Here is a 60,000-nt window from a genome sequence, read left to right as displayed (position 1 = left end):
TCATATAGAGAGGGTTACCTCAGTCCCTGGAGAGTGCCTTTGTCAACTACTAAACACTCACTGATTGCCTCTCACCAGACCTTGTTAACATCACAAGGTCTTTTGTTTTGATTTTCAATGAAATATTTGACGTTCAATGAAATATGTGATAAACACGCACCTTTAATGAAAATATAAAAACCCGTAGCAAGAGTGACGCATGGATCACTAACGAAATAAGAAGAAAGATAAATTATTGGTACAAGCTCTTTAAGTCCGCCGTGCGCACCAATGACGTAACAGCCTGGGCCAAGTACTAATTAAAAAGATCCGATGAAATATCAGCTCAACTGAGACGTGCGAAAGCCAGCTTTTTCCGCGCAAAGATCGATTCTGCGAATTCCACTGCTGCGTACTGAAAAGTACTCTCCGAAGCAACGAATCCAAAGAGGAGACCCCAGATTGGCCCAATAAGACGGGAAGATAATACTCTCGCTGTACGTGAAGACGAGGAGGCAAATCTGATAAATACCTTCTTTGCTACAGTAGGAACTAGCCTTTCAAGAAACACCGTCTGTCCACCAGTAGAAACAGGAAATGATCCTACATTGACACAAACAATTTCAACCATCTCAATTTCGGAGGAGCCTATATCCAGAAAATTCAAGGCCCTAAAACCTAATAAGGCCGGGGGACCAGACAAAATAACCCCCAAATCAATGCTGTCAGCTGAGCCCGCGGTCGTCCCATCACTCACCAAGCTATACTCGATAAGTGTCAACAATGGTACAGTTTTTAAACGAGGACTGAGAAATTCTTTTGGAGAGCCTGTTCTTCATTTTTTAATTATGTTAGTTCAACGAGTGTCGATATTGCTTTGAAAGTATAAGTCTAGTGAAAAAAGAAGCGTTGTTCTATTGATGGAAATTTTCCAAATTTCTCCTTGCGGCTTTGTTTCCGAGAGCGAGGATAGGTTTCGGGCTAGAAAATGAGGCAATTTTGAGACTCGACAGCCCACGAAAACTGATATTCTTACTTTTCTCGAAAATAAAAGGCTTTTTGAGAGAACAATTTACATCAGACTACTTATCTACCTAAAAGCTCAGTGCTGTGCAAAAGTAATGACAGCGAAATTAACAAATTGCGAACTTTTGTTTCTGACGGAAAAGCGGAGAAATATTGCTTTAACGAGGTCGAAATTTGGCAAGGAAGGTGATAAATCCGGCGAAACGAGATTTCGTGCCGGCAGGACAAAAATTTAAGTTTCGACGAAACAGAATTTCGTTTCGACACGAAATTTGGTAAAAGCAAGGTGAAATTTCGTCTTTCCGAAAGACGAAATGTCGAAAAATTCCGACTACAGAATACACCTGTAATCATTACCTCATTGCTATACGGTACATGTAAGCGTGTGATTATTAATTTAGGTGATTTTGTAAAAAAAAAAAAAAAAAAACGATTGATGCACTTGTTGTAGAGAGAATTTGAGGCTGAACGGTGCTTTTGACTGACAGTTTTATTTCTTTTCCAACATATTAATTTTGTTGTAAACGTTTCGCATGCTAATATTTCTGCACATAGCTTAAAGTTCTCTTAGACTATTGAATGCTGATACATTTTTTACTATTGCTAAATGCAGAATAAATAAAGAACGAAAAATTATCGTATAATGTTTCTGGCTTTTTTTGATTCGCGCCCCCCCCCCCCCCCCCCCCCCGCCGCTTCTTTCTTTCAAGTGATAAAAAATCGCCAAACTTTAGTCTATTTGGTGTGGCGTTGTTAATAGTTACATGCCTGCTCCTTTAACCAGATTAAACTCGTACTACAAGGATTTGTGGTACAGTCCGCCTGGCAGTATGACGTCACGTCTCGCGTCAGTGACTTTCAAAATGGCGAACAAAGTGTTCATCGAAGAGACGGATAAAAATTTCGATTTTATCTCGGAAATACCGTTCCAGTTTCTTGGAGTTGGAGATTTTAAGGTTTCTATTGTCATAGAAAACTAGATTTAAGTACTTCTTTGGAATGAAATCTCCAGTGGTGTAATTAATTTTTTAAGATTCCTCTCTATCCTCGAGCAAATTTTACGCCGGCAATCATACCGACCGGTCACACTTTTGAGGGCCAGTGCACAGTAAGATTGAGGAGTTTAGACACAGCAATTGTGCGTATTTTCAGCTCTTCAGAGCCAGTGACACTGCGTATCATTCCTCTCAAAGTTCGCTTAGCTGTAGCGTTGAAAGGGGAAGCTAAATGACAGGTATTTGTGAGAGACTGTGAGCATTGAATCTTGTTGCTTTACCGCATTTTAATACTGTATTGGGAATACACCTGTAATTCTGTAATTAAATCCCGAAAACTTGTAAACGGTTTCGTTTAATTATTTTTTGGGGGCAAACCCAGTGGAGATATTGATGATTAAGGCGATGTACAACAGGCAAGTTTAACTTTCGCCAGTGGGTCACTTGTGGGTGTTAGGTGTAAATTAGTACAGTTTGTGGTGTACTGCGTGTGTTTGTCATGATGTCAACTGCCATTGAAAAAAATTCAGCAGTTTCAGAGGAGGGACATGTCTTGACAGCTTATGTTTCTTATCTGGTCGTAGGCTTGGCCAGTATGCAGATCAAGATTTTTTGTATCCCTTTTCCAAAATAAACCCCCGGACTTAAGCTTAAAATATATATTGATCCAAGTGCATGACCAGCAGGGTCTGCAGTAAGAGTAAAGAAAAAATAGTGTTCAAAAAAATAGACCAAACAGGAAAAAAAAAAAGATACAAAGAAACTGAAAGCAGCGTCCGTGGGAGTCCAACCCGGTTTATCGGCACATGCAAGAAACTCCTTGACCACTGCACCACAGTGACACACATGATTTGAAAAATTAATTTTGTCATATCAAAACAATTTTTCTCTACCGTAGACGCTGTTTGAAGCTGGTGGAGCTGTATTTATCATGAATTCAAATATACATTTGAGGAAAACTAACTTAAGCGCGTATTTCAAAGCTATTTCGCATTATTTCCTGTTCAACAGGCCGACTCGATGTAGAGAATCGAACGAACTAGCTTTACTGAATTTGGTGGAGAATTAGGAGATCAACAGAGGCCCGCACTCGAAAGGAATGATATGAAGTTAGGCCCCTTTAATTAATAAAAGAATAGATGAAATATAAACATGCATGATCTGTGAATGGAACCTCCTATTCTCGAGACTAGACCTTGCCTATTTTAGAGAAAAAAAAGATTTAAGTCTTGATGACCTTGCCGGTCCCGTGAAATAGATGGCGATCCCGCAACACGGCGCGCAAAACAAATTAACTAAATTCTACAATCACGGACACAAAATATCAAAACGGTTTACACAAGCAGATTATAGCAACACCAAACATCACACACATTCGATGAACTAAGCGATACATAGCGATATTTGTTAGCTTCTTTGCTTTTCCTCGACCTCGCTCATCCAAATAACTGTCGTATTCCTTGCTAATTTACACAAGCGACCCGAGGCTTTTGCCCGTTACTATGTGACGTCATACTGGCAGGCGGAGTGGGTAAAGAAACTTAGGTGGAAAACAACAGAGTTACCTTTCCCCCCCCCCCCCCCTGTTTACAAGCCAAAATAGTTAATTGAAGTTCTAAAAATGTTCAAAAGCTTAACTGCCTGGATAGTACTCCAAAATAAAGTCTTCATAAACCAGGAACAGTCAGTTTTAGCAAAAGAAGATGTAAAAAGTCCATGCCACCACATTCTTCTTCACAGCAACACTAAAAAAAAGCAAACAAACAAACTCTGCCCAAACTTCATCATGTGCTTTTTTCCTAATGTCTATATATGGTCGTACAAAAGGTTACATAACAAACCGGTGGCGCGTGACTTTGAAAAGGACTGTTCGTAGGAGTGCGAGCCTCGTAACAGCTGTTATTGTTCACTGCGAACGAGCAAATTACTCTCCTAAACAAATACGTTCACTATTCAAAGGACAAAATATCATGCAATAAAATTGTTTCTTTTAGCATATGTGACGGCCTTCTGGGTCGCCATATTAATGTCACGGGGAGTAAACTTGAGAAATTTGAAAGAGCTATTAATATTTTCAGAACGGAAAAAGCTTTCACTTTGAAAACTTGCAGAGAAATTTATTTTTAAGAGACACTTTACTAGATGGAGATTAAAACTTAAAAGTCCTTGCGGTTTTGGAGATAGGATTTTTGTGACGTCACTTGAAAACCAAGAGTAAAGACTAATGGTAATGACCAAAGGGAATATGCTTTGTGGAAAAAAAAAATTATTAAAAGTAATTTTGTCGTCGGCGTCATATCACATTATTTTTAACAAGAAATACGTGTATGGTAGGACCTCCCGAGGCTCGGGGGAGGCCTTTGAAAAATCAAGGATGGAAAGGCGGCAGAGAAATGGAGTAAATAGTGTGACTGGGGAGGCCTAGGGCGGGTTTCAACACTGCCTCTAATATTGGAAGGCGGATTCCCAAATCGTCTACTACACATGCTTTGGTCAATATGACGCATAATTGGCTTGTTAACACCGACGGAAACGGTGCCACGGCAAGAGTCCTACTTGATTTCCGTAAGGCCTTTGACCTTTTCGATCACAGTGTTCTTGTTCAAAAACTAACAACATATGATATTCCGAGTCAAGTCAAAGGTTGGATAGTTGACTTCTTGATGGACCGGAAACAAAGAGTTAAACTTGCTCAGGATTGTCACTCTCAATGGTGCTCTGTGCCTTCCGATGTCCCCCAGGGAACAAAACTAGGCCCCTGGTTATTTCTTGTCATGATTAATGACTTGGACACACCAGTTGACTTGTGGAAATACGTGGATGATACATCTTGTTCCGAAATAGTTACAAAGGGTAGTGAGAGCAAACTCCAAGAAGCTCTGGATGACTTTTCGAGACAAGCGAGTCTCGATGGGTTCCAACTGAATAAGGCCAAGTGCAAAGAACGTCGAATTGGATTCTCCAACAGCAACCACGATTTTGAACCCCTAGTCCTAAATGGCAAACCCCTTGAATTAGCTCCAGTGCCAAATTGCTAGGCGTGACCATTAGCCACGATTTAAAGTGGAACATGCACTCCTCTGAACTAATTAGAAAATGTTCCTCTCGTCTCTATTTTTTACGTCAACTGAAGAGATCCGGAGTGACACCAAGTGAACTAGTGCAATTCTATGTGACATGTATTAGGCCCGTCCTGGAATACGCAAGCCCTGTATTCCATCGTTCTCTACCAAACTTCATCAGTGAAGATAGGCAAAGGATCCAAAGAAGGGCTTTCAGAATCATCTATCCTGACCTGTCATATAGTGTAGCACTAGAAACAGTTGGCCTACCGAAACTTCATGAGAGGAGAGAAAATATTTCAATTGATCTGTTTGACGAGATCGTCTGTAACCCCACCCACAGTCTCCATAACCTCCTCCCCCAAAGGAAGAGTTGTAAATATGCTCTGAGACGCAAAAGTGATTTCACTCTCCCCCTATGTAAAACCGAGCGTTTGAAGAAAAGTTTTATTTTTAGCCATGTCTATAAGATGTAGATAATTTTTCTTATTTTCTCTTTGTTATCATCAGTATTTGTAAATATCCCGTAATTCAGCCTATGGCTGGAATGGTGTTTATAATAAAGTATCTATCTATCAAAGTATCTATCTATCTATGTTCTTAATCTACTTTTGGTCGGAGTAAATTTGAACCCAGTGCTCTGGCTTTAAAAAGGATCTTCTGGGATTTCAAATGGGGTTGCTGTTGTTAAGGAAGGGTAGCCAATGTTACGTAGGTCCCTTGTTCACCACAATTGACCGTCTGCATGTCTCGTTATAGTCAAAAGGATTTAAGTGTGATAGTGGATAACTGCACGCTATATGCAGTTGCATTTGCTTAATAAAACCTAACCCATGCCATCTCTAATATTAGCGTGGGCGGTCGGTGTTCCCTCTCTTCATCGGTTTCGTTTGCAGTGCCATTGTAGTATTTCGTCGATGCCTCTGTACATGTTTGTGGTTTCTGTAGCCTCCCCTCTGTCTCTCGTTGACGGAATTACCTTCGCTGGGCTAAGCGATTCTCCCGGGGGGGGGGGGGGGCGGTTACTGCCATATATGGGTTATATAGGTATGTGCCGCTGTGAAGGATACGATTTTCAAGCAGTTTACTCTAGGATAGGGTATATAAATCAGAGCGTTTGGGGGTATCAATTTTCAGGAAACTGATCAGTCGGTTGAAGATTTTATCTAGACTAGGGACTGTGGTATAAGGTGTTGTTTTGGCTAGACTGTGCTAGTAACCTCAGTAGTTTCTAGAAAACAGCTACTCTAGAATAGGAGGGATTTGGGGAGTTTACTCTAGTATAGGGTAGCAAAATTCAGCTGAACTAGCTCTAGTATAGGTCAAGGGTTCCAAGGTCCCAGCGGCACGTCCCCACCCAGAAATTCCCAAAGTACCCCCCGGGGGGGGGCGATTTTCTCTCTGCTCCGCGGGTTTCTTGTTGTCGTCTTTTTGTCCGTTGCCAGCGTTGAATTTCAAGTCGGCGTTCTCAACCCAGAGACATTTGCTTAATCCAGCGTTGTCATCAGGCTTGCTTTTGTGTGTCATTTGTATGAGAAATTGCTCGTGATTCTCCTGTAGTAATTCAGTAAATATTCGGAGAATCAGCTCTTAATAAACAAAACATGATAGTGCGCCATGTTGCCTGGAAACACGAAATGCTCGGTGACATCATGTGCATGACGTCAGGGCGGACGCCACGAGATATATTCATAGTAAGAAATATGGGGCATGACCGATTTTGCAGCTGGCTAAAACCACGCTCGCTACACGCGCTTCGCGTGACGAGATTATAAACTCGCTCCAGGAGAAAAATTCTTCTAAAGAGCTATAAGGCAACAATTATTTACACTCTACAATTTTGGAAAAAAAAAACTCAGTCTGGGAAATTCTCCGGCTTTATTGAGAATGAAGGGACTGCCTTGCTAACTTCCACGACATAAAATTAGATACACTGTGCATACTAGTTTCTCATATTTTGCAAAAAAAAGTATCAGCACAATGTAACAAAGAGTATTTAAACAGATGGCTAAACTTTGACAGTTTTACCACGATCCTAATCAGTAAGAATGGAAGTGTCTTTAGTGTCTTATATCTTACAGTTTTAAATTATCAACTATAGATGCAACTGAAGAATTATGCGCACAGAGGAGGTCTGGATAACTTCCGAGATCTTCATTAAAGTGCTTCATCTCTTACAAAAGTCGAATTTAAATTAAAACTGTTTAATTTTTCTTTTAAAATATTTCAGTTAAATTCAAGATATAAAGAGGTGTTCAGTCTAGAACATGTTGCAGTATATAGTTTGGCTATTTCTTTTTCACAAAACGTGAAAGTTTACACTATTTTCTTTGGCTCGATCAGCTTTTTTTCTGAACAAAAGTGACTCGCCTTCCAGGATGTCAGCAGGCATTTTCCATCTTTGGTTAATGATAGCTGGCTGTGCAGAATTTAAGCAAATCGGAAATGGAGAAATATTTTGTATCAAAACATGATTTGTTTTAACCATGCAGTCTCCGGTTTCCATAGTTAAAGAAATTGATAACTGACGTTAATGTCGAGTTTTATAGGAAAACATGTCAAGTATTTATCTCCTCAATTTTAGATCCACACCAAAAACAGTTGGACTGCCATCAAGTTACAGCGAGAAATAACTTTAAGGTAAGATTAACACAGAAGTTTCTTTTTTTAGATGAGCAAATGAAACGCTTTTTTATCGCCAAAAGTGTCCTTTAAGTTCCTTTTACACTTTTTGTGGTGAAATGGGCTGCGAATCTTTTAATTAAGAAAACGAAGCAGCTCTTCCAGTGAACTGGACTGTTTTCAAAAGCCCAAATCGACGCTTAAGCCCTTTGGCAATATTCCTTTTTCACATCGCTCCCAAGACCACCTCATAGATCAATCCGCCTTGATTCTGGCGAAATATTATTTAAACGCAAGCGTTCTTCACTGTTAAACATAAAATAGGTAAACCAAGCCCTTAAAGTTTACACAAAATTGACTTGCTCCTAGCATAAACTTGTTTCCTTTCTAAAGGCCTCTTCATGTGGTCCCAGTTAACCGAACATAATATAACATAACATAAAGTTTATAGCGGAGCTCCACGCGTGGCGCTTCGCGCCTCGCGTGGGCGGAGCCCTATAGCAAAGGAACAGGGCAGATAAGAAATCTACCCAACCCAGAAAATTTGGTAATCACGTGACCGTACACCGAACGAACGAACGACCGTCCGTCCGCACCACAGGGCAACCAATGTTCAATTTTTTTTTTCCAATGATTCATATGAAATATGTTGTGTTTATGTCACTATGGCCCCGCACTATTAAGATTTTGATTTTAAACTGACCTTGGACGCGAAAATTCAGCCAGTTTTTTAAAAATACAGGCGGGGAAGACCTATTCTTACCATGGTCACGCGTTGGTCACGCTCTTAGTCCAATTTTTATGCTCTGATTGGTCAAAATTTGACAGGTGAGTTCATGCGGAAAATTTATGCAGCATCTTGAAAGTTGTTTATTTTGACAGCTTGCGCGGAAGTTTACAGAGTTTTGTGTCAACTTGTGATGTTTTTAACTGTCTTTTTCCACTGGATGTACAAAATGAAATACAGCTGCTATCAAGAGTCTTCTGTTATTCATGGCTGGTTTGTTTATTGGGTTTTTGGTTGAGAAATGCGTCGCTTGTCAAAATTCGGTAATCCGATTTCGGATGGCATCGTTTTCGTTTTTCACCTTGCTTAATGCGTAAGAGGGTTTAAAGGTCTCAAGCAACTGTGGCCTTCCTTGATAGCTTTCAGGAACTGAATCTCGATTGGTAAGCCTGAGTAATTATTGTATTTGGTGTTTGTTTTTGTTATATCTACTTTCAAGAAGTCAAGCACAGTTTATGCGACAAGTTTATGCACGTTTGTTAGATTGAGTCAATGATCTGACCTAGTATCAGGTTTGATATAAGCTTACAGGACTTTAAAAGGCCTTCAGATATATTTTCTCACCGCAAATCGAAAGAAAACGTTCCGAAGAATATTTAGTTAAAAGTTAAAAAAAATTAAAAATTAAATTAAAAATTAAAAAAAAATTAATAATTTGGCTGTAGCAAGAAAACTTTGAGCGATTTTCTTGCTTCGAGGAGTTCATCTTTGAAAAAAGCAAACACCAGGAGGCCGGCTTAAGTAAAACATAATTAACTTAAGCTTAAGCTTTAAGATTTAAGACTCAGGATTTTTAGAGACACTTAAATACCTGTCTTCGTGAATGAAAATTGTTGTCTCTGTAAATGTTTCACCGAATTATATTTCTTTTATTAATATTGTTAGTAGTCTCTCTTGCAATTTTAATCGCTTGTACGTGCCGTTTGTTTTCATCGTTCATGAATATCGCTTGCAGAAGTACTAATAAAATGTCGCGCGTATCAAACGCTTTATAAGATTACACATCGTTATAACTGAAACCATTAAATAACAAAAAATAAAAGTAGTAAATTCGTTATTATGTTGAAGCGTAACTCTATTAAAGTTTATTCAAACACTCGACCACACTGGCAGCTCGCACTAGGAATGAGAACCGGCTGGCCGTATGGGTGATTTTGGAAATTTTTTGAACGGTTTCGCTAAAAGCCCACGATTGATCGTCCTGAATGTGGACGGAGTGCAATTTGTCTTGAAAAATTGTGAAATACCGCATTCTGTCCTAGGTCTGTATGATAAATAGTACTGTTTCACCTCAGATGTGTTGTATAAAAAGTATAAGAGAAATTTTGTATCTCCAAGCGGCCATGTAATGTTCTATTTATTGTACAGACACCAATGAAATACCAAACCACTTCACTTTAATAGTTTTTTATGTGAAAGGCGCAGTTTACTATGTAGCCATAGCAAAAGGTAATATTTTCACATGTGAAGATATCATGTTTTCACGCGAAAGCTCACCATTTCTTTGGTGTTTAAAAATAAAGTTAATTTATTTACAGAATCTCGAAAAGTGCATGAAGTGGTATTAGATAGAGCAACAAATTTCGAACTTAGGTAGTCAGGAGTAAGGCCATTAAGGGATTTAAAAACCATTAAGACTTTGTGGATATCAAGCTCAGTATGTAGGTTTATGCCACAGCTTCCCCAAACAACATTGCAATCGGCGAAATGCGGCTGAATCAAGGCTTTGTAGGTAACATTCAGTGACGCTGGGGGAACAAATTGCCTGACCCGTTTGATAGCTGCGATACCAGAGGCAATATTTTTAGCCAACTTGTCAGTATGACTGCCCTAGGTAAGTTTTATATCAATGAGTACACCTAGAGATTTTTTGCGTTGATACCTGGTTTACGGGAATACCATTGATGCTCAGAACGGGAGAGGCAGTTAGGGCGTTTAGCTTTCGTCTCAAGCCGATTAATATAATCATATAAAGTCATATTAATTGTGAGTTTGCTAGCCATCAGCCATTTGCTGATATTCAGCAAGACTTCATTCAAACAGGACTGACTGACATTCACATCTTTATCAGCGTAGGTAAGATGCATATCATTGGCATATATTCTAGGATAAGAGTTACCTATTAGCTATTTGGTAAGTCGTTTGTATGTAGAGCAAAAACAATAAAGGACCCAATATAGTCCCTTGAGGGATACTACATTGGAAAAAGCAGGTTTTGGAAAGTGAACAACTAATAGAACACATTTGAGTTCGGTTTTTTTAAGTATGATTTAAACCAATTGTAAGCATTTTCTCGAATTCCGTAGGCGCTGAATTTAGACAGTAATATTGTGTGGTCTACTGTATCAAAGGCCTTTTATAAATCTATAGAAATACTACAGTATTAACGTTTCCACGATCAATATCAATAGCGCAACTATCGGGCGCCTCTAGTAGAGCAGTGACCGTAGAATGGATAGTGAAATCCAGACAGACTTTTTAAAGTAATTTTATGTTCCGATAGATACGCGTATACTTGATCGTACGTTATTCTTTCGAATACCTTGGCCACCACAGAGATAACAGAAATGGGTTGGTAATTGTTCATATCACTCGAACTTCAATTCCCTGCTTGAATAAAGAAGTACCTTTAGCACATTTCCAGTCACCTGGGAATACGCCTGTAGTCAAAGAACAAATAAAGATCTTGCAACTAGAAATGCAAATAAATCAGCACATTCACGTATTAGTCTCGCAGATATTTTATCAAGACCGATTGCTTTTGATTTGCTAAGTTAAATTCTATTCAATTGTGAAAATACTTGACTGCTATTTTCCGGAGTAAAGCAGAATCTTTGGTCAGTGATGTTAAGATATTTAAGACAACTTTTGTCGCTGCTAGCTGCCGAGGGCATCTCATTAGTAAGTTTCGTGCCAATTGTGGAAAAATGTTCATTAAAGGCATTTGCCAAATCTGTAGTTTTGTTTATAGAAACACCGTTTACAATTAGTTCTTTAGTAGAGGGGGTGTTACTCTTTCGAGATGTAAGTTTTCTTTTTTTTGTAGGCTAGATTGGGTAGGTAAATTATTGTGAATAATTTTGACTTGGAACATAATCAGTTTTGGTTCCTTCAAGATTTTGAACGGGAGCATATAGATGTAAGGAATTTCCTCTTTGGTGAACCCATGATCTAGAATTCTGCCTTCAGCAGTGGGTGCTGAGAAGCTTTTGTCAAGTATGGAAGAATAGGCTTCTTTTGTGGAAAAAAGCTTCAAGGATGTTTCGAACTTTTCAGATTCATCATGCACGCCTGCTTTGTCTCGTAGTGCACTTTTCCATTCAGTTGGTATGGCTCTTAAAAGGCCAAGATGTAGGTCGAGATGTAAGTTCGTTTATAGTTTGCCAGGTGTGTCGCGAGTCATTTTTGTTTTCAGTAAATTATTGTTTGTAATTAAGATTCCTTTGCGATCTTGATCTTACTGTTAACTTTGTTGCGAAGTCGTTTAAATTCACCCCAATCCTGTGGGTTCTTTGAACGTATTGCTTTCAACTTCATGATGTCTCGTTCATGCATACGTTTTTTCAACTCTGATGGGGATCTTTTTGAACGGACCCGCTTTGTTCGTAAAGGAGCATGAGTGTCAACAACATTTAAGAACTTAATTTTCCACTCACGCCATATGTCATTTGGGTATTGAAAATTGTCTAAGACGTCTCAGTTTTGAGAAGCAATGTCGCTGTGACACTTCTAAAGTTAATAGCATTGTGTCGTTTGGAAACAGCTACAATCGACAGCTTTCGATAAGCAAAATAAGCCTATGGTTGCCTCATGATACTGACATGATAAACCCAAGAGCAGACTACTTTATTGGGATAGTTAGTATATATTAGATCGATTAGAGTAGATGTTGTGTCAGTGCACGGTGGTCGGTTGCTAGGGCTTTTCCTCCCAATGCCTCTCAAAACTGAGAGTATTAGACCATAGACAGAAGTAGAATGCATCGAATGTGACCAAACCTGGCAGGGAAGTAGTTTGATAAATTACCTGTTTATTGGTTTTTCTTTCATCCCATGTGACTTCTGTTGTGACGTCATAAATGATGTCCAAATTTGGCATCCGAACAAAAATTCAGGAAAGAAATGGTAAAAATTTTACTTTAGTTTTCTGTATAGAATATTACGATTTCTAGTGAAAACCCCATCTCAATCGGATAAAAAGGAGTAAAGTTAAAGGCTAATTAAAGAAATTCAAATTTCCCCCAAATGACCATGTATGGTCAATATTCGGTGTATTTTAAACGCGAGAACATTGAATGTATTGGAACAGGAGCAAGGACAAAGTTACTTAAAATCAAAATTGCAGTTTTTTCTACTTAGGGTATGTGGTGCTATGACACGTTTTTCGTCTCGAAATACGTCATTTTGACGTCACAATGACGTATTTCATGACGTAAACGCGTCATAGCAGCACATAAGTAAAAAAAAAGTAAGTAGGAAAAACTACAATTTCCATTTTATGCAACTTTTTCCTTGCTCCTGTTACAATACATTCATTGTTCTCGCGTTTAAAATCCCCCTAATTTTGACCATATATGGTCATGTGGGGGAAATTTGATTTCTTTTACTAGCTGTAACTTTACGCCATTTTATCCGATTGAGGTGGGGTTTTCACTATACATATTCTTTTTGTGTAGCAAAAATGTCTGTAATGTTTTGAACACTGCTTTGCAAGTTTTTAATGTTGTTACTAAAAATAGGCGTCACTTATGACGTCATACTTTCAAAAAACGTCAAAATACCTTTACAATGGTAAAAATTTTAAGAAAATGTTTCTCTAATTAAGATGTTTTAATGTCTTGCTTCATTTGGAATATAAAATACTGCTCTGTGAGCCAAAAATTGAATTTACGAAGTTGCGGGATGAAAAGCCCTAGCAACCGACCATCGTGGTGACGAGCGTAGCCTCGTTTATAAGCTGGTGAAGGCCATATAGGTTAGTGATGTCCGACAACAAGCATGAATCAGTGTCCGACAATTGCAATTCATATCCCCCATTAAATAGAATTCGACATTTTCGGAATCAGGATGTCCAATAAGACTTTCTAGAGATGAGAATACTTCATTGGGAGAATTTGGTGGTCTGTACCACGTGACAATAACAAACGGTTTTGAATTCGGTTTTCTGATTTCAAGAAACAAATTTTTTAGATTGTTTATATTTAGATCTGTGCGTACAGAATAGTTAATGACAGTTTTGATATAGAAGCAGACACCCCTGCCATTTCAATTTCTGTCGCGTCTTACTTGATCTCGTATCCGGGTATTTAAATTTCAGAATTCAGTATACCTTCATCGAGTCTCGTTTCATTGGTTGACATAACAGCTAAAGGATAATTGGCAAACAGATTTCTAAGTTCATCGATATGCTTAGTCAAGCTAGTTATGTGAAGAGAAGCCATTTTAAAACCACGTTTAGTAGGCAAAAAATTGTTAGTAAGATCTAGTGGGGTATCTTTTATATTAGTAACATCATTTATCATGTGAAATGGTTCTCTCGGAAGACACGGCAATTAATTAGGAATTCAAATATTTTTAACATAACTTACAAAATCAGGAATCGGACAAATTTAAATGAAGACCACTAGAACTTAGGTGTTCACCAATAATATTAGGATGAGAGATAATTTTTCAGTCATTTCGATTGGCAAACGTTGTCAACTTCTTAGAATGTTATTAACCTGTTTAGCCTTTGAGTTCAAAGAGCGGTCATCAGTTCTTGGTAATAAGTTCGAGATTGTTACCTTCGTGTTGGAAGATTCAGCTTCAATGAAATTTCCTAGATCAACAATTCGTTTAATGCCCCACATCTCCATAAGATTGCAAGAAATTCTCGTGAGCTTCACAGTTTTACTAATTTCGGGATCATTAATCGATCTATGGCGTTGTTACTTTATACAGCGTGAGATGGCGTTCAGTATATGTTTTTTTTTATTTTATAGAAGAGAAGACAAAATACGTCCTGATTACCTACAGAGCATTCTGAAATTAATTCTGCGGTCACTTTTCTCTTTTAGTGCCAGGATATAATCTCAATTTCCGCTTCTTATGAATATCATCAAACTATTTCTTTGTTGTTGTTGTTTTTGTTTGCACGGGCGTCCGGATGGGTAAAATGTCATCCGAAAGTTTGATTATTTGTCAGCATATGATTAATCCAATACAGGAACGCCTTGTGGGCCAAGCAAAGTCATCGAATTGTTTTTACGTCTATGGTTTTGAATCAAACAACCAATTTATTATTTGGGCGTGGCCCAAATAGAGTAATGGAAACGGCTTGATTTGACGCAAATGTGCAATAGGCACGCAATACGTGCTAACGTAAACAAGGCAAGTAAACAAGCGAAGCGATTGTCTGCCATGCGAACGTCTTGTACAAGGTAAGAGGCATGTGGGAAAGAAAGCTCTGCTAGCACACGACACTTTATCGCACTTCTACGATCTCAAAAGTTAATCTAAATCTTAAGTATTTTTGCCTCATCGAAATTTGGAAGTCTGAAGTCCAGGGATGAAATCTATCAAAATATCTGGAATATTAACGTCGGGTTTTTGTTACAATAAGATCACAAACAACGAACCTTGAAACACAGAAACTCACAAAACAGATCAAAATCCACCAATCACAAATCACAAACAATGACCTTCTGAGCCCGTTGAAGTAAACTTTCGTTTCCTAAGAGGTCCGCTAAGATGATTGGCGTCTGACATTTTTTTTGGCGAGAGGACCGAAATGCACCAATCACATAAAGACAGTTTTAAATGCATGTTTCCTAAAAGGTTATCTGAATTTGATGTTTTTGTGTCCATTTTCTTTTCCTTATTTTGTGATTGGTCGATTTTGTTAGGTCGAGTGGATAATCCAATGAGGGTCGATTTGGATATCGTTTGATTCGAAATTTTTCGAAGCAGCGGTAGAAAGCAGTTTGGATAACATTTGGCCGCGGCGTTTCGAGGAAAGTGTTAATATATTTTTCAGTTATGTTCTCCCGGGTTAAACTTACAAATGCTCACACTGTTCACGGTAGGGCCACACTAAAAAATAACGCTGAGTGTTTTCGGAATGGGCTGGTCCGCGAACTCAAAGAAAAACAAAGGAAATTATCAAGACATTCAATGACATCAAAGACTCATAGACCCCATAGACGCAATAAAAATCGGAATATCAGGAGTGTACGTGTAAAATGGATAAGAGTTTGAACAGAGGAATGTTTAACAAGTTTGAGAGTCGCAAGATTTGTGTAGCTGGTTATCAGTGTGACAATAGTGATTCTGATTTTTGCATTGCGGAACACAACGAGTTGCCTGTGATAAAAATCCGTTCCCATGAAGGAAGAGACGATTGTCAACAATTGAAACCAAAAGGGACTGAGGCTTCTTTTGGAACTACTGTGATAACTGCGACACTTCTTTTTATTATTTCAATTTTGTTTTTTAGCAGGGTGACTGTTAATGTACTTGTTTTTGGATTGCGTGTTGTGTTTTTTCATCTAATTGTGTATATTGTGACGCGGTACATGTATGATGCAGTGCGTCGGGATTTTGCATTATCAGCAAGTTTTGTGTTAGAATGTTTTGATGGCAGCGAGGTGACGACACTGCAAGAGAAGGTAAAATTGTGTCGTGGAGGAAATAAAAGAAGTTGAATTGAGATTTCGTCGTGAGAAATTTATTCATAACAGAAATTACAATTCCATTAGTTTAAATCTGGTTAGTCTTTCTCTCAACGCAGTCATGCACGTAGTAGACTACCGATGAACAAATTAAAATCTTTGTTACAGAAAACACGGAAAGTGACACTTTTTGTATGGAAGAGTATTCGGAAAAATACACCATTGTCGTCTGAAATTCATTGTTACGTTAAAAATAGGTTTACTCTTAAACAGGTACGGAAGTAACTGTAACAGTGTGAGGTTTTTACTTAAAGGGCAACTCCAAAACTAGTTCGTTAACAAGGGAAGGTGTATCTGTCGTCTAAGCATCAAAGCACAGGTGATTTAGGTAGAATGAGATATCCAAATACTAAAAGGCTTTTAAGTAAGAATTTGCCTCTCTGTACATGCAATTATCCATTTATAGTGCTTACAACTGTTTGAATCAGCGGTTAATTTTGGCCAATTTAAACTTCGTGCTGATATCGAGAAGAATCCAGGACCTTCAGTTTATGTAGATGCTACAAAAACAATTCATGCTACATACTGTCAAGGAAACGTTACAGTATTGCTGGACAACAATTTGTCGCAATGAGTCTTTGCGCTTCAATTTACAGTAAGATAACAAAGATTACTTCAGTTGATGATATGACTCAAATAATGATTGTTGGTATTCAGTTATATTCTAGTCTGTCACTGCTTGCAAGAGAATCTATGTTAATGTTAACAGAATTGCCAGGAATGGTTACTGTGTTTGAGCAATTTTTCCACCTTGAATACAGTGACAGTTATACTTGTAACATCCATGGTAATAACAGAATTGAGGGGTATCACTATTGCATATGCCACTCAAGCAATTATGTTGAACATTGTAGTATATGAAATGTAAATAGTTACCAATGTTCCTGTAAACAGTGCTGCCCTATAGCAGTTTATGCAATGTGTTACTCTTTTATTAATCCTTGTGGATACTTGACTTAAGGAACTTTATTTACCTTTGTTAGTAACCGGAATACACTGTACAATGTGATGGGTGTGAAAACACATCTGTCAGTCAATCTTCCTCAAAGTGTCAGTATCACTTGAGTTGATATAAACCTTACTCTCCGGGCTGTAAGCACTTATGTCCTATGTTGCAATTTGGCTCCAAGCATGTCTGCATTGAGGAAGATGTGTATATTGTCATGAAATCACTCGCGATTTTTGCTGTGGATTGCGACATACTGTATAAGCTGTGTGGTTCAGCAAACGAGTGGAGTAAAGGACTTATCTTCCCTGGTAAGATATGATGACAGTCGGTTTAGCTGCAATAAGGCATGTTAAAAGAATCATACCCTTAGTACGACACGCCCAAATACCGTAAAATTCCGAAAATAAGCCCCGGGGCTTATATTTTTCAAAGGCCCTGTTTGAGCAGCTTATTTTTGGAGGGGCTTATCTAAGGAGGGAAATTTGCGTTTCAAAATCGACAGGGCTAGCCTTACAGTTGGAAGTAAATTTGTCGTTCTTGCTTTGTTTTACTTTGTATTTGAGGGCAATTTTCCAAGTACAAGCCCCCGGGGCGGGGGGGGGGGGGGGGGCTTATATTTGGAGGGGCGATTTAACGGAGGGTTTTTTGTGTTACCGGTTTGGGGGGCTTACATTTTGAGGGGCTTATACATGGAGGGGCTTATTTTCGGAATTTTACGGTATACGCTCCCACAGCGTCTTGTTGTCTAGTAGTCCCAAAATTGCGCCTGACGTAGTGAACCAGTAATTGGGCCAGTAAATTCGTTTTTTTTTTTTTTTTTTGCTCTAGAGTGTAATTGGATCAAGCTTTACTCTATTTTTGTTGAAACAAGCTTAGCTTTTTAAAAACGGTTTTCAATCTGCCTCCTTTATCAAAATGAAACACAGACTGATGTTAAATCGTAAAACTTTTATGGCGTTGGGGCAAGGTCATAAAGGTAATTTTATCAGCATAAAGGGATTTATTTAATAAAATGTTATAAAGCAACGACTAAGAATCGTTTTATATTTAGGACTTTGTTTAGGATGTCTATCACCTACATCTTTGGGTGTAAATTTATTTACACATAACCCTCACAGTTTTAAGGACTAATCTTGACTCCTTTTTAAAATTTTTGCTTGGTATAGTAGGCCTTTCATTTCAAAATCTGTCAATAGCCATCTAGCTCTAAACATATAGAACAGCTTTTCGGCTTAAAGTGTTACTAGACTATAATATATAGATTTAGCCAGGGCTAAAAGCGATGCTCCCATTAATAAATTTATCATTTAAATCAAACAATAAACTTGTAATCCACAAATCAGTTAACTTAAGTGCACATATGTGACTTTTTAGGGAAAGCTAAGGCTAAGTGTTTTTCGAGTGAAAAAAAGTCTTACGTCGAATTGACAGCCGTATATGTACACCCAAAATATAGAAATCATCTTCGACCACATTTAAGAGCCATAATGGCTCTTGATCACAGTAGATTAGGCCTGGAAAACGTATTCTTGGAAAACAAATCAGGCCGAATTTTTTGCGTTCGACAAGTTTACTTAACAAAATCTTGCCAACAACGCTGGGTGCGTGTAAACCAACATTTCATACTTTTTATTCATCACATTCGAGGTGAAACAGTAATATGAGGCGCTGTTTTTATCATACAGACCTCAGACAAAATGCAGTATTTTTCAGTTTTTCCAGATAAATTTCACTCATTTAATATTCAGAACCGTACCAAGCACGCGTGGGCTTTTAGCAAAACCGTTCAAAAAATTTCCAAAATCACCTATACGGCCAGCCGGTTCACACCTTTGACAAGCGCCAAATTTTCAGTGAACATTAAAAGAGTTACGTGTCAACATAATAAAGAATTTGTTGCGTTTATTTTTTTTTTTTTTATTAAATGGTTTTGTAACGATGTGTAATCTTAAAAAGCGTTTGATACGCGCGGCATTTTGAGTACTCCTGCAAGCGATGTTTATGAACGAAAACAAACGGCAAAGCGATCAAAATTGCAGGAGACTACTAACAATCAATAAAAGAAATGTAATTCGATGAAATATTAACAGAGACAACAATTTTCATTCACGAAGACAAGTATTAAAGCGATCCTGAGTCTTGAAGCTTAAGCTTAAAGCTTTTAGCCTGCTTCCTGGTGTTTACTGTTTTCAAAGATGAACTCGAGGCAAGAAAATCGCTCAAAGCTTTCTTTCTACAGCCAAAATTATAACTAAATACTCTTCCGAACGTTTTTTCTTTCTAATTGCGTAGAGAACATATCGACTAAAGGCTTTTTAAAGCTCTGTCAAACCTCATACTAGATCAGATCATTGTCTCAGATCTCAATACAAACGTGCATAAACTAGCCTCATAAACTGCGCTCGACTTCATGAAATTAGATATAAAAAAACAAACAAACCATACACTGTATACAATAATTACTCAGGCTTACCATTCGAGATGCAGCTCCTGAAAGCTATCAAGTAACTGACCAGAATCGCTTGAGGGACTTTTCAACCCGCATCCAGCAAGGTGAAAAACAAAAACGATGTCATCCGAAATCGGATTTCCAACGGGCAGCACTAAAACATGGAATCCGGAATCCGGAATCCGGAAACGGAAACGGAATCACGGAAACGGAAACGGAAACGGAAACGGAAACGGTAACGGAATACGGAATCAAATATCAATGATAGAAAATTAAAGAATTTCACATTACACAATTAGTACAATCCAAAGAGAATTTGTCTTAGTTTTCTTGGCAGTTCCCTTAAATACCGTAAAATTCCGAAAATAAGCCCCTCCATGTATAAGCCCCTCCAAAAATAAGCCCCCCAAAAAGGGCCTTTGAAAAATATAAGCCCCGGGGCTTATTTTCAGAAATTTACGGTATATTCTTGTTATTGTGTCTTGATAAGGTTTGCCGTAGTGTGGGTTACTGCACTGCAAGGCCGATCAAAGTAATTTTACGAGTAATTTTTATTCACAAGTTCATGGGTTGAATAATACAGTGAAATATTACTTTTGTGGCTAATTGTCAAGAATAGTAGTAGTTAGCCTCAGACCACACCACGTGATTGTCCCCAAACTGAATACGCCAAACATGACCGACCGGTGACGTGACCACAGTTCCGGTGTTTTAGCAATAAGTTCAACTTTTTCGCCAAGCTGAATACTGATGGAATACTGGTGTACCGGTAATTGAGTTTACGTGGACGTCCGTATTTTTGTTGAAGAGGCTTATTAAACATGGCGCATTATTTTGATGTAATCGGTTGCGGAATCAAGCTAATGCATGCACAATTCTCTCTTCTCTTTGGACTCCACAATGCCATGGTTCATTGCCGATAGTGGTATCAAGCGTCTTTTCACCGGAATCGACTCCTCTAGTGATACGGCAGTCTCCTCTCCTCTACTCAGCTAATTTATTCATTTGTGTCTTTTTTTTAATCTGTTTATTTATTTTATTGTCATTGCTAATATATTTTTTTTCAAATCGATCGCTTGGAACCTTCTTTCACAGATTTCGTATCCGTTTCCGTTTCCGTTTCCGTGATTCCGTTTCCGTTTCCGGATTCCGGATTCCGTGTTTTAGTGCTGCCGATTTCCAACTTTGACAAGCGGCGCATTTCTCAACCAAAAATTCAATAAAAAAACCAGCCATGAATAACAGAAGACTGTTGATAGCAGCTGTATTTCATTTCATACATTCAGTAGAAAAAGACAGTAAAATCATCACAAGTTGACAAAAAACTCTGTCAGCTTCAGCTATCAAAGTAAACAAGTTTCAAGATGTTGTGTAAATTTTCTGCATGAACTCACCTGTCAAATTTTCACCAATCAGAGCATAAAAATTGGACGGTCGTAGAGACTATGGTGAGAAAAGTGAAAATTCTCTGTCTTCCCTGCTTGTATTTTTAAATGACTAGCTGAATTTTCGCGTCCGAGATCAGTTTGAAATCAAAATGTTAATAGCGCGGGGCCATAGTGACATTAACACAACACTTTCTGTCATCATGTCATTATTTTGCTGCCGTTCTCTTTGCCTTTGTATTTCTCTTTCGCGTTGCCTTTGTCTATTCATTCTAGCTCTGTCTCGTTCTGCTTACCGGCGTTTTTCACTATAATTTTCTCTCTTTCTTCTCGCCCTGACTCTTTCTACGTGCCGACTTTCTTCGCTAAAATTTTGTCTTCTTCTTCTACTTCTAACGCGCTCTCTTTGGCGATCGTCTTCGCTTGCTCTACGCGTGTTGGTTGACTCTTGCTCTCTGCTGTTCAGCTTCTCTTTGCTCTCTGCTTAAAACCTGTCGTGTACACGCTAAAATCTCTCTGCTGTTGTTTGTTGACATAATAGCTTTCGTAAGTTGTAATAAAAAGTTATAAAGGCTCTCTCGAAAAATCTTTTTGCTAAGTTGCTTTGAAATTTCTTTTTCCAAAACCGGCTGCGAAATATAATTGCGCGACGTTGCGCCATGCGATTTCCCGCCAAAAAATCTCTACTTTCCCCTACCCCAAGAGTCCATGCGGACTGCTTTCCGCTTCGCGCGCGCTTGCATGAACAAAACGCTTTGAGGGTTTTACTGACTGCTTCTTCTTCTTCTTCTTCTTCTTCTTTTTTTTCATGTCGCGTGACATGAAGAATTGGGAGGAGGCACTCTAGTAGCTTGCCCGTATATTATGGAAAGCAGTTAAAGCTGAAATATACAGCCATTATGCCAGAAAAAATCTCGATTTGCTTGAACAGGGGACGCATGGAATCGTTGGGTTCTGATGACGTTTCTATTGTTCACGCCTGCAAGTAAGAGATGGTTAGGATGACGTAAGACAGAAAATCCCGAAGAGACCGCTTAGGTAGATTTTGTGACATTTATTGTAGAGTTATACTTCGTCATCGATACTCTTTTGCATTACGTGTTATCAGTGACATTCCGAGGAGCGGTTTTTTGGAAAGTTAAAGACCAAAAGTCATTTGTTAACCGCGGATGAAGTTATAAGGTGCGTATAACTGTGTATATGTAGACACTATTTTGCCAGACACATTTGATTAGAAACAATTTGCCAGACACTCTTTGTCCCTCTTTCTCTTTCTCTCTTTGGGGAATAAGACTGTCCACAAACAAACAAGACGAGTGAATCAACGGCTAGCTAATCACGAGAAGAACGATGAACGATTACAGAAATTCGCCGACAATTAAATTCCGGGGTGACTTATTCCCTGCTCACAGATATCCTTCTATAAAGGTTTAAAAAAAGACTAGAACGCGCCAGCGTGAATGCATCAAACATTTGAATTGCTAAGGCTTACTTTCCGGCAAATAAAATGAACTGTATGTAAAAAGTGAAAGAGAAATGGCGAAAAATTCCAACTTCTAATTAAATCTTTTCTTGCGGTTTAGAATAAACTCTTCTCGAAATTGAGAATGTTTTCATTTAAGCTGTGTAAATCGAACTGAATCAGTGCATGGAACCTTGCGTTTTTTCTGTTTTTATCTTACCTGTTGTACGGAATATAAATGTGTGAAAATCTTCATTTTCAAAGAGCTTAGTCACAACTACCAAGAATACTATTTACCGACAATATACAGAGCGGGCGCAGCTGTTAGTATATTATTTCAGTATATTCTTTCAGGAAGTTATAGGTTATTGCAAGAGCCATTGTGGCTCTGTGGTTATTGATAATTTATTTTTCTTCACACACACGAACTTGTGTTGTGCTCAAGCTTTCTGATAAAGTTTTATTATTTTTTTCATACATTAGGCCCAATAAAAAAACATCAATAACTACACTGTCTACCACTTCAACGTTCTGTTAAGTTTAAGGCTACTACCCACGCAAAGGAAAATGTTGCTTAGGGCCAGAAAAATCAATTATTATTATCTTTCCGGGGCTAAAAAGACATTTTCAGAGTGATTTTAAAAACTTATCACGAGAAATATTGAATGAACAGGTGATGGTCAGTAAAGATGGATACCCAAAGGGTAGCGGGAAAAAATATGTCACAACCATTTCTTTGATCTAAACTGAGAAGGGTCCATTAAAGATAAAACGTCCAAGTTTATCCGACGTCGACTGTCAGTCACGCCGGCGCCAAACCACCCCCTTAAATTGTTCATAACGTGTCACAAATTTTGGCTAATTTACACTAACTTTGTTGGCTCTAACTCTTTCCTTGCCAGACATTGGCTTGAAAGTATTGAGGCAATCAAAATTGGTATATATTTTGACTTAAAAATGGCAAAATATGACGTCACAATTGCTGTGGAGAGTAGAAGAGTGCAAACGCCAGAAATAATAATAGTAATACAAAAAAATTACTCGTGGTTTACTGATATGTGACTACAAAGAATTAGGAGGAGGAACTCTAGTAGCTCGCCCGTATATTATAGAAAGTAGTTAAAGCTGAAATATAGTCATTATGCCAGAAAAGATCTCCATTTGCTTGAACAGAGGCCGAATGGAATCGTTGGGTTTTGATGACTTTTCTATTGTTCACGCCTGCAAGTAAGAGATGGTTAGGATGAAGTAAGACAGAAAATCCCGAAGGGACCGCTTAGGTAGATTTTGTGACATTTATTGTACAGTTATACTTTGTGTATGGAACCTTGCGTGTTTACTGTTTTTATCTTACCTGTTGTATGGAATATGCGTGAAAATCCTCATTTTCAAAGAGCGCAGTACACAACGGCCAAGAATACTATTGACCGACAATATACACAGCGGGCGCAGCTGATAGTATATTAATTATATTCTTTCAGGAATTTATAGGTTATTGCAAGATCGATAATTTATTTTTCTCCACACACACGAACTTTTGTTGTGCTCAAGACTTCTGATAAAGTTTTATTATTTTTTTCATACATTAGGCCCGATAAAAAAAAAACAACAACAACAACAATAATTGCACTGTCTACCACTTCAACATTCTGTTAAGTTTAAGGCTACTACCCACGCCAAGGAAAATTTTGCTTGGGGCCAGAAAATCAATTATTATTATCTTTCCTGGGCTATTAAGACATTTTCACGAGAAATATTGAATGAACGGATGATGGTCAGTATAGAGATGGATACCCAAAGGGTAGCGGAAAAAAAATATGTCACAACCATTTCTTTGATCTAAACTGAGAAGGGTCCATTAAAGATAAAACGTCCAAGTTTATCCGACGTCGACTGTCAGTCACGCCGGCGCCAAACCACCCCCTTAAATTGTTCATAACGTGTCACAAATTTTGGCTTATTTACACTAACTTTGTTGGCTCCAACTCTTTCCTTGCCAGACTTGGCTTGAAAGTATTGAGGCAATCAAAGTTGGTATATCTTTTGACATCAAAATGGCAAAATATGACGTCACCATTGCTGAGGTCATTCATACGTAAATTTTAAACTTTAGAATCTTCCTACAGAGAAAGCTTTAGCTTCTGTGGAATCTCGATTCAACGATTTATCTTTAGCTTTTCTAAAGATTGAATTCATCACTTTTTACTAGAATGCATTGCATTCAACCAGAGTGCACTGCGCTACTTTTAACCAGAATGCATTGCTCCACAAACAACTCAAATAAAAACACGAGGAAGTTCGGTGGGTGAGAGCGTGCATCGTACCCTTCCTAGACTCAGCGTTTTCTTTGTAGCAAATTTTCTACAGCACGGTTAGAGGTCTTACCAAATTTAAGACACGCAGGAGTCTTCCAGATGAGTACGATGGTTAACTTGGGGATTGGATTTCAATTCAAGCCTTTGACTCGTCCAGGCATTAAACTTGACGAGAAGATGAACATTTGCTCTTCGACTCCGCAACACGGGGGATATACAAATTCCAGCTTGCTATTCCTGCCATGCTATTCTTAACAACCTGTATCACTGAGCCGAAAATGGATGCGATTTTGACCATTAGCTTCAAAATTTGAATTTAAATTCGAATTTAAAACAGACCAACGAGGACAAAATTTATGTGTACAGTAGTTTTAAGCAGGTTTGTTCGCCTGTTCTCGCGTTTCTAGTTTTCTTAGATATGCACAGTTCTGAAATGAGACAATAGCTTCGTATACAAATGTTTATTACAGAAATTGTTCAGATCAGGAAATGCTGGGAGTTGGAAAAGAATCATTAACTATACCTAGCTCGAAATAACGAACATTTTGATTGTTTTCCCAAAAATTCGTTAAATCGAGGCTTTCGATATAACGAACCCTCGATATAACGAACAAATTTCCCCAGTCCCTTGGCACTTCGTTGAAGAGAGGTTCCACCGTACGAAGATCGAATCGAATTCATTAACTATCTTTCGGTCACAAAGTGACATTTATTCGTTATACAGAGGTATATTTTATGTTTTCGTTTCTGGGTTGTGTTCGTTATAACGAGGATTTCGTTAAATCGAGGCTCGTTAGTTATATCGAGGTTCTGTTCCATACATTTTATTGCAATTTTGGCGGGGCTGAAGGAAATCATTCCTTATATTGCGGGCTTCTTTATATAGTGGTTCGTCAAATCAACGTTCCACTGTAATTTTGGGTTAACTATTCGAGGGGAGCTGAACAATTTTTTCTAGTATCTCAAGTATGAGCTGAGATATGACATTTTGAATTTCGATAAATTCGTACCACAACAACGTGGTACCCCCTTATTTATATTTAACCGTTTTATTGTCCGTATGACCATTGCTATTTAATATAAACATAACACATATTTATTGTCGAAAGCCGAAGGGAAAAAAATTTGCAAAAGGAAATTCCTAACGGCACTAATCAAGAAAACAGTTTTGTGACGTCATTAAAATGTCACGTGATCATTTTTTGTTTTGCCTAAATTAGCGTTTTTGAGTCAAAAAACGAAAATTTTAGATGACACCATTTTGAGCAACTATAAATTAAAGCTCTATGTTACCGGAGAGTGTTGCTAAATGTCGTTTGTCGTGGGTAGTTGGGTAAATGTCGCTGGTAAAAATATATATATAGAAAAAAAGAGATAAAATAAAAAATAATAAGTAATAATAAGTAGAAAAAACTGAGTTGTAAAGTACTTATGAAACGAAAAATCTCCAACTCCTTGATTGTCCTTTTCGTCACGGCAGTCTTCTTCGTCATGTGGGACTTGGCTCCCCTTTCACACCATCACTGCATAAGAGACATTACATGTTTCCGATGAAGATTTATCCATACCTGAGCTATCGCCGCAAAATAAACGAAACAGGCGTAGGTTATACGTACAATTTGCAGAAAGTATGGCATCGACAGCTCTGAAACGCTGAATGGAAGTAGCTGCTCAGTATTAATCTTTATTCGATCTACAATTCCAATGACCAGCGGAGATTTCTTAACACGATGGAATGTGATCACCGTGGGAAAGGGGAGAGAAAAAGGACAATTTTGAGGTATTTCATATTTTTGGATAGAAGGCTTTCTTAAAGAAGTTATAGGCTAGCTAATAGCTTACGAAGGAACCACCTTCATGCTCAACCTCTCAAGTTAAGGCCAGATTGTATGTAAATTTTATTGCCTTACGTAAATATAATTTTCTCGATTCTCTCAAGGGGTTTAAGGCCTCGGTCAAAGGTGTGTTCTGAGCATGTGAATGATTGGCAATATCTCTCGCTAGGAGACCTAGAACAAGATGAAATTTTTCTTAAAGGTAAATCTTGAAGTTTTCATGTCCCTTGACGTTTAATTATGGCCACATGACATGTGACGTGACCAAAAATTAAAAATGAAGGAAATTGGCGAATTGCTGGCGAATTCACTTTTTTCGGATAAACAAATTGGCATTTCTGAAGGAGGATAAACATACCTAGCTTTCTACGTTTGGAATGAAAGTACGCGAAGTTCAGAATTAAAGTTTTAAATAACTCAAGATTAAATTTGGGCATTTAATTTCTTATTGAAGTGCAATGGACGGTCATTCCATACGAGAAGTGTTAAAAATATTTAATATGAATTAGAAAAATGTTATTGCTTGATTTCTTTTCTTAACCTGGCCACCAACTGGTCAATAATTTGCAATTTTTTTATCAAAATCGTCACGTGACATATCACCTGACTTATTAACACAATATTCATACCTTAAAATGTTAAGGACGGTGAGTTCTTTATGTGTGCCAAATTTTAACTCAGTGCCATCATCTATGCCAAAGTTATAGCCAATAATTCATTTTCCTCAGGTAAAAAAAACCCTTAGTCCCAGGCCTTAAACTAATGAGTGTTTTTTGTTTTGGGTTCAAAATCTTTGCTGTAACGATTCTAAATATCATTCCTTCAACTGAAAGGACGTTTCAGTCACGAATGTTGACTTTTTTGAGAAAAAGCAGTTCAGTCTCCAGTTTTCTATAGATATGTAATAGGTTTTCATAGTGTACAGAGTTCTTTTATTTTAGAGTCCGTTTGTACTAAAGGATTCGCTTATTTGCTTTGCAGACCGCGGGAAAGGGGAAAAGGACTGGCATGTACGCGGAGATTTTGATTCGTTTCATGAATTTTACAATTTTTTGCCTTTTAATTTGTAATTTTTTTTTTTTTTGGAAAACTACTTTTTAACCCACGGCATTTAGCTACACTCTATTTATGCCCATTTTTAGACCAGTTCTCGGATAAGGACGATAAACCGTAGGCCCCGTCTCACAAGCCCTTGCACATGTAATAAATCTGTGGGACGTTAAAGAACCCACACACTCTTCGTAAAGAGTAGGGCACGTAGTGCCCGGTGTAGTGGTCTATCTCACTTTCACACTCATGTATGTGGGCATCATCACTCATTCCTTCAGTACTTGTAAACTGCACCTTAAGCAGTCTGGCAAAGTCCCCCAACCAGTGTTGTAAATTATCCCTGAAAAGCCCTGTGTGGAGTGGATAATAAGATATTTACATTTACATTTAGATTTACATTTTCGAGGCGATGATGATCTGCCAAATACCACTGAATTAAATAAAAATTCGCTTGCCTAAAATTCTTAATTTGGTGCATTTTTTCAAGAAATTATTTCTTTGCCCGGTAAAACACCAAATCACTTGAAACTTTGAATTCCTGAAAAAAGAAGATTTCTTCGGGGCTCTTTATTAGCGCTGGGTGCTAACGCTCTCAAAATCTCAATAATCACAACTTTTGAACCAGTAAACAGCCGCCAACAAGGGTTATTTCGCGAAAAAATATCCAAAAATTTTGAAAATTTGTTCTTGTATTCCCCGTTATTTCAATAAAAACTACATCCCAATTAATATTATGTGCTTGTCTTGAATAAAGTATTGCCTGAACATCAGATTCTAGCCGTATTTAGGATCGTACATAATTGTCAAGAGGACGCATGGAGTCGACAACATCTTGTTTCTTTGTTGACTCAACTGATAAGGCAGTAAAATCAGGACCATCGTTAGCGGAATTCCCTGCTTATGTATTGAGAAGTAAAATACCTAATACGCAGTATTTTCCAACAACAGAATACTCATTCACTTTTATTGAGACCTATTGAGAATTTGACCAAAGGTCAGTGTCACGCAAAGACAAAGCCCGCATAGTGACTGCGTGAGTGTTTTGGTCACGCGATTGCCATGAGGTATAAAACTTGACTGAAAGATTTATGTTTCGAGACGGTTCTTTAAAAGTCTGGTTTAAAGTTGGAGAGCGGGCGTGTGATAACCTTAATGCAAACCGGGAAAATTTATTTCACGATCGCGTGAGAATTTATTTCATCTGCATGGTTCGGGAGGTTTGTTTGTTATGTTTGTTTTGTATTTTGTTACCTCTTCTGGCGCACATATCAGAGGCTACTGAGACACCATTTGTTAAGTGCCAGGAACACGGGGAGTGCAGCAGAAGGGTAAGAGCATTAGAAGACAAGTCTGGTAGTCCTAGTAGTTATTAATAGTCTCGATAAAGCCTTTCACTTTCCAAAGTTTTAGGCAAAATTATTTTTCACTTAGTGGGCGGTTTTTACAGAAACAGACAGCCTCTGAAGTAATGACTTCTCGACGAATGTAGACTATTGAGTCATTCCATATTCCTACAAGAAAACACATGGTAATTTTAATATTTTGAAAGAGGGTTAAAATTAGAATTACAAATTTGCTCTTCAGAGTAAGCCAGACAACACTGATTTTCATTCCGGCTTAAACAACCCCTGAAAAAAATATCGGAAAAAAGAGGATTTGTATAGAAAAAAACAACCTGACGCATTTTAAATAAGAACTTCTTGTCGTTGTCATATATGTTGCTTGTACTTTAAAATTTCTTTTAAAGTCAAGTGATTTGGACTTTATAATTACCAGATGTCTGACCATGACACTAAAGCTTTACCACGATCTTGACAATAAAAAAGAAAACTAGAGTGTTTTGGAGTCTTATGGCTCATTGGCAATCGACTGGAGGAGACGGATTATGAACTGAAGAACTATACAGACCGAGCAAATAACACCCTTACGAGATCTGCTGATCATGAAGAATTAGCCGGGGAACTTTACCCAATCTGAAGTAGACTAATAGTTTCAATGAATAATGAATATTTGTTTTACCCTACAGTAAAAGTAATTGATAGTGAATATTAATGAAGAGTTTTTAAAGTAACCATGAAGTACGGTACATCTCATTAATTTTAGATCCCCTCCTAAACCAGTTGGACCGTGATGTAGTTACAGCGAGAGATAACTTTGAGGTAAGATTAACACCAAAGTTTCTATTTTTTAGATGGTCAAGTGAAACTTTTATTATCACTAAAAGCCCCGATCAAGTCCTTTTGGACTTTTTTCTTGTAGCAAAATGGACTTTAAGTCTTTAATCAAGGAAACTAAGCAACAACTGAGCCCGTTGGCAATATCCCTTTTTAACGTCGCTCCCACGACTACCTCATTGATCGATCAGACTTAATTCTGTCCGTGAAAAAAATTAATGGCTTATAAAACAAACCCAGTCTTTCGTTGCGGTTAATTTTACATCCAAAATAGGTGAACCAATTGCGACCCCTCCGATCTTTAAACGAATAATTCGACTTCCTTTCTTTGTTAGTAAAAGGGGCTCTCCATCTGATCCCCGTTACTGAACCGATTTTTTTTTTTTTTTTTTCACACGCATGACTTGCAAAAATCCCGCAATTTCGAGGCCTCATATCTCCATTTTAACGATCGCGACGAATTCTCGTTAACCTCATAGTTTAAAATAGTTCGGCATTATTGTTTATCGATTTAAGACGTTGTTGATTTACATGACAAATTGGACTGCGATTTTAAGTATGCATTCATTAAGAAAAGTGCGTCTCCCTCGTTTATTTTTGCCATTCAGTGCCACGATATACTCTTTATTTCCTCTTTCTCACGAACATTATTGATCCATCTTGTTTTTCTGGAGGGTCGTCCGAATGGGGCGCTTCAAAATGTCAGTTAAAAGTTTGATTATTTGTCAGCTTATAATCAACTACACCCTCTTTGAAAATTAAGTTAAGCAAAATATCGCCTTGTTTGAACATTTTTTGACTCAAACTACCAATTTGTTCCCGAGTAGTCCTTGGCGCATGGCGAAGTAAACTCAGCGGGATCTCTAAACATCGTTTGGTCATAAATTCTGATTTCGTTTTTAGTGCTTTGGAGTAAAGTTGATCAAGCTTTTTTATTTGCTCGAAGAAGGTGTCCTTCAATGTGTTTTGCTTTTACTGAACAAGTCAACAGTCTCTTTAGAATGCTGTAGAAGCAACTTTTTCAGTTGTTTAATCAAGTTGTTTAATCAAGCCGTTTTCAATTTGCCACCTATTTCAAAATGAATAACCGCGCTGTTTAATTGTCAAATTTTAAACAATAATACATGTGGTTTTGCGGTTAGGGGATGAAGATACTATTATAAAAATAAATAGAATTAATAGAATGTTATAAAGCAACGACTAACTGAATCATTTTAGTTAGAAATGTCTACCACCAGTGTGTCGCTGTGGGTGAAACTATGTTCAATCTATATTTAGCTCCTTTATTACTTTCGAGTGGCATAGTAGCCATTCATTTCAAAATTGAAAAAAACACTACTTCAGAAAGGCCAATAGCCATCTGGCATTGAACAAAAAATATCCGCCCGACTAATAATGTTATTTGCTTCCAAAGAATTATATATTATTTGTTTGCAGCTGTGGGTGCAATTTTACGTAAACACAGCCCACGCATGCGATTATTGACGTCCAGTTTTTCCTTGTCGCGTGACATGTCATTATGACAAGGCCTTTCAATTCAAAATTTTATAGAAGGTACCTCAGAGGAGTATAAATAATAGCCATCTGGCTCTAAAAAAAATTCCCGGCATATAATGATTTACTATAAAGAATTACTGATATAACAAAGCGCGCGTGCTTACCCTATATCAGTCCTATTGAGCCGCTATGAACAAAATCTTCATTATTTTACGTACGCCCGTGCGTAAATAACAAAGAGTTTTTTTCCTGATTACGTGTTCAAATGTGTTTCTCGTCTCTTTTCCTAAGTACTAAGTACCCAAAATCGATGGCAATAATGAAAAACTTGCTAGCATTTTTGGAATTGAGCTTCAAACACAAACCAAAGCAAAAGCAGTGAAGATGTTTCGCAAATAATACAGCCTGAATCGTTGAAAGTCTGCCGTAAAGACTGACATTCAGCTGGAAAAGACCACAAATTGCTCTGTGTCGGGAAATATCCAATTTGTATAAAGTGTCTTCCCTTTTAAAACAAGTTAATTATAAAAAAATAAGCTCGGCTCATACTCGGCGTAAAATCCTCGGAACCTCACGAGTGACGTCGGCAATTAATAGAAAGAAGCCAGGTGAGAAGTCAACACGATAGAACCAAGGAAAATAAGAGCTAGAAAACAAAGAAAAACTTCACAGGTTTTTACACCGAGGATGACCCGTAAGCTTAATAGCGAAAAATTATGCACTTTTGTTATCGCCGAACAATCCCGACCTTCTGAAGCAGGAAAATTTATCTTGCAATAACAAGACAAATTACACAAGAAGACATAAATTTATTACTCACAAAGACTACTGCTGCCAGTTCTTATCAAGAGACCGTAATGACCAGCAATTGTTCGTAAATGAATAGAAATTAAGAAGGATGACAGTCATCTTCCCTAAAAAACAAGTTTTCTGGATTTCGCCGGGCAAAACATAAACATCTTTCTCAGCTTTACAGAAAGAATTTTTTTTTTTCAAACTAGACGATTGTGGCGTGTTTGTAACGAGCCAATAAAGGAGTTTGTTTTTCTATGTCGCGCGTTACGAGAATTTTGTAGTTAATCAAAAAGCCAGCATTTTTGTCATCTATGTTAGAACCTAGAGTTGCTCTCGGCTGCGCCTTGAGCAACTCTTACGCATCTTTCGTGCTCTCCCAACGTCCTGCGTGCATCCATAACTCGACATACGCACGCTAAGCATGAACAAATTCTAATTATACTAACAGGCAGTTAGTTATTGAAAATTTAATATTTTGTTTCACAGGCACGACGTTTTTTGTGCTTAAGCCTACTGATAAAGTATTATTTTCTTTCACATATTTGGCCCAAAACAAACAACTACACTACCATGACTCCAAAGTTCTATTAACTCTAAGACTAGTAACCACGCAAAGAAAAATATACAGCTAAACGCGTCATATTTTGCCCGTTGCCGGAAAAAAATAAGTTAAAGCCGTCTCATTATTATTATTATTATTATTATTATTATTATTATTATTATTATTATTATTATTATTATTATTATTGTATAATAAAACAAAAATGATAAATATAGCCACCAGAGCAACATTTTACTGGCATCAGTTTTGTTGTAGAAATAGGAATTGGGATAGCCCAGACTTAATGAAACTTGATTTTTTAATAATTCAAAGTAATTCAATAAGTCAAGCAGCCAATTGTTAATTGCCAGTATACGTAGCGAGATTTACAATTCTACATTGAAAAAGACAAATAAAGTTTCCATTAGTATTATTATTACTATTATTAATATTATTATAAATTTTATCTTCCTGGATAACGATAAATATTGAATGGACGGATGATGGTCAGTAGAGACGGATGCCCTAAGGGTAGCGGAAAAAAAAATATTTCTCAAGCTCTTTGATCGAAAGTAAGTGGTCCATTAATGGTGAAACGTCCTTTTGTCCGACGCCAACACGACTGAACAGTTTTAGTAGCGACCTAGCGTAGTCCAACCAAATTTCATTGCATTTGTAATGCTTTTAGGATGCCATTCAGTAAAGACAAACATCTTTAACATGGACTATTCATCATGCGTTAAGTGACTGAAGCCACTTTAAGCGTCGTGTGCTTGTTAGTCTATTAGCCCTGTGCCTACATAGTCAAGTTACTAAAAGGAATGTATCAGGGCGAAAAGGTAAATACTTAGATGTGGAAAACACGCAATAGCTTACAGAAATTGGCGACATGACATGATGAGCGGGGAAAGGGGGCGGGCGCGTCGCAATATCAGACCACTATGTTTGCCCTGTATTTTGTCACTCATCGTCAACCGTATAGTTACTGAGTATTCAGTGATGTACTCAGTGCGTGGCATGAGTATTTTATCAGTATGCGAATTTTTCTGAGTACGTTTCATTGTGTCGGAATGGAAATGGACCAGTTCTAAATAAAATGTAAGATGATGTTGTACGACAGCATCGACCAAATACATGTATTTTGTTTCGTGTCCCTGGCTATTGTGCGCCAATACTGAAGCAAAAAAAGTGATTACAGAGAGCAAGAAAATCAAATTATAAGACTATCTATTCAAGTTTATTACATTTTTCTCGATCTTTGAGATATCTTACTAGCGCCTATCTGAGCTACCCACGTTTAATAGGAAAATTGATAACTGTGGGGGGCCCATTTTTTAATTTGTGCGGCTTGTCTCTTAATACTACACCTACTGAGAAAGGCTTATCGATTGAAAGATTGTCTACCAATTAAACATTCAGTATGCTTACATTTACATTCAGAAGAAAGAAGATAGTTTTCAGTAAAATTTTTTTTTTTTTCTTTTTTTGCGCACAAAATTCTCTTGACGTTGAAGGGAGTTCGATTGAGTAAAATACAATGTCAGTTAGTCAACAGAATATTTTATACGTCAATCTGGTTGCATTTACGTTTGTCGTATGGTTTTAAATTTAAAATAGAATTTATAAAAAGACAATTAGAGCTAATGGCGCTAATGGCGAAAAAGCGGCCTCAGTCAATTTTTATTGAGTTCCACTGACGGCAAGAGTACATTTGATTAAAATCTCCCTCTAACAGTTTTAAAGTTGATTACTTGCTTTGCGTAGGCCAAACACCTAATATTGCGCTTTCGATTTCCCCCTCACCTGTAACAACCCAAAAACCAGAGAAAAAAATCACTTATTACTGGCCCTCTAAGATTCTAGAACTGCGCCTCTCACTTTGGAAGCAGGCAGGTAGGTGATTGAAACCGGAAAGTTATTGCCTAGCGCTAAAGGTTAGAGAGACCCACGCTATGTTTCAAGCGGTTAAAAGACCAGTAGAAATCGTGAAACGATGGCTTAATTTCAAAGCTATCTTCCTGGGCGGGCCAAAGCGTGAGAAATTACACATCGTTTATGTAGAACACACACATGTATACTTGAATCTTGAACAAATTAACACTTTTGTGCTTTAGGTGTTTGAATTTTTTCTTGGATTCTTGGGGACCTCCAGAGATAGTTAAAGGGTGGCGAAATTTATGTTAGAGTACAGCATTCTGCGGTAATATAACAGAATCGTTATTAGAGTCGACCCCCTAATGTTGAAGCGTAACTCTATTAATGTTCATTCAAACACTGGACAGCTCGCACTGCGAATTTGGCGCTTGTCAAAAGTGAGCACCGACTGGCCGTATAGGTGATTTTGGAAATATTTTTAACGGTTTCCGGCTAAAGGCCCACGCGTGCTTCGATCGTCCTCAATATCGAATGAGTGCAGTTTGTATCGCAAAATTGTGAAAAACTGCATTCTGTCAGAGGTCTGTATGAAACAAACAGCGCCTCATAGTACTGTTTCACCTCAGATTTGATGTATAAAAAGGATGAAAGGTTGGTTTACACACCCCAGATTTGTTGGCAAGATTTTGTAAAGTAAACTTGTCGAACCCAAAAAATTCGGCCTGATTTGTTTTCCAAGAATTTGTTTACCAGGCCTAATCTACTGTGATCAAGAACCATTATGGCTTTTACCTGTGATAGAAAATGATTGCTCTTTTTTTGCTAGTACATATATAGACTATTTGCTCTATGGCTCAAACGTGATAATTCTTGGAGATCTTATCTGTAATCGTATTGGAGGGGATCCTGAAGGTAATGCACAGAGCGATTTTCGTTCGACTTTTGGTCTATCACAACTCGTCAAAACCGCAACAAGAGTGACTGGAAAATCCAAGTCACTTTTAGACGTTGCTTTGACAGCGAACGAGAATACCATTGATGCTTGTGACGTGATACAGTCTGCAATTAGTGACCACAGTTTAGTGAGCTTAACACTCAAATTAAAGACACCGAGACCAAGGATTTCGTTTGTGACCTAGGGAAGTTATAAAAACTATGACCATGATAGTTTTATTGAGGATCTGGCTAATGTTCCTTTCCATATAGTTAATCTTTTTGACGATCCTGACGACCAAGTACATGCGTTTAACTGCCTTTTCCAATATGTTTTGGACAATCATGCTCCCATCAAACAAATTAAGATTCATTCAAGACCTAACCCATTAGTGTCAACGGAGATCAAAGGAATAATGAACATGCGTGATATGTGGCACAAAAGGGCTACGAAGACCAACGACAATTACACTGGAATGCATATCGCCATTTTTGTCGGGGAGTTAAACGTGAAATCAGGCTGGCCGAAAAAGAACTTGTTCGCTCTGAAATTCTTAAATCGAATTGTAAAACCAATTCGAATTGGAAAATTCTCAATCGATACATTCCAAGGAAGAATACTCCATTAGCCACTGTCGAAAATCCTCTTCTCCTAGCAAACAAATTCAATGAATTTTATGCAAATGTAGGTACAATGACAGCTTTGAAAGCCACAAAGCTTGCCAAGGAACACAATTTTAACATTCAGGACAGAGGGATTTGATCCGTGCTAATCTGATCGCAACTCCTGTCCAAACAATGCATTTCAACCCATTACCACAGGCGATGTGATTAAGATTATTAAGAGTTCTACCTTCAAATAAAGCTCCCTGTTGTGATAAAGTTAACGCCAAAATCCTTAAAGACAGCTCACCAGTTATCGCTCCCATTATAACAAGTCTTATTATCAACTCCTTTACTTTGAGTACTTTTGCACTTCCATGGAAGAGAGCAGAAATCGCTCCAATTTTTAAGTCCGGGAACAGTGAAGAGCCTGTGAACACGAGGCCACTTCTGCCTATTTTACCTCAAGTATGCAAATGAGCGGCTCACTTGCAGTTTACCAATTTCCTCGATTCAAACAATGTCATACATCACCTGCAAAGTGGAAATAGAAAACTTCACTCAACCGAGTCTGCGCTACATCACTTCACTTATGAATTGCTTAATAACATGGATCAAAAGAAGTTATCTGTTATTCTTCTTTTTGACATGTCCAAAGCTTTTGATAGCATTCGACACGATCTAATGTTACGTAAACTTCGCAAAGCTGGTGCATCTGAGTCTGCGTGTGCCTGGTTCGAAAGCTATTTATCGCAATGTCAACAAGTTCTTAAATTTCAGAATACTGTATCTGATCCCTTACCCGTTACGGTTAGGGTACCACAAGGATCCATCATGGGTCCGGTGTTGTTTACATTGTATGTAAACGACCTCTTTCGAGTTCCAAAACATCGCGAACTACTCGGCTATGTGGATGACACCAAACTCTTCCTTGGGTTCCCCCCAGCGAACTTAACGACGTTATCTCTGCAGTAAACGAAGATCTTAAGGAAATGTCGATTTGGTGCTGTAGAATTTCGCTGCTCATTAACCTGAAAAAAAACAAAGCTCCTTCACGTGGGCGTTCCACAACTCATGAGGACATACCCCCTTACCAAGTGCGACAATGCTGGGAACTCAAATCAAGCCTGTAACAGTTGCAAAGGACCTGGGGGGTGTATATAGATTGTCATCTTAACTTTAACGAACATATTACTAAAACTGCCTCTGACTGTATGTTTAAACTAACGAGAGTTAATAGGATAAAGCATCTCATAGATAAAAAAAAACATTGATCTATCTTATAAATGCTTTCGTCTTCAGCAAATTATTTTACTGTTCGACGGTATGGAGTAGCACGAGCAAGAAGAACGTTAGAAAACTTCAGCTAGTTCTAATCAGAACTATGCCTGCAGAATCGTAGCTGGTTTAAGAAAGTACGATCATGTTTCAGAAGCCCTGAAGTCCCTTAAATGGCTTAACGTATAAATTGCTTTTAAACGACCTAGTGATGGTGTAAAAACGCTTAAAGAACCTCACACCTGGTTACCTCCACGGACGCTCTCAATATCGTGCAAAAACTCACCAAAGGGACACTAGACAGAATAATGACCTTACGTTGCCTCGGTATAGGCTGGCCACTGGCCAAAAGACTTTCACCTACAGTGGGGCAAAACTGTACAGTAATATAGCTAAAGATATAAGAGACACGGGAAATCTGAACGTTTTTTAAAAAGAGAATTTTTAATATCTTTTTAATTCATAGATAGTTTTTTTTATCATCGAAATGTAAAATAATAGTGACAATATCACGCGCACTTCAAACTAAATCAATTTACAGTCGGTTTAATTTGATCTTCATGAAAACTCTGAAATATTATTACAAATAAACTAATGAGAAACTAGTTAACTGTTTAACGATAGTGAAACTTTAAGGTTTTTAAGGGTGAAAACCTTTCATATCTAGTTCATTTACCGTGGCCAAGAGCAGTTAACAGGATGTAAAGTGTTTTAAATTTAGGGTCTTGGAAATGCCATTTCAAATTTTAGAGAGTTACCAAAACAATTAGAAGTCAAAATTTAAAGTCTCTAGTTTTTACTTTTTGACTAGGAGATAACGCCCCGCACTATTACGATTTTGATTTCAAACTGACTTCAGACGCAAAAATTCAGCCAGTTTTTTTAAAATACAGGCGGGAAGACTTTTTCTTACCATGGTCACGTGTTGGTCACGCTCAACGCCCAATTGTTATGCTCTGATTGGTTCAAATTTGACAGGTGAGTTCATGCGTAAAATTTATGCAGCATCTTGAAAGTTGTTTACCTTTGACAACTGAAGCTAGCAGAGTTTTGAGTCAGCTTGTGATGTTTTTAACCGTCTTTTTCCACTGGATGTACAAAATGAAATACAGCTGCTATCAAGAGTCTTCTCTTGTTCATGGCTGGTTTGTTTATTGTTTTTTTGGTTGAGAAATGCGTTGCTTGTCAAAGCCGATAATCCAATTTCGGATGACATAGTTTTTGTTTTTCACCTTGCTGGATGCGTACAAGAATTATAAAGGCTTAAGCGATCCTTGCCTTAGTTGATAGCTTTCAGGAGCTGCATCTCGAAATATGGTAAGCCTGAGAAATTATTGTATTTATATCTAATTTCATGAAGTCCAGCCGCGCAGTTTATGAAGCTAGTTTATGCACGTTTGTATTAACATTTGACTGAGACACTGATCTGACCTGTTCTAGTATGAGGTTTGATATAAGTTTAAGCTTACAGAACTTTAAAAAGCCTTTAGTCGATATTAATTCACCGTAAATACAAAGAAAAGACAATCCGAAGAATATTTAGTTATAATTTTGGCTGTAGAAAGAAAGCTTTGAGCGATTTTCTTGTCATGAGTTCATCTTTGAAAACAGCAAATCACTGGGAAACCGGCGGCTTAAAACATAAAACTTAATCTTTATGCTTACTAGTAAAGACTTGAGGATTCTTAGAGACACTTAAATACTCATTTGTTTTCGTGAATGAAAATTGTTGTCTCTGTAAATGTTCTACCGAATTATATTTCTTTATTGATTGTTGGTAGTCTCAAAAGTGTAATTTTCATCGCTTTGCCGTTTGTTTTCAGCCGATTATAAACATCGCTTGTAGGAGAACTTAAATTGCCGAGCATATCAAACGCTTTTTAAGATTACAAATCGTTATAAAACCATTAATAAAAAACAGACTCAATAAATGTTTTATCACGTTGAAGCGTAACTCTTTTAAAATTTCTTCGCAAATTTGGCGCTTGTCAAAAGTTCGAACCGGCTGGCCGTATAGGTGATTTTGGAAATTTTTTGAACGGTTTCGCTAATTAAAAGTCCACGTAAGCTTCGATGGTCCTGAATATTGAATGAATGCAATTTGTCTTGAAAAATTGTGAAATACTGCATTTTGTACGAGGTCTGTATGATAAAAACAGCGCCTCATAGTACTCTTTCTCCTCAGATGTGGTGTACAAAAAAAAATAAATAAAAGATTGGTTTGCACGCACCCAGATTTATTGGCAAGAATGTGTAAACTTGTCGAACGCAAAAAAATTTGGCCTGATTTGTTTCCAAGAATTTTTTTTGCACGCCTTACCTACTGTGATCATGCCAAGAGCCATTATTGCTCTTAAATGTGACCGAAGACTATTTTTTGTTTTACATATAAGGGTATATCAACTCGATACAAGATTTGTTTCACTCCAAAATCACTTAGCTTTTCCCTCAAAAGTCACATGAATGTGTCCTTAAGTTAACTGATTTGTGGAATACAAAATTATTGTTTGAGTTAAAGGGGCTATGTCACCCCACACGCATGCGCGAGCCAATGAAAACAAATTTGAAAAAGTCCGCCCGACTTTTTCAAGTTGTGTCGGAGATTTTGGAAGGCTGTTTTTATCTGTCTAAATCTCAGCCATCGTTCGATACTTAGCGAAATTTTGTATTAAGAATCGTTCTATGGCGATTACAGAATAATTTTTTGGCGTTATTTTGAAATTGTTTGCCTGTGGAATGTTTTTACGTGGATTTACTGTGTCCTCTTATCAGCGGCCGTTGTAATGGCAGAGTTAATGACGGCTACTCCACAATGAGTGACGGAATCTTTGATGGAATCTTCCCTATAGTCCACAGAACCTTTCTTTTGAGTTATTTTAGAGGCTGCTGGCTCTTGGATTTTTCTTGTGCTCGAAGTATGTGGACATATAATGAAGCGGCTATCGAGTTGGCGGCGGCCGTTTTTTGTAAACGATTACAAGAGCATCAGGCCATGAGTTTCGTGACAAAACTAAACTCCTGGCGAAGGAAACAATATAAAATTCGGCTAGATTCCTTCTTGTATTTATCTGGATTCACGGCAAAGATAAACATGACCGTTTGCTCGTCCAGATTGTTCTCAACGGACTTAGAGAGGCACCTTAGTACGAGTTAGATCCTGTAAATGCCATGTTTTTGAACTGTTTGTGTTCGAGCATATTTTTGGAAAATAGCAGAGTTTACTTTTCCTTTTTATCAACGGACTGCTTATAGTGGAGTAGTATACCAATGATGCTTGGTTCTGTTTTTCTCGACGTCGCAGTGATTCGGCACGATCAAACAATTTTGCGCGATAATGTATGTTTCCCTAAAATGAAAACAAAGACTTGATGTCTCTTGTTCTATCAGCATCTAAATTATAAAATCACCAACGACAGACAAGTCTAACAGTCTTGGTCTTTATCTTCGGTCTAGCGTCTTTTGTAGCTCGTTTGTAAAATACAACTTCGATTTATTTTGTTGAATAAGACAATATGTTGTTGTTGAATTTTTGTTTGCGCTCTATTTTATGAATGGCATGCGTTTTTACTTCAAAACTACAAGTAGAATTGTCGTCACAATTTTATTCTTGATCTAGCATAACCAGAGAAGAAACGTTTCGTAAATTCTATCGAAATATCCCTTATCTAAACCCATTTCGCTTGTTAACCTCTCTAAATTCGGAGCCTTGGATGTGACAGAGAACAAGGAGAAAGTCACGCGTTAGAAACAATAGAATTTTGACAGTTGAAAGTAATTTGCATAACCTCAGAGCCTTGCTCTCCAGCTGACATAGCCCCTTTAAGTTATAAATTTATCAATGGGAGCTTCGCTTTTAGCCGTGGCTAAATCTATATATTAGGGACTTGTCGGAAATTAGCAGGGGGGGGGGGGGGGGGTGGAAACAGAGGGAGGGTCACAACTTTTTGAGACAGCAGAAAAGGGAGGGGTCATAAAAATGGGCCATTAAAAGGGGGAGGGTCATGCAAATATGGGTCCGTGATCATGTAGAGGTTCACACACAGAAGGAAAAAGACGTTCTTAGTTTTGTAAAAAAAAACTTGGGAGAAAAAGGAGAGTCCAGTGATCAGATGTCAGAATCAGAATCGGACTCTTAATGCTGTCATCTAAAATGTACGTATATGACATTACAAAGAACAGATTAGAAATATATTTTGAGCTTTCATAATACTTACTCACCCTAGTGTATTGCAAGAACTAGATTTTATCATTTATTCAAGAGGGGGAGGGTCATGATATTTTAGGCCAAGGTCAAGGGGAGGGTTAGCAAATTTCACTCCCATTGCAGGGATGGGTAACCTCATTTCCGAACCCAAATTTAAAATTCCCACCCCCCTCCACCCCTGACAGGTCCCTTACCGTGAAATTAAAGTAATATTAATTTTTGATGCAGCCCCGAAAAGCAGCTTGGCGAGCCGCAAAAGAAGAATCTCAGACCGAAATGAGATAAATGCAAAGATAACTCAAGACTCAAAGTGATGGAGCTAATTAAGTGTTTAAATTTTCTCCTCATTCGCCATCCGTTCAGCAAATAACTATTCATCTTGGCGCAGTAATTATAAAGTCTGCTTGGCTGATTTCATTTTTAACTTTCTTTTAAATTTCAGCGCAGGGAAAGAAAATATCACTGAAGCGCAAGTCATATTTCAGGTAAGTCAAATAAACTTGAGTAGAATAAAATGATTGACTTTCTAGTCAACCCTCACATCTGTATTGGAAACTCACAATTCCTATTCCTTAAATGAACTAAACAAAACCTCCTGGCTGTGCATATAAAGAAAATCGAATTGAATCACTTGACTGCCTTTGTAGGCGTCAAAATCGGGGTGCCAGAAGTATTAAATAATAAAAAAAGACGAAGAATATTATTATTAACTTCATTTCAATCCAAGAAACAGAAATCGAGGAAATGTGGAAGGCTGTAATTTAGAGAGAGAAGTTCGATTAAAAATTTGGCCTTTTTCCTAGGAATGGTAAACTCAGACTGCTGAGGGAGGTTAAAAACTAACTCGCGTTTACATGTAACCTTTAATACAACCTCGCCATCCCTGGGCGAATTTCCTGAAGATTAATTAATGGTCACCAAGCACGTAAACACAAAAATGGACGGCTAACCGAACGTGTTTTCGCGGATAGTACTCTTCTACTTTTACTCAGTTGCTGCTGTGGTATGGCTTTCACTGATACAAAGCCTCCGCCAAAGGCATGTTTGGCATGAATTTGATGTGACACGATGTTGTAATCTTAAATACTTGTAAATACCCAGTATTCGCTGTAGTTTTGGCCTTATTGTACCCATACACAAAAAAGATGATCAATTGAACGTCGATTTTACCGAGGCATTACTCTGCTCTCAGCGAGAGGTAAGCTCTTTCAACTATCCTTGATAAAAGATTGTACGTCTACATGAAGGCGGTTTCAGAAAAAATGCATGGCACAGATGACCGCATCTCTACTTGAAAAGCACTTATTGACAAGTATGTAAAATCTATGCCAAAGAAAAAACAAAATCTCATCTTTTCATGCTTCATTGATTTTAGAAAAGCTTTCGATCTTACAACTTGAGAGAAACTATTCGACAAACTGAGAAGAGGAGAAAACCGAGGGCTTTTCTTAGAAGTATTGATTTCTATGTACTCAAACGACAAATCGGTGGTCAAAATTCCCAACAAATTAACCCTTTTTTTTCCTTGCCACTCCAGGATAAAGCAAGGTTACATGTTATCACCTACTCTCTTCAACTTTTATCCCAGTGATCTACCTAAAGTACCGAATTCTTCAGCAATTTCAGCGAACATATTTCTAGGAGAAAAATTTATAAATTGTCTCTTAAGGTGGCTCCGTAATTAATACAAGAGCATTTAGCTGTGACAAATTTTCCGTCATAACTTTTTGGTTTTTAACGCGATGGCTGCGAAACTTTGCAAAGAATAACAGACATCATTCGGCAGTAATACGAAATATTCCGATTTCATTGATGGTAAATATTTCTTGAGAAATTAGTGCTTAAAAGGACCCTACTGTTCAAAGAAAATCGCGTCTAGTAAAAAATTTTGCTGATATTTTTTACTGAAATTTCTGGTATCGGCTTTAATTGATATAATAAATATGCCAGAAGAATTTCAGAAAAATCGTTGGAGCAGAAGTCCGTAACTAAAAGTCGCTCAAAATTCAGCTGTGAAATTGTTTTGGAATTTCAAAAATAAATTACCATCAGGAAGAAGGAGCCACTAGTTTGAATTTTCGGGACAAGTAAATTCAACGTTTGCTAATTCTTAAAACAAGAGCCGATTGCCTATCGTGCCATTCTTTAAAAAGTACTTTTTAATTTTAGAAGCACTATAAATTGCTCCAAACCTTGTTCTGAAGTAGAATGACTTGTTCTTCGACATTTTTAAAATATCCCTTGGCAGTTTTGGCTCAAACTCCTGCTGCATATATTTTGTTGTATTGCAATACATTTTCAACGACTTTTACTGCTGTTCGTTGCTTCCAACTCAAGAAAAAAGTATTGAGATTGGACGCTTCCTCGTATCAGAGCTCAGACAGAACTGTCCAGCACCTTTGTTTATGACTACAAAATGAGCACGGGCGGCGGTTCTGCGAGGAATTCGCACCTCAGCCAGGGGGGACGAATGACAATCACTTTTTTTTCGTGCAGGCGGACAGAAAATCCATACATCAACTTTTGTTTAAAACCTCTCTACAGCGGCCACTTTCTTCTGTCCCCAAGGTGCAGTGGCCGCGGTAGAGAGGTTCAACTGTATTACTTTCAGGAAAAACTAGGGGTGTTTTGCCTATAAATAGAAATAAAATTAATTGGCAGATTGTGCAAATCAAGCATTTTACAGCGCTGCAAAAAAGCCTAATTTTCAAACTGCAAACTGGCCGTGGCGGGACAAAACATCCCTCCTATTTTTGCGTTTGAGGTACGAGAACGCAACCCCTAATTTGTGTTGGGTGTAACGTTTTCATTTTATAGTAAATGTTACTAATTGTCTACATGTGGAATTCCCAACAAATAAAATAATAAAATTAATGATTACATCTAAAACGTTGTCAACTGTTGGCCTTTTCACAATGGCCCGGGTTGTTCGAAGCTGGTTAAACTTGAACCCAGGGTTAGTGCGAAATTTAAATTCAGATGTGACAGTTGAAAAAGTAAATTCAGTTTAATTCATTTTGTCAACAAGTTGATGATTGGATGCTCTTAAAAATAACAGAGAAAATTATCCGAAGAAATGTTTTTGAACAAAAGAGAAACAAACCCGGGTTAAGTGCTAATCAGGCCTTCGAACAACTGCGCCCTGTAGAACATCTATTGCACGTTCTTATGTATTTACACGCCCAACGCACTCTGGCCAGTGTCTCCTCAAATTACAAGCACTTGAAACGAACCATTCGATATCACAAGCCTTCAAAACCTTTTCATAATGAGACAGTTTAAATACAGGTTTTGCTGTACCGATCCTTACGTTCAAAATATGCCATAATCATATTTTTCTATCACAAGAACCATCCATTCTTCCCCCTCAACTGCTACCTGTAGGCCTAACAAACATATCAAAGGCACTCTCCTAAGTTCCGATTACTCCTAGTAGTTATTAATAGTCTCGATAAAGCCTTTCACTTTCCAAAGTTTTAGGCAAAATTATTTTTCACTGAGTGGGCGGGTTTTACAGAAACAGACAGCCTCTGAAGTAATGAATTCTCGACGAATGTAGACTATTGAGTCATTACATATACCTACAAGAAAACACATGGTATTTTTGATATTTTGTAAGAGGGTTAAAATTAGAATTACAAATTTGCTCTTCAGAGTAAGCCAGACAACATTGATTTTCATTCCGGCTTAAGCAACCTCTGAAAGAAATATCGGAAAAAAGAGGATTTGTATAGAAAAAAACAACCTGACGCATTTTAAATAAAAACTTCTTGTCGTTGTCATATATGTTGCTTCTATTTTATTTCTTTTAAAGTCAAGTGATTTGGACTTCATAATTACCAGATGTCTGACCATGACACTAAAGTTTTACCACGACCTTAACAATAAAAAAGAAAACTGGACTGTTTTGGAGTCTTATGATGACTCTCATCTGGCTCATTGGCAATCGACTGAATGAGACGGATTATGAACAGAAGAACTATGCAGACCGAGCAAGATAACACCCTTACGAGATCTGCTGATCATGAAGAATTAGCCGGGGAACTTTACCCAATCTGAAGTAGCTTAGTAGTGTCAATGAATAATGAATATTTGTTTTACCCTACAGTAAAAGTAATTGATAGAGAATATTAATGAAGAGTTTTTAAAGTAACCATGAAGTAAGGTACATCTCATTAATTTTAGATCCCCTCCTAAACCAGTTGGACCGTGATCTAGTTACAACGAGAGATAACTTTGAGGTAATTAAGATTAACACCAAAGTTTCTATTTTTTAGATGGTCAAGTGAAACTTTTATTATCACTAAAAGCCCCCATCAAGTCCTTTTGGACTTTTTTCTTGTAGCAAAATGGGCTTTAAGTCTTTAATCAAGGAAACTAAGCAACAACTGAGCTCGTTGGCAATATCCCTTTTCAACGTCGCTCCCACGACTACCTCATTGATCGATCAGACTTAATTCTGTCCGTGAAAAAAATTAATGGCTTATAAAACAAACCCAGTCTTTCGTTGCGGTTAAATTTTACATCCAAACTAAGTGAACCAATTGCGACCCCTCCGAACTTTAAACGCATAATTCGACTTCCTTTCTTTGTTAGTGAAAGGGGGTCTCCATCTGATCCCCGTTACTGAACCGATTTTTTTTTTTTTTTTCACACGCATGACTTGCAAAAATCCCGCAATTTCGAGGCCTCATATCTCCATTTTAACGATCGCGACGAATTCTCGTTAACCTCATAGTTTAAAATAGTTCGGCATTATTGTTTATCGATTTAAGACGTTGTTGATTTACATGACAAATTGGACTGCGATTTTAAGTATGCATTCATTAAGAAAAGTGCGTCTCCCTCGTTTATTTTTGCCATTCAGTGCCACGATGTACTCTTTATTTCCTCTTTCTCACGAACATTATTGATCCATCTTGTTTTTCTGGAGGGTCGTCCGAATGGGGCGCTTCAAAATGTCAGTTAAAAGTTTGATTATTTGTCAGCTTATAATCAACTACACCCTCTTTGAAAATTAAGTTAAGCAAAATATCGCCTTGTTAGAACATTTCTTGACTCAAACTACCAATTTGTTCTCGAGTAGTCCTTGGCGCATGGCGTAGTAAACTCAGCGGGATCTCTAAAAATCGTTTGGTCATAAATTCTGATTTCGTTTTTAGTGCTTTGGAGTAAAGTTGATCAAGCTTTTTTATTTGCTCGAAGAAGGTGTCCTTCAATGTGTTTTGCTTTTACTGAACAAGTCAACAGTCTCTTTAGAATGCTGTAGAAGCAACTTTTTCAGTTGTTTAATCAAGTTTTTTTGACTGAAAGCCGTTTTCAATTTGCCACCTATTTCAAAATGAATAAAAGCGCTGTTTAATTGTAAAATTTTAAACAATAATACATGTGGTTTTGCGGTTAGGGGATGAAGATACTATTATCAAAATAAATAGAATTAATAGAATGTTATAAAGCAACGACTAACTGAATCATTTTAGTTAGAAATGTCTACCACCAGTGTGTCGCTGTGGGTGAAACTATGTTCAATCTATATTTAGCTCGTTTATTACTTTCGAGTGGCATAGTAGCCATTCATTTCAAAATTGAAAAAAACACTACTTCAGAAAGGCCAATAGCCATCTGGCATTGAACAAAAAATATCCGCCCGACTAATAATGTTATTTGCTTCCAAAGAATTATATATTATTTATTTGCAGCTGTGGGTGCAATTTTACGTAAACAAAGCCCACGCATGCGATTATTGACGTCCAGTTTTTCCTTGTCGCGTGACATGTCATTATGACAAGGCCTTTCAATTCAAAGTTTTATAGAAAGTACCTCAGAAGAGTGTAAATAATAGCCATCTGGCTCGAAAAAAAATTCCCGGCATATAATGATTTACTATAAAGAATTACTGATATAACAAAGCGCGCGTGCTTACCCTATATCAGTCCGATTGAGCCGCTATGAACAAAATCTTCATTATTTTACGTACGCCCGTGCGTAAATAACAAAGATTATTTTTCCTGATTACGTGTTCAAATGTGTTTCTCGTCTCTTTTCCTAAGTACTAAGTACCCAAAATCGATGGCAATAATGAAAAACTTGCTAGCATTTTTGGAATTGAGCTTCAAACACAAACCAAAGCAAAAGCAGTGAAGATGTTTCGCAAATAATAGAGCCTGAATCGTTGAAAGTCTGCCGTAAAGACTGACATTCAGCTGGAAAAGACCACAAATTGCTCTGTGTCGGGAAATATCCAATTTGTATAAAGTGTCTTCCCTTTTAAAACAAGTTAATTATAAAAAAATAAGCTCGGCTCATACTCGGTGTAAAATCCTCGGAACCTCACGAGTGACGTCGGCAATTAATAGAAAGAAGCCAGGTGAGAAGTCAACACGATAGAACCAAGGAAAATAAGAGCTAGAAAACAAAGAGAAACTTCACAGGTTTTTACACCGAGGATGACCCGTAAGCTTAATAGCGAAAAATTATGCACTTTTGTTATCGCCGAACAATCCCGACCTTCTGAAGCAGGAAAATTTATCTTGCAATAACAAGACAAATTACACAAGAAGACATAAATTTATTACTCACAAAGACGACTGCTGCCAGTTCTTATCAAGAGACCGTAATGACCAGCAATTGTTCGTAAATGAATAGAAATCAAGAAGGATGACAGTCATCTTCCCTAAAAAACAAGTTTTCTGGATTTCGCCGGGCAAAACATAAACATCTTTCTCAGCTTTACAGAAAGAATTTTTTTTTCAAACTAGACGATTGTGGCGTGTTTGTAACGAGCCAATAAAGGAGTTTGTTTTTCTATGTCGCGCGTTACGAGAATTTTGTAGTTAATCAAAAAGCAAGCATTTTTGTCATCTATGTTAGAACCTAGAGTTGCTCTCGGCTGCGCCTTGAGCAACTCTTTCGCATCTTTCGTGCTCTCCAAACGTCCTGCGTGCATCCATAAATCGACATACGCACGCTAAGCATGAACAAATTCTAATTATACTAACAGGCAGTTAGTTATTGATAATTTAATATTTTGTTTCACAGGCACGACGTTTTTGGTGCTTAAGCCTACTGATAAAGTGTTATTTTCTTTCACATATTTGGCCCAAAACAAACAACTACACTACCATGACTCCAAAGTTCTATTAACTCTAAGACTAGTAACCACGCAAAGAAAAATATACAGCTAAACGCGTCATATTTTGCCCGTTGCCGGAAAAAAATAAGTTAAAGCCGTCTCATTATTATTATTATTATTACTATTATTATTATTATTATTATTATTATTATTATTATTATTATTGTTGTATAATAAAACAAAAATGATAAATATAGTCATCAGAGCAACATTTTACTGACATCAGTTTTGTTGTAGAAATAGGAATTGGGATAGCCCAGACTTAATGAAACTTGATTTTTTAATAATTCAATGTCAAGTAGCCAATTGTTAATTGCCAGTATACGAAGCGAGATTTACAATTCTACATTGAAAACGACAAATAAGATAAAGATAAATTTATCTTCCTGGATAACGATAAATATTGAATGGACGGATGATGGTCAGTAGAGACGGATGCCCTAAGGGTGGCGGAAAAAAAATATTTCACAAGCTCTTTGATCGAAAGTAAGTGGTCCATTAATGGTGAAACGTCCTTTTGTCCGACGCCAACGCGACTGAACAGTTTTAGTAGCGACCTAGCGTAGTCCAACCAAATTTCATTGCATTTGTAATGCTTTTAGGATGCCATTCAGTAAAGACAAACATCTTTAACATGGACTATTCATCATGCGTTAAGTGACTGAAGCCACTTTAAGCGTCGTGTGAGTGTAAGTCTATTAGCCCTGTGCCTACATAGTCAGTTACTAAAAGGAATGTATCAGGGCGAAAAGGTAAATACTTAGATATGGAAAACACGCAATAGCTTACAGAAATTGGCGACATGACATGATGAGCGGGGAAAGGGGGCGGGCGCGCCGCAATATCAGACCACTATGTTTGCCCTGTATTTTGTCACTCATCGTCAACTGTATAGTTACTGAGTATTCAGTGATGTACTCAGTGCGTGGCATGAGTATTTTATCAGTATGCGAATTTTTCTGAGTACGTTTCATTGTGTCGGAATGGAAATGGATCAGTTCTAAATAAAATGTAAAATGATGCTGTACGACAGCATCGACCTAATACATGTATTTTGTTTCGTGTCCCTGGCTATTGTGCGCCGATACTGAAGCAAAAAAAGTGATTACAGAGAGCAAGAAAATCAAATTATAAGACTATCTATTCAAGTTTATTACATTTGTCTCGATCTTTGAGATATATTACTGGCGCCTATCTGAGCTACCCACGTTTAATAGGAAAATTGATAACTGTGGGGGGCCCATTTTTTAATTTGTGCGGCTGGTCTCTTAATACTACACCTACTGAGAAAGGCTTATCGATTGAAAGATTGTCTACCAATTAAACATTCAGTATGCTTACATTTACATTCAGAAGAAAGAAGATAGTGTTCAGTAAAGTCTTTTTTTTTCTTTTTTAGCGCACAAAATTCTCTTGACGTTGAAGGGAGTTCGATTGAGTAAAATACAATGTCAGTTCGTCAACCGAATATTTTATACGTCAATCTGGTTGCATTTACGTTTGTCGTTTGGTTTTACATTTAAAATAGAATTTATAAAAAGACAATTAGAGCTAATGGCGCTAATGGCAAAAAAGCGGCCTCAGTCAATTTTTATTGAGTTCCACTGACTGCAAGAGTACATTTGATTAAAACCTCCCTCTAACAGTTTTAAAGTTGATTACTTGCTTTGCGTAGGCCAAACACCTAATATTGCGCTTTCGATTCCCCCCTCACCTGTAGCAACCCAAAAAACAGAGAAAAAAATCACTTATTACTGACCCTCTAAGATTCTAGAACTGCGCCTCTCACTTTGGAAGCAGGCAGGTAGGTGATTGAAACCGGAAAGTTATTGCCTAGCGCTAAAGCTTAGAGAGACCCACGCTATGTTTCAAGCGGTTAAAAGACCAGTAGAAATCGTGGAACGATGGCTTAATTTCAAAGCTATCTTCCTGGGCGGGCCAAAGCGTGAGAAATTACACACCGTTTATGTAGAACACACACATGTATACTTGAATCTTGAACAAATTAACACTTTTGTGCTTTAGGTGTTTGAATTTTTTCTTGGATTCTTGGGGACCTCCAGAGATAGTTAAAGGGTGGCAAAATTTATGTTAGAGTACAGCATTCTGCGGTAATATAACAGAATCGTTATTAGAGTCGACTCCCTAATGTTGAAGCGTAACTCTATTAATTTTCATTCAAACACTGGACAGCTCGCACTGCGAAGTTGGCGCTTGTCAAAAGTGAGCACCGACTGGCCGTATAGGTGATTTTGGAAATATTTTTAACGGGTTCCGGCTAAAGGCCCACGCGTACGCGTGCTTCGATCGTCCTCAATATCGAATGAGTGCAGTTTGTATCGCAAAATTGTGAAAAACTGCATTCTGTCAGAGGTCTGTGTGAAACAAACAGCGCCTCATAGTACTGTTTCACCTCAGATTTGATGTATAAAAAGGATGAAAGGTTGGTTTACACACCCCAGATTTGTTGGCAAGATTTCGTTAAGTAAACTTGTCGAACCCAAAAAATTCGGCCTGATTTGTTTTCCAAGAATTTGTTTACCAAACCTAATCTACTGTGATCAAGAACCATTATGGCTTTTACCTGTGATCGAAAATGATTGCTATTTTTTTGCTAGTACATATAAGGCTATCAACTTGATGTAAGATTTGGTTCACTCTTGGACTGTTTGCAACTCATTTTTCTCTAAAATCAGTTCGCCTTTCCATCAAAAGTCACATGAATGTGCTCTAAAGTTAACTTATTTGTGGAATAAAAGTTTACTGTTTGATTTAAATTATAAATTTATCAATGGAAACTTCGCTTTTAGCCCTCGCTAATTAACAATTATTCCTGGGGCCGAATGGGCTTTGAGTCAATAGCCCATGAGGCCGAAAGCCGAATGGGCTATTGACTCAGAGGCCATGAGGGCGAGAGAAATAATTGTTTTAGTAAAATCCAACTAGTTGGTCAAAAATATCGAGACAACAACAACTTTAGCTAGCAAAACGCGATTCAGCTGCCATTGTTTTGTTTTTCAAAGCCGGCAATTTTCGCCACTAGTGGGCTATAACATATAGCCTAGTAGTAGCTCAACCAATCAGAACGCAGCATTGATAATAAATTGCTAGCTGGTTTTCACTAAATCTATATATTAGTATGGCATGAAGTTAATTACCTCGGCCAGCAAGACAAACGGCGTTTAGATGTGTTTGCTAAAACATACGTACGTATCTGCAGCAGCCAAAATAGGCTGAAAACGGGGGTAGGGGGGAGGGTTACTCACGAATGGCCTTAACAAGGAGGTAGTCTAGTAATTGCAACAAAAGATAGTTCAAGTGTTTTATAGTGGGAGCGGGGGGGGAACAGAAAACTATCTTTAATAACATCAAAAGTCTCAAAAATTCCCACCAGTGGAAGTTACTTATAATAAAAAAAAGGGATTAATTGAGTGGAATCCGAGACCATTGTCTATTGTTTACAAATTTGCTCTTCAGAGTAAGCCAGACAACATTGATTTTCATTCCGGCTTAAGCAAACTCTGACAGAAATGAGGAAAAAAAGAGGATTTATCTAGTAAAACCATCCTGGCGCATTTTAAATAAAAACTTTTTGACGTTGTCATGTCATGCTGCATGTATTATAAAATTTCTTTGAAAGCCAGGTGATTTGGACTTCATAAATAATGAAACGAAAAAAGAAATCTCTTTAGTGAAGATGAATTGACTCTCTCGCTAGTTGCTCGTCTTTAAGTGAATACATCACCATTTAGTAGAGTTTCAATGCACTGAAAAAGCGGATTTTTTTAAAAAAACTCTTGCATGACTATAAGCGGAGACCCCCTCTTAAGGCTTGAAGAGTCTTTGCTACATGGCTCAAACGTGATAATTCTTGGAGATCTTATCTGTGATCGTATTGGAGGTGATCCTGAAGGTAATGCACAGAGCGATTTTCGTTCGACGTTTGGTCTATCACAACTCGTCAAAACCGCAACAAGAGTGACTGAAAAATCCAGGTCACTTTTAGACGTTGCTTTGACAACGAACGAGAATACCATTGATGCTTGTGACGTGATACAGTCTGCAATTAGTGACCACAGTTTAGTCAGCTTAACACTCAAATTAAAGACACCGAGACCAAGGATTTCGTTTGTGACCTAGGGAAGTTATAAAAACTATGACCATGATAGTTTTATTGAGGATCTGGCTAATGTTCCTTTCCATATAGTTAATCTTTTTGACGATCCTGACGACCAAGTACATGCGTTTAACTGCCTTTTCCAATATGTTTTGGACAATCATGCTCCCATCAAACAAATTAAGATTCATTCAAGACCTAACCCATTAGTGTCAACGGAGATCAAAGGAATAATGAACATGCGTGATATGTGGCACAAAAGGGCTACGAAGACCAACGACAATTACACTGGAATGCATATCGCCATTTTCGTCGGGAAGTTAAACGTGAAATCAGGCTTGCCGAAAAAGAGCATGTGCGCTCTGAAATTCTTAAATCGAATTGTAAAACCAATTCGAATTGGAAAATTCTCAATCGATACATTCCAAGGAAGAATACTCCATTAGCCACTGTCGAAAATCCTCTTCTCCTAGCAAACAAATTCAATGAATTTTATGCAAATGTAGGTACAATGACAGCTTTGAAAGCCACGAAGCTTGCCAAGGAACACAATTTTAACATTCAGGACAGAGGGATTTGATCCGTGCTAATCTGATCGCAACTCCTGTCCAAACAATGCATTTCAACCCATTACCACAGGCGATGTGATTAAGATTATTAAGAGTTCTACCTTCAAATAAAGCTCCCTGTTGTGATAAAGTTAACGCCAAAATCCTTAAAGACAGCTCACCAGTTATCGCTCCATTATAACAAGTCTTATCATCAACTCCTTTACTTTGAGTAGCTTTTGCACTTTCATGGAAGAGAGCAGAAATCGCTCCAATTTTTAAGTCCGGGAACAGTGAAGAGCCTGTGAACACGAGGCCACTTCTGCCTATTTTACCTCAAGTATGCAAATGAGCGGCTCACTTGCAGTTTACCAATTTCCTCGATTCAAACAATGTCATACATCACCTGCAAAGTGGAAATAGAAAACTTCACTCAACCGAGTCTGCGCTACATCACTTCACTTATGAATTGCTTAATAACATGGATCAAAAGAAGTTATCTGTTATTCTTCTTTTGGACATGTCCAAAGCTTTTGATAGCATCGACACGATCTAATGTTACGTAAACTTCGCAAAGCTGGTGTATCTGAGTCTGCGTGTGCCTGGTTCGAAAGCTATTTATCGCAACGTCAACAAGTTGTTAAATCTCAGAATACTGTATCTGATCCCTTACCCGTTACGTTTAGGGTACCACAAGGATCCATCATGGGTCCGGTGTTGTTTACATTGTATGTAAACGACCTCTTTCGAGTTCCAAAACATCGCGAACTACTCGGCTATGTGGATGACACCAAACTCTTCCTTGGGTTCCCCGCCAGCGAACTTAACGACGTTATCTCTGCAGTAAACGAAGATCTTAAGGAAATGTCGATTTGGTGCTGTAGAATTTCGCTGCTCATTAACCTGAAAAAAACAATGCTCCTTCACGTGGGCGTCCCACAACTCATGAGGACATACCCCCTTACCAAGTGCGACAATGCTGGGAACTCAAATCAAGCCTGTAACAGTTGCAAAGGACCTGGGGGGTGTATATAGATTGTCATCTTAACTTTAACGAACATATTACTAAAACTGCCTCTGACTGTATGTTTAAACTAACGAGAGTTAATAGGATAAAGCATCTCATAGATAAAAAAAAACATTGATCTATCTTACGGCTTTCGTCTTCAGCAAATTATTTTATTGTTCGACGGTATGGAGTAGCACGAGCAAGAAGAACGTTAGAAAACTTCAGCTAGTTCTAATCAGAACTATGCCTGCAGAATCGTAGCTGGTTTAAGAAAGTACGATCATGTTTCAGAAGCCCTGAAGTCCCTTAAATGGCTTAACGTATAAATTGCTTTTAAACGACCTAGTGATGGTTTAAAAATGCTTAAAGAACCTCACACCTGGTTACCTCCACGGACGCTCTCAATATCGTGCAAAAACTCACCATAGGGACACTAGACAGCATAATGACCTTACGTTGCCTCGGTATAGGCTGGCCACTGGCCAAAAGACTTTCACCTACCGTGGGGCAAAACTGTACAGTAATATAGCTAAAGATATAAGAGACACGGGAAATCTTAACGTTTTTTAAAAAGAGAATTTTTAATATCTTTTTAATTCATAGATAGTTTTTTTATCATCGAAATGTAAAATAATACTGACAATATCACGCGCGCTTCAAACTAAATCAATTTACAGTCGGTTTAATTTGATCTTCATGAAAACTCTGAAATATTATTACAAATAAACTAATGAGAAACTAGTTAACTGTTTAACGATAGTGAAACTTTAAGGTTTTTAAGGGTGAAAACCTTTCATATCTAGTTCATTTACCGTGGCCAAGAGCAGTTAACAGGATGTAAAGTGTTTTAAATTTAGGGTCTCGGAAATGCCATCTCAAATTTTAGAAAGTTACCAAAACAATTAGAAGTCAAAATTTAAAGTCTCTAGTTTTTACTTTTTGACTAGGAGATAACGCCCCGCACTATTACGATTTTGATTTCAAACTGACCTCAGACGCAAAAATTCAGCCAGTTTTTTTAAAATACAGGCGGGAAGACTTTTTCTTACCATGGTCACGTGTTGGTCACGCTCAACGCCCAATTGTTATGCTCTGATTGGTTCAAATTTGACAGGTGAGTTCATGCGTAAAATTTATGCAGCATCTTGAAAGTTGTTTACCTTTGACAACTGAAGCTAGCAGAGTTTTGAGTGAGCTTGTGATGTTTTTAACTGTCTTTTTCCACTGGATGTACAAAATGAAATATAGCTGCTATCAAGAGTCTTCTCTTATTCATGGCTGGTTTGTTTATTGTTTTTTTGGTTGAGAAATGCGTTGCTTGTCAAAGCCGATAATCCGATTTACATAGTTTTTGTTTTTCACCTTGCTGGATGCGTACAAGAATTACAAAGGCTTAAGCGATCCTTGCCTTAGTTGATAGCTTTCAGGAGCTGCATCTCGAAATATGGTAAGCCTGAGAAATTATTGTATTTATATCTAATTTCATGAAGTCCAGCCGCGCAGTTTATGAAGCTAGTTTATGCACGTTTGTATTAACATTTGACTGAGACACTGATCTGACCTGTTCTAGTATGAGGTTTGATATAAGTTTAAGCTTACAGAACTTTAAAAAGCCTTTAGTCGATATTAATTCACCGTAAATACAAAGAAAAGACAATCCGAAGAATATTTAGTTATAATTTTGGCTGTAGAAAGAAAGCTTTGAGCGATTTTCTTGTCCTGAGTTCATCTTTGAAAACAGCAAACAGGCCTGGGAAACCGGCGGCTTAAAACATAAACTTAATCTTTATGCTTACTAGTAAAGACTTGAGGATTCTTAGAGACACTTAAATACTCATTTGTTTTCGTGAATGAAAATTGTTGTCTCTGTAAATGTTCTACCAAATTATATTTCTTTATTGATTGTTGGTAGTCTCAAAAGTGTAATTTTCATCGCTTTGCCGTTTGTTTTCAGCCGATTATAAACATCGCTTGCAGGAGTACTCAAATTGCCGAGCATATCAAACGCTTTTTAAGATTAAAAATCGTTATAAAACCATTAATAAAAAACAGACTCAATAAATGTTTTATCACGTTGAAGCGTAACTCTTTTAAAATTTCTTCGCAAATTTGGCGCTTGTCAAAAGTTCGAACCGGCTGGCCGTATAGGTGATTTGGAAATTTTTTGAACGGTGTCGCTAATTAAAAGTCCACGTAAGCTTCGATGGTCCTGAATATTGAATGAATACCATTTGTCTTGAAAAATTGTGAAATACTGCATTTTGTACGAGGTCTGTATGATAAAAACAGCGCCTCATAGTACTCTTTCTCCTCAGATGTGGTGTACAAAAAAAAATAAATAAAAGATTGGTTTGCACGCACCCAGATTTATTGGCAAGAATGTGTAAACTTGTCGAACGCCAAAAAATTTGGCCTGATTTGTTTCCAAGAATTTTTTTTGCACGCCTTACCTACTGTGATCATGCCAAGAGCCATTATTGCTCTTAAATGTGACCGAAGACTATTTTTTGTTTTACATATAAGGGTATATCAACTCGATACAAGATTTGTTTCACTCCAAAATCACTTAGCTTTTCCCTCAAAAGTCACATGAATGTGTCCTTAAGTTAACTGATTTGTGGAATACAAAATTATTGTTTGAGTTAAAGGGGCTATGTCACCCCACACGCATGCGCGAGCCAATGAAAACAAATTTGAAAAAGTCCGCCCAACTTTTTCAAGTTGTGTCGGAGATTTTGGAAGGCTGTTTTTATCTGTCTAAATCTCAGCCATCGTTCGATACTTAGCGAAGTTTTGTATTAAGAATCGTTCTATGGCGATTACAGAATAATTTTTTGGCGTTATTTTGAAATTGTTTGCCTGTGGAATGTTTTTACGTGGATTTACTGTGTCCTCTTATCAGCGGCCGTTGTAATGGCAGAGTTAATGACGGCTACTCCACAATTAGTGACGGAATCTTTGATGGAATCTTCCCTATAGTCCACAGAACCTTTCTTTTGAGTTATTTTAGAGGCTGCTGGCTCTTGGATTTTTCTTGTGCTCAAAGTATGTGGACATATAATGAAGCGGCTATCGAGTTGGCGGCGGCCGTTTTTTGTAAACGATTACAAGAGCATCAGGCCATGAGTTTCGTGACAAAACTAAACTCCTGGCGAAGGAAACAATATAAAATTCGGCTAGATTCCTTCTTGTATTTATCTGGATTCACGGCAAAGATAAACATGACCGTTTGCTCGTCCAGATTGTTCTCAACGGACTTAGAGAGGCACCTTAGTACGAGTTAGATCCTGTAAATGCCATGTTTTTGAACTGTTTGTGTTCGAGCATATTTTTGGAAAATAGCAGAGTTTACTTTTCCTTTTTATCAACGGACTGCTTATAGTGGAGTAGTATACCAATGATGCTTGGTTCTGTTTTTCTCGACGTCGCAGTGATTCGGCACGATCAAACAATTTTGCGCGATAATGTATGTTTCCCTAAAATGAAAACAAAGACTTGATGTCTCTTGTTCTATCAGCATCTAAATTATAAAATCACTAACGACAGACAAGTCTAACAGTCTTGGTCTTTATCTTCGGTCTAGCGTCTTTTGTAGCTCGTTTGTAAAATACAACTTCGATTTATTTTGTTGAATAAGACAATATGTTGTTGTTGAATTTTTGTTTGCGCTCTATTTTATGAATGGCATGCGTTTTTACTTCAAAACTACAAGTAGAATTGTCGTCACAATTTTATTCTTGATCTAGCATAACCAGAGAAGAAACGTTTCGTAAATTCTATCGAAATATCCCTTATCTAAACCCATTTCGCTTGTTAACCTCTCTAAATTCGGAGCCTTGGATGTGACAGAGAACAAGGAGAAAGTCACGCGTTAAAAACAATAGAATTTTGACAGTTGAAAGTAATTTGCATAACCTTAGAGCGCACATCGAGAAAGTCACGCGTTAGAAACAATAGAATTTTGACACTTCAAAGTAATTTGCATAACCTCAGAGCGCATGCTCTCCAGCTGACATAGCCCCTTTAAGTTATAAATTTATCAATAGGAGCTTCGCTTTTAGCCGTGGCTAAATCTATATATTAGGGACTTGTCAGAAATTAGCAGTGGGGGGGGGGGGGGGGGGGGGGTGGAAACAGAGGGAGGGTCACGACTTTTTGAGACAGCAGAAAAGGGAGGGGTCATGAAAAATGGGTCATTAAAAGGGGGAGGGTCATGCAAATATGGGTCCGTGATCATGAAGAGGTTCACCCACAGAAGGAAAAAGACGTTCTTAGTTTTGTAAAAAAAAACTTGGGAGAAAAAGGAGAGTCCAGTGATCAGATGTCAGAATCAGAGTCGGACTCTTAATGCTGTCATCTAAAATGTACGTATATGACATTACAAAGAACAGATTAGAAATATATTTTGAGCTTTCATAATACTGACTCACCCTAGTGTATTGCAAGAACTAGATTTTATCATTTATTCAAGAGGGGGAGGGTCATGATATTTTAGGCCAAGGTCAAGGGGAGGGTTAGCAAATTTCACTCCCATTGCAGGGATGGGTAACCTCATTTCCGAACCCAAATTTAAAATTCCCCCCCCCCCCCCTCCACCCCTGCTAATTTCTGACAAGTCCCTTTCCGTGAAATTAAAGTAATATTAATTTTTGATGCAGCCCCGAAAAGCAGCTTGGCGAGCCGCAAAAGAAGAATCTCAGACCGAAATGAGATAAATACAAAGATAACTCAAGACTCAAAGTGATGGAGCTAATTAAGTTTTTAAATTTTCTCCTCATTCGTCATCCGTTCATTAAATAGCTAGTCATCTTGGCGCAGTAATTATAAAGTCTGCTTGGCTGATTTCATTTTTAACTTTCTTCAAAATTTCAGCGCAGGGAAAGGAAATAACACTGAAGCGCAAGTCATATTTCAGGTAAGTCAAATAAACTTGAGTAGAATAAAATAATTGACTTTCTAGTCAACCTTCACATCTGTATTGGAAACTCACAATTCCTATTCCTTAAATGAACTAAACAAAACCTCCTGGCTGTGCATATAAAGAAAATCGAAGTGAATCACTTGACTGCCTTTGTAGGCGTCAAAATCTAGGTGCCAGAAGTATTAAACAATAAAAAAAGACGAAGAATATTTTATTGACTTCATTTCAATCCAAGAAACTGAAATCGAGGAAATGTGGAAAGTTGTAAATTAGAGAGAGAAGTTCGATTAAAAATATGGCATTTTCCCCAGGAATGGTAAAATCAGGCTGCTGAGGGAGGTTAAAAACTAACTCGCGTTTACATGCAACCTTACAACCTCACCATCCCTGGGTGAATTTCCTCAATTTTAATTAATGGTCGCCAAGCACATAAACACAAAAATGGAGGGCTAACCGAACGTGTTTTCGCGGATCGCACTCTTCTACTTGTACTCAGTTGCTGCTGTGGTATGACTTTCACCGATACAAAGCCTCCGCCAAAGGGCATGTTTGGCATGAATTTGATGTGACACGATGTTGTAATCTTAAATGCTTGTAAATACCCAGTATTCGCTGTAGTTTTGGCCTCATTGTACCCATACACAAAAAAGACCATAAATCCAACGTCGAAATTACCAAGGTATTGCTCTGCTCTCAGCAGGAGGTAAGCTCTTTGAACTATCCTTTATAAAAGATTGTACGTGTTCATG

General features: G+C 37.7%; 1 long non-coding RNA gene across 1 annotated transcript; it reads left to right on the top strand.

Moving 5' to 3' along the window:
- Positions 1-22,117: 22,117 nt before the first annotated feature.
- Positions 22,118-42,012, top strand: LOC140941253 (uncharacterized). The gene is made up of 3 exons (XR_012166437.1): positions 22,118-22,144; positions 29,728-29,783; positions 41,967-42,012. It is a non-coding gene; the product is annotated as an uncharacterized lncRNA (long non-coding RNA).
- Positions 42,013-60,000: the final 17,988 nt, after the last annotated feature.

This window comes from Porites lutea, chromosome 6 (genome assembly GCF_958299795.1).
Source record: "Porites lutea chromosome 6, jaPorLute2.1, whole genome shotgun sequence".
Lineage (NCBI taxonomy): Eukaryota > Metazoa > Cnidaria > Anthozoa > Scleractinia > Poritidae > Porites > Porites lutea.
The sequence above is the reverse complement of the archived record's forward strand: the minus strand, read 5'-3'. Positions and strand labels throughout refer to the sequence as shown.